This window comes from Chiloscyllium punctatum, chromosome 13, assembly GCF_047496795.1.
Source record: "Chiloscyllium punctatum isolate Juve2018m chromosome 13, sChiPun1.3, whole genome shotgun sequence".
Taxonomy (NCBI): domain Eukaryota; kingdom Metazoa; phylum Chordata; class Chondrichthyes; order Orectolobiformes; family Hemiscylliidae; genus Chiloscyllium; species Chiloscyllium punctatum.
Window position 1 is genome coordinate 46,050,061 of NC_092751.1, and position 72,089 is coordinate 46,122,149.

The 72,089-nt window shown below is 44.9% G+C and overlaps 2 non-coding genes across 2 annotated transcripts; both read right to left on the reverse strand.

Annotated features, from left to right (window-relative positions):
• Positions 1-31,401: 31,401 nt before the first annotated feature.
• trnaa-ugc (transfer RNA alanine (anticodon UGC)) lies at positions 31,402-31,483 on the reverse strand. The gene has a single exon. It is a non-coding gene; the product is annotated as a tRNA-Ala (tRNA).
• A 10,188-nt stretch (positions 31,484-41,671) lies between these two features.
• trnal-uaa (transfer RNA leucine (anticodon UAA)) lies at positions 41,672-41,753 on the reverse strand. Its single transcript has one exon. It is a non-coding gene; the product is annotated as a tRNA-Leu (tRNA).
• Positions 41,754-72,089: the final 30,336 nt, after the last annotated feature.

Genomic DNA, 72,089 nt, shown 5'->3' on the forward strand with positions numbered 1-72,089 from the left:
AGACTGTGACACTCTCTGACTCTCTCTGACACTCTCTGAGACACACTGTGACACTCTCTGACTCTCTCTGTCACTCTCTGAGACAAACTGTGACACTCTCTGACCCACTCTGACACTCTCTGAGACACACTGTGACACTCTCTGACTCTCTCTGTCACTCTCTGAGACACACTGTGTCACGCTCTGACAGACTGTGAGAATTTCTGTGACACACTGTGACACTCTCTGACAGACTGTGACACACTGAGACGCTCTCAAAGACAGACTGTGACACTTTCTGACTCTCTCTGACTCACTCTGAAATATACTGTAGCCTTCTCTGACAGACTGTGACACACTGTGGTCAGCACGGGGGCACAGTGATTAGCACTGCTGCCTCACAGTGCCAGAGACCCGGGTTCAATTCCCGCCTCAGGCGACCGACTGTGTGGAGTTTGCACGTTCTCCCCGTGTCTGTGTGGGTTTCCTCCGGGTGCTCCGGTTTCCTCCCACAGTCCAAAGATGTGCAAGTCAGGTGAATTGGCCGTGCTAAATTGCTCGTAGTGTTAGGTAAAGGGGTAAATGTAGGGGAATGGGTGGGTTGTGCTTCGGCGGGTCGGTGTGGACTTGTTGGGCCGAAGGGCCTGTTTCCACACTGTAATGTAAAACAATCTGTAATGTAATGTAAACACGGTGACACTCTCTGAGACAGACTGTGACACCTTCTAACTCTCTCTGAGACACACTGTGACACTCACTGAGACAGGCTGTGACACTCTCTGAGACACACTGTGACACTCTCTGAGACACACTGTGACACTCTCTGAGATACACTGTGACAGTCTCTGACACACTGTGACACTCTCTGAGACAGGCTGAAACACTCTCTGAGACAGGCTGTGACACTCTCTGAGACACACTGTGACAGTCTCTGACACACTGTGACACTCTCTGAGACAGACTGTGACACTCTCTGACAGACTGTGACACTCTCTGATTCTATCTGACACTCTCTGAGACACACTGTGACACTCTCTGACAGACTGTGACATACTGTGACACTCTCTAACTCTCTCTGACACTCTCTTAGACACACTGTGAAAGTCTCTGATCCTATCTGAGATTCTCTGAGACACTCTCTGACACTCTCTTAGACACAATGTGACACACTCGGACTCTCTCTGTCACTCTCTGAGACACACTGTGTCACGCTCTGACAGACTGTGAGAATTTCTGTGACACACTGTGACACTCTCTGACTCTCTGAGACACACTGTGACACATTTGGCACTCTCTGAGAAACACTGTGACACTCTCTGACACTCTGAGATACTCTGTGGCGCTCTCCCACACTCTCTGAGATATACTGTGACACTCTCTGACTCTCTGAGACACACTGCGACACTCTCTGACAGACTGTGACACATTGTGACACTCTCAGAGACAGACTATGACATTTTCTGACTCTGACTCTGACACACACTGTGAAAATCTCTGATCCTATCGGACACTCACTGAGACACACTGTGACACTCTGTGACTCTCTCTGTCACTCTCTGAGACACACTGTGACACATTTTGACACTCTCTGAGAAACACTGTGACACTCTCTGACACTCTGAGATACTCTGTGGCGCTCTCCCACATTCTCTGAGACACACTGTGACACTCTGTGACTCTCTCTGATACTCTGGAAAACTCTGCGACACTCTCTGTCCCTCTCTGACACGCTCTGAGACACACTGTGACATTTATGACTCTCTCTCTCACACACTCTCTGAGACACACTGTGAAACTCTCTGACACTCTGAGATAGTCTGTGGCGCTCTCCCACACTCTCTGAGAAACACCGTAACACTCTCTGACAGACTGTGACAGACTGTAACACTTTCTGTGTCTCACAATGACACTCTGATGGATGGTGACACTCTGACTCTGGGTGACATTTTCTGAGACACTGTGACACTCTCTGAGACCCACTGTGACACTCTCTGAGACTCTTTGAGACACACTGTGACACTCTCTGACTCTCTCTGAAACACACTGTGACACTCTCTGAGACTCTCTCAAACACACTGTGACACACTCTTATAGACGGTGACACACTGTGACAATTTCTGACTCTCTCTGATTCTCTGAGACACTCTCTGACAGACTGTGACACTCTCTGACACTCTCTGAGGCACACTGTGCCACGCTCTGACATACTGTGACACTCTCCGAGACAGACTGTGACATTTTCTGACTCTCTCTGGTGCTCTGAGACACACTGTGAAACTCACTGAGACACACTATGACACTCTCTGACAGACTGTGACACACTGTGATACTCTCTGAGACATACTGTGACACCTCATGACTCTCTCTGACTCTCTGAGACACACGGTGAAACTCACTGAGACAAAATGTGACATTCTCTGACAGACTGTGACACTCTCTGACAATCTCATAGACACATTGTGACACTCTCTGACTCTCTCTGAAATACACTGTGACACTCTCTGACAGACTGTGACACACTGTGACACTCTCTGAACTCTCTTAGACACATTGTGACACTCTCTTATCCTGTCTGACACTTTGAGATTCATTATGACACTCTCTGATCCTACGTGACACTCTCTGAGACACACTGTGACACTCACTGAGACATACTGTGATACTCTCTGACACACTGTGACACTCTCTGATCCTACCTGTCACTCTCTGAGACACACTGTGATGCTCTCTGTCACTCTCTGAGACACACTGTGACACTCTGTGACAGACTGTGACACATTGTGACACTTTCTGACTCTCTGAGACACACGCTGACCACTCTCTGACACTCTCTGAGACACACTGCGATGCTCTCTGTCACTCTCTGAGACACACTGTGACACTCTGTGACAGACTGTGACACATTGTGACACTTTCTGACTCTTTGAGACACACGCTGACTCTCTCTGACACTCTCTAAGACAGACTGTGACACGCTCTGACTCTCTCTGGTACCCTCTGAGGCACAGCACGACACACTGTGACACACTCTGACAGGTTGTCACAAACTGTGACATTCTCTGACACTCTTAGACACACTGTGACACTCTCTGTCACTCTGTCACTCTCTGAGACAGACTGTGTCACGCTCTGACAAACTGTGACAATTTCTGTGACACACTATGACACTCTCTGAACGACTGTGACACTCTCTGACCCGCTCTGACACTCTCTGAGACAGACTGTGACACTCTCTGACACGCACTGTCACACTGTCTGTCTCTCTCTGACTCCCTGAGACACACTGTGACACTCTCTGACTCTCTGTCACTCTCTGAGACACACTGTGTCACGCTCTGACAGACAGTGAGAATTTCTGTGACACACTGTGACTCTCTCTGGCACTCTCTGTGACACACTGTGACACTCTCTGACAGACTGTGACACACTGTGACACTCTCTCACATTCTCTGTGACACACTGTGAAACTCTCTGACAGACTGTGACACACTGTGACACTCTCTGAGACAGACTGTGACACTCTCTGACACACACTGTCACACTGTCCGTCTCTCTCTGACTCCCTGAGACACACTGTCACACTCTACGACTCTCTCTGTCACTCTCTGATACACACTGTGTCACGCTCTGACAGACTGTGAGAATTTCTGTGACACACTGTGACACTCTCTGAACGACTGTGACACACTGAGACGCTCTCAAAGACAGACTGTGACACTCTCTGACTCTCTCTGACACTCTCTGAGACACACTGTGACACTCTCTGACTCTCTCTGTCACTCTCTGAGACAAACTGTGACACTCTCTGACCCACTCTGACACTCTCTGAGACACACTGTGACACTCTCTGACTCTCTCTGTCACTCTCTGAGACACACTGTGTCACGCTCTGACAGACTGTGAGAATTTCTGTGACACACTGTGACACTCTCTGACAGACTGTGACACACTGAGACGCTCTCAAAGACAGACTGTGACACTTTCTGACTCTCTCTGACTCACTCTGAAATATACTGTAGCCTTCTCTGACAGACTGTGACACACTGTGGTCAGCACGGGGGCACAGTGATTAGCACTGCTGCCTCACAGTGCCAGAGACCCGGGTTCAATTCCCGCCTCAGGCGACCGACTGTGTGGAGTTTGCACGTTCTCCCCGTGTCTGTGTGGGTTTCCTCCGGGTGCTCCGGTTTCCTCCCACAGTCCAAAGATGTGCAAGTCAGGTGAATTGGCCGTGCTAAATTGCTCGTAGTGTTAGGTAAAGGGGTAAATGTAGGGGAATGGGTGGGTTGTGCTTCGGCGGGTCGGTGTGGACTTGTTGGGCCGAAGGGCCTGTTTCCACACTGTAATGTAAAACAATCTGTAATGTAATGTAAACACGGTGACACTCTCTGAGACAGACTGTGACACCTTCTAACTCTCTCTGAGACACACTGTGACACTCACTGAGACAGGCTGTGACACTCTCTGAGACACACTGTGACACTCTCTGAGACACACTGTGACACTCTCTGAGATACACTGTGACAGTCTCTGACACACTGTGACACTCTCTGAGACAGGCTGAAACACTCTCTGAGACAGGCTGTGACACTCTCTGAGACACACTGTGACAGTCTCTGACACACTGTGACACTCTCTGAGACAGACTGTGACACTCTCTGACAGACTGTGACACTCTCTGATTCTATCTGACACTCTCTGAGACACACTGTGACACTCTCTGACAGACTGTGACATACTGTGACACTCTCTAACTCTCTCTGACACTCTCTTAGACACACTGTGAAAGTCTCTGATCCTATCTGAGATTCTCTGAGACACTCTCTGACACTCTCTTAGACACAATGTGACACACTCGGACTCTCTCTGTCACTCTCTGAGACACACTGTGTCACGCTCTGACAGACTGTGAGAATTTCTGTGACACACTGTGACACTCTCTGACTCTCTGAGACACACTGTGACACATTTGGCACTCTCTGAGAAACACTGTGACACTCTCTGACACTCTGAGATACTCTGTGGCGCTCTCCCACACTCTCTGAGATATACTGTGACACTCTCTGACTCTCTGAGACACACTGCGACACTCTCTGACAGACTGTGACACATTGTGACACTCTCAGAGACAGACTATGACATTTTCTGACTCTGACTCTGACACACACTGTGAAAATCTCTGATCCTATCGGACACTCACTGAGACACACTGTGACACTCTGTGACTCTCTCTGTCACTCTCTGAGACACACTGTGACACATTTTGACACTCTCTGAGAAACACTGTGACACTCTCTGACACTCTGAGATACTCTGTGGCGCTCTCCCACATTCTCTGAGACACACTGTGACACTCTGTGACTCTCTCTGATACTCTGGAAAACTCTGCGACACTCTCTGTCCCTCTCTGACACGCTCTGAGACACACTGTGACATTTATGACTCTCTCTCTCACACACTCTCTGAGACACACTGTGAAACTCTCTGACACTCTGAGATAGTCTGTGGCGCTCTCCCACACTCTCTGAGAAACACCGTAACACTCTCTGACAGACTGTGACAGACTGTAACACTTTCTGTGTCTCACAATGACACTCTGATGGATGGTGACACTCTGACTCTGGGTGACATTTTCTGAGACACTGTGACACTCTCTGAGACCCACTGTGACACTCTCTGAGACTCTTTGAGACACACTGTGACACTCTCTGACTCTCTCTGAAACACACTGTGACACTCTCTGAGACTCTCTCAAACACACTGTGACACACTCTTATAGACGGTGACACACTGTGACAATTTCTGACTCTCTCTGATTCTCTGAGACACTCTCTGACAGACTGTGACACTCTCTGACACTCTCTGAGGCACACTGTGCCACGCTCTGACATACTGTGACACTCTCCGAGACAGACTGTGACATTTTCTGACTCTCTCTGGTGCTCTGAGACACACTGTGAAACTCACTGAGACACACTATGACACTCTCTGACAGACTGTGACACACTGTGATACTCTCTGAGACATACTGTGACACCTCATGACTCTCTCTGACTCTCTGAGACACACGGTGAAACTCACTGAGACAAAATGTGACATTCTCTGACAGACTGTGACACTCTCTGACAATCTCATAGACACATTGTGACACTCTCTGACTCTCTCTGAAATACACTGTGACACTCTCTGACAGACTGTGACACACTGTGACACTCTCTGAACTCTCTTAGACACATTGTGACACTCTCTTATCCTGTCTGACACTTTGAGATTCATTATGACACTCTCTGATCCTACGTGACACTCTCTGAGACACACTGTGACACTCACTGAGACATACTGTGATACTCTCTGACACACTGTGACACTCTCTGATCCTACCTGTCACTCTCTGAGACACACTGTGATGCTCTCTGTCACTCTCTGAGACACACTGTGACACTCTGTGACAGACTGTGACACATTGTGACACTTTCTGACTCTCTGAGACACACGCTGACCACTCTCTGACACTCTCTGAGACACACTGCGATGCTCTCTGTCACTCTCTGAGACACACTGTGACACTCTGTGACAGACTGTGACACATTGTGACACTTTCTGACTCTTTGAGACACACGCTGACTCTCTCTGACACTCTCTAAGACAGACTGTGACACGCTCTGACTCTCTCTGGTACCCTCTGAGGCACAGCACGACACACTGTGACACACTCTGACAGGTTGTCACAAACTGTGACATTCTCTGACACTCTTAGACACACTGTGACACTCTCTATCACTCTGTCACTCTCTGAGACAGACTGTGTCACGCTCTGACAAACTGTGACAATTTCTGTGACACACTATGACACTCTCTGAACGACTGTGACACTCTCTGACCCGCTCTGACACTCTCTGAGACAGACTGTGACACTCTCTGACACGCACTGTCACACTGTCTGTCTCTCTCTGACTCCCTGAGACACACTGTGACACTCTCTGACTCTCTGTCACTCTCTGAGACACACTGTGTCACGCTCTGACAGACGGTGAGAATTTCTGTGACACACTGTGACACTCTCTGACACTCTCTTAGACACACTGTGACTCTCTCTGACCCTCTCTGTCACTCTCTGAGACACACTGACACATTTTGACACTCTCTGAGAAACACTGTGACACTCTCTGACTCTCTGAGACACACTGCGACACTCTCTGACAGACTGTGACACATTGTGACACTCTCAGAGACAGACTATGACATTTTCTGACTCTGACTCTGACACACACTGTGAAAATCTCTGATCCTATCGGACACTCACTGAGACACACTGTGACACTCTGTGACAGACTGTGACACACTGTGACACTCTCTGACAGACTGTGACACATTGTGACACTCTCAGAGACAGACTATGACATTTTCTGACTCTGACTCTGACACACGCTGTGAAAATCTCTGATCCTATCGGACACTCTCTGAGACACACTGTGACACATTTTGACACTCTCTGAGAAACACTGTGACACTCTCTGACACTCTGAGATACTCTGTGGCGCTCTCCCACATTCTCTGAGAAACACTGTGACACTCACTGACTCTCTGAGACACACTGTGACACTCTGTGACTCTCTCTGATACTCTGGAAAACTCTGTGACACTCTCTGTCCCTCTCTGACACGCTCTGAGACACACTGTGACATTTATGACTCTCTCTCTCCCACACTCTCTGAGAAACACTGTAACACTCTCTGACAGACTGTGACAGACTGTAACACTTTCTGTGTCTCACAATGACACTCTGATGGATGGTGACACTCTGACTCTGGGTGACATTTTCTGAGACACTGTGACACTCTCTGAGACACACTGTGCCACGCTCTTACAGACGGTGACACACTGTGACACTTTCTGACACTCTCTGAGACACACTATGACACTCTCCGACACACTGTGATAGAGTGTGACACTCTCTGAGACAGACTGTGACAATTCCTGATTCTCTGAATCTCTGAGACACACTGTGACACAGCCTGACACGCTCTGAGACACACTGTGACATTCTCTGACAGACTGTGACACGCTGTGACACTCTCTGAAACTAACTGTTACACTCTCTAACAGACTGTGACACACTGTGACACTCTCAGAGACAGACTGTGACACTTTCTGACTCTCCCTGTATCTCTGACACACACTGTGAAAATCTCTGATCCTATCGGACACTCTCTGAGGCACACTGTGACACTCTCTGACGGACTGTGACACACTCTGACACTCTCGTAGACACACTGACACGCACTGTTCTTATCTAACACTCTCTGAGACGCACTGCAACATTCTCTGATCCTATCTGACACTCTCTGAGATAAACGGTGACATTCTCTCATAGACTGTGACGCTCTCTCACTGACTGTGACACTGTTCTGTTACAGTGGAAATATTCCCTTCCGCCCCGCTTTTGACCAGGAGATGTCCCAACCTCGGAAATACACGCGCCTCTCTCCCGTCATTCCATCCCAGTTTACAATTGGATCTTCGTGAATGATTCAAAGTGAAAGTGTATGTTTGATTGTGCAATGCCTCAGTCAAATGGGACGAGGGACGGAAAAGAGAGTTAGGGAGAGTGCGAGGGAGAGACATCTTCGAGAACTTTTGGGTTTAAATCCTGATACATGAAACGCAGAAATATCAGAGAACAAAATTCGATGGAAAACAGATCATCACCTCAGAAAATATTGTCATGTAAAAATTATTAATTTCTGACAGTGTTTCACCAAAAGTAAAACTTTGAATGAACTGACCGCCATGATGTCGATTCGAGCCGAGGTCGCTGCAATCACAACGCAGAATATGAACTACAGTTTCTCTGATTCCGGGTCTGGAACTGGGATGATGTGTGATTGCCTGCAGCAGTTGGTACTGCCTTGTGTGTGTACAGCGATGAAGTAGCCGATGTTCAACTATAATACTTTTGAAGCATACGTTTCAACAATGTTCTGCACTCTCCCAAGAGTTTGGAGCGTTTCATTAATCCCATTCTCCAGTACTCTCATTCATGGAACCTCCACAGTCTCTGGGGATGCTAAAGTTAAAGATTCGGTTCATTCTGCGTTCCCACATGCCTGTCGCCAAGTCCTGATATTGTACATTCTTCCTGACATTCCCTCTGCTACCATACTGGTTGTAGTTTACAGGTGTGGCCTGTGAAATGCTGTAACAGTTTAGTAGTTCATATTCTGCGTTGTGATTGCAGCGACCACGGCTCGAATCGACATCATGGCGGTCAGAATAAAGAGTTCTTGGCTAATTGTTATATTCTTGGAAGTGAAGATGTGCAGAGCGATCTCGGTGCCCATGTATCTCAAATTCGGAAAGTTACCACCCACGCTGACAGGTTTGTTTGCAAGGAGTACGGTGTGTTAGTTTTTATTGTGAGAGTCATTCAGTTTCAGAGTGTAATTATCACTTTGCAGCTCCAGAAGTTAACTGGTGTGGCCGCAATCGTAGAGTTGCGTGCATTTCTGGTCGCCACATTATACGATGGATGTGAAAGCATTGGAAAGGGTACAGAGGACATTTTCTAGGATGTTGCCTTCTATGGAGAGATGGTCTTCCGAGGAAAGGTTGAGGGACTTGAGGCGGTTTTTGATAGCAACAGGAAGTTTGAGGAGTGAATTTAGAGAGACAAAGAAGATTATCAGAGGTTGCCATAAGGTGGACAGTGAAGGCATTTTTCTTCAAATGGTAATTTTGGCACAGGGGCACATCGATGTAAATTGAGGGTGATAGATACCGAGGTAGGTTCCTTTATCAGTGAGTAGAAAGGGTGCTGAACGCTTTGCCTTCAACACTCGTCGACTCATCAACTTTCAGGGCAATGAAATGGTCATTGTATAAACTTGGGGATTATGATGGCAAAATACTAGTCAGATTGGTATCACAGGTCGATGCAACGTTAGGGCCAAAATGAACTTTATTGCGGTGTAATATTCGGTGTTTGAACTGTTCTTCAGTTTGAAGTTGCAATCATCTCTGGTCACTATCAGTAAAACCAACACCTGGCGAGAACCGAATGTGCAACTTTGGCACCTTACGCACTTCCAGTCTGTCGTGCAATTACATCAAACTGACGAATTGCACCACTGGAGCTGCCGTGTCCTGATGACCAATGGCTACTGATCTTACCACTGGGCCCCTCAAACCAATTACTCCTTTTTTGATGAAGATCTGAATTGAAACACAGCGCAGAGGAAGTTGTACTGATGATGGATCATCGATTATGGAGCATCAGGTTCAGGAAAATGAATAGTAAAATGTGGTGAAAATAGGCATAATTGAATTCTGTGTTCGTTTACCGTAGCTTCCTGCGTTGATCACAGGCAATGTTATGTCGCTACTGTACTGGGATTTTTCTTCTATCGGTATCAATTCGTCAGAGAATTGGATTCACTGGTACTTCACCAGCATCCTTTAGAATGTTCATACGGCACAATGACCCACGCTGTACACAACGTCAACAATCTTCTGCATTACTACATCCAAGCGCACGCGGGATGGTTTTTTATAAATAGTGAAAAATTAATCATGTTATGCAAGGGCAAATTGAATTTTAGTTTAATTAGTAAAGTCGCAAGAATCCAGAGTAAGTTTCAAAATGTCAGAAATTCACGTTCATTACCTTGGCCAGAATTCTAGCCCAGCAAGAGGGGAATCTGTCCCTCAATCCCCAGCATCCATGTAATCGCTTGCTCCATGTGTCCACTTGGAAACCTATACGAAGGGATGTTCAGCCTGACAGAGAACTTGTGAGAATCCTCCACTGTCTGACCTAAAGCTGAAACAGGAGCTATCTATTCCAGCTTGGAGGGTAGTGAAGTGGAGGTGTGACAGAAAATATTAATTGGTGTAGATTCACATTGTTCTCATTGTGATTGTTTAAAAACCTGGGCCAGAAAAGGCTCAAGCAGAAATGAGCAGAAGTAGGCCATTCTTAACACCGCTCCTGCCCCGCCACGCCATTCTGTACCATCATAGCTCACACAGCACTTTTATGTCTTTTTCCAGCGTATCCATATCATCGTGTTGCCAAGTGGCTAACACTTATTTATCGATCTCTACCATAACTAAAGTTCAAAGTTATTCATCACTGTGAGGAAAATGTTGCATTTCGAGACAGTTGGGTTTCTGCATGAATGTTATAGGTTTTGCAGATGAGCAGCCGAGTCTGGTCTGAACACCTTTCAAACCATAAACTAAAACTCGACTCTGATGACAGTTGCATCCACAACTTTTGAATGGCAGTCTTAAGAAAGGCGTAGAAATTCAACGCGCTTTCCATTGCACCACAGAGTCGCGGCCTCACCCAGTTTTCACCACAATAGTTTGCCTTAGAATGATTTCGTTCGGGACACCCATCTCACGACTGTCTGACCTCGTGTCACTTTCCAGTATCTGGTACTTATGCACGTGTGCTCTCGATCTTTAAGTTTTCGGCTACATACTGCTGAAATGTCCTCATAACACTTAGCATTACCACACGTTCAAGTAAGAAATTCCAGATGAACAACACTCTATAGGTGAAAACGTTCTTCCTAAATCTCCTCTACACCGCTTTTCTCCTGCTTTTCATCTATGTCAATGGTTATTATTCCTTCCCGAAAAGCCTTATTCCTGTCATACATATCTATCCTCTTCATAATATGTGCATGTTAATCAGTTTCTCACTCAGCCTTCTCTGTGATTAGTTACACAGCCCCGGCTTAGCTCATCTACCTTCACAATGGGAATGGTCCAGCCCTTGGCATTATTTTCATCTCCTGTGAACTTCTCCTCCTGCAATCAGACGGTTCCTGCAGTCTTGCGATTACAACGGAAAAAGAAATGCACTTTGAAGAAATGCCAAAATGTCTGAACAAAATCAGCAGCTCTTGTCCATCTATGATGAGAAAGGACAGTGAATGCTTCAAGTACAATGATTCGTGTTCGGAACTGATGGGATGGTATGGGTGGGTGAAAAATGTGGAAGAGGGCGGACAGGATCCAAAATGATTGAACTCGATGTTGGGGCCTGAAGTCTGCATGGTCTTTCAGTAGAAAATGAGTTGCCTGATCTTCCAGCTTGCGCTGTGCCTTGAAGAAGAACTGCAGTAGACCAGAGACTGGTATGATGGCTTGGGTACACAATGCAATCTTAAAGTGGCAGGACACTGAAAGACTGGGGTAATTTTTGTTGATTCTGGACAGAACTTAAGTGATGTCAGCTTTGTCATCGACTCTGTTTTCTTCTCTCCATTGTAGAGAGATCACATTCTCAGCAGGAACTACAGTTTTCTGGATTGAATGAAGTGCAGACAAATCACTGGAAGATGTGTCTGGAAGTTTCCACAGTGAGGAGATACATCGGAAACCAGCAGGAAATGTATCTTACAACATAGAACGTCACAGTGCAGTACAGGCACTTCGGCCCTCGATGTTGCATCGACCTGTGAAAATAATGTGATGTCCATTGCAATGGAAAATTAACATTTCTTTTGAAACCAATAAATGCACAGGGAAACAAAAAAAGTAAGGGCCTGACTTTGCAGAGGGCAATTGTTGCAGACAGAAAGAAAATCTATGTATATTTAAACCGAACTAATAGCAGACTTACAAGGCCAGAAAACTACCATATCAGCAGCCAAGGAATTAGAAAAAAATAACTCCATATCTGGAAAGGAACTCGAATGTTTCAGGCCACTGTCCTTGAAGTGTTGATAAGAAGAAGCGAATTGAACTTTAAAGGGAATATGTAAAAGCTATCAGGCGCCCAGTACATGAGGCGTCTTGCCAATGTATTACCTGGGACACGGGAAACCTGAATTTGATGGAACTTCACGCGCTACATGCTGAAAACTTTCTGGCCCAAGAGATGGATAAACGGAAATTAAAGATGCAAAAAAAAACACTTAAAGCTCATCTTACTATGATGCAAATGGTCGCCCAGCCATTGGAAGGAGGTGCTGCGTGAAAAGAAGGGCTGGCAGAGGTAAATCTGGTGGGTGCTTTGTTTGCAGAGCAATGGAGCACTGAGTGAGGCAGTGCACGCCCAGACAGCGTCAATCGGCCCTGGAGGCTGGGCAGCAGGGTGACTAATGGAGGAAGGCTGAGGTGGAGGTGGGCAGGCCCAAAGTTACAGGTAAGCCTCTTTGCTTTATGCTTGGCAACGAATACTCGCTTATGCTCATCTCTACTACTAACCTTATGGGCACTGAACCATGTCCCACCTCTACACTGAGCACTGAGTTTGCGAAGGCTGAACTATATTTTCAGTACAACGATGATGCATATAAGTCAATGCTTACATCTATGTTATATGTGGAAGGTGCACCTCTTACTTTTTTGGAAGATACAAGGGCAACATATTCAGTTCATAAATCAAGGCAGTTCAGAGAGTCGACACAAATAAAGATGAATGGAAGCTTCCTGAACTTAATGGGTGCATCAGGAGCCGTGACACGAGACAGATTTACCGCACCCCTAAAGTGCGAAACCAGTAATGGGGAAACTTTCCAATTCTCATTTCTGTTATCGGAATTCTGTACTTTAAATCTGATGTCTCGGGATCTCATAGTGAGACTGGGGTCCGATTTGCGAAGTACCCCGCGGGCTTGCAGGTAATACAAAAAGAAGATTTAACAATGCAGGCTGGAAAATATGAATCACGAACCCTGATGCATGTCAGAAAGCGATAGGTTCCGTGAGCGATTCATTCACCCAGGAAGTAAGTAGCCATATTAATCCCATTAACACCGATTTTCTTGCTGGAGCTATGCTGCACTGCACAGCACACATACACCGCGATGGTCCTGACAAATCATAAGAGAAGGATTGGTTCAGGAGATTGGTTAAATCAGATCAGTTGATATTGTGCGAATTTTATTGGAATGATCACAGATGTGCTGTCACTTTAAACTTTTTTAATTATCTGTGACGGTAAATAGATCCTGTTTTTTTTAATGTGGAAGGCTCTTTTCCTCACGGATCATTGGAGAAGGCATCCAGCGACAGGTGTCAGAATTTGGGACCATGGGTACGACAGGCACAAAAAACGAAAGATTGTATCTTCAGGTTCGGTGTGGGTATCTGATTCAATGCAGTTATAAGGACGTATAGGAAGAAACTAAATTGGCTAACTCAGGCAGACAGGGCAGTCCAGGTAATCCCCGGCAGGAGTGCCGTCTGGCGTTTACCTATGGTAGATGTCTCGGACCCAAGATTAAGAAGGGTCCCAACTGATTTCAGGACAAAAGGCAAGCACGATGTGGGGCTCATACGAATCCTTAAGAATAACCCCGAAGTCTGAGTATCGTCCTTGCAAAGCAAAAGAGCCGTTAAAACCCGAGGCTGTGCAAGGAATTACTCCAGTCTTTGAAACTCTCTTATAGGTTGGAGTGATAATCCCCCGTGAATAATCACTGGTGAGAACACCCATGTTTTTCATTCAAAAAGGCAAATATTCCAGGTGAATCGGGGGAATGGAGGTTTGTTCATGACCTGCAGGTTATCAAGAACGCTGTTGTTCCGCACACCCCAAGTGTTCCCAACCCCTATATTATATTGGCTCAAATTCCACCGGATGTAAATGGCTGTCTATTGTGGATTTAGCAAATGCCTTGTTTTGTGTACCGTTACACGCCAACAGTCAATTCTGGTTCACTTTTCCATTCAAAGGCAAATGGTATACTTTCACGTGACATTTTCAAGATTACTGTGAGTCCCCACCATAATTAACGAGGCTCTACACAGGAGTCTGGAGACTCTTGTTTTAACGGGGATTGGGGTGGGGGGTGGGGTCAGCGCTTCTGCAGTATGTAAACGAATGCTTAATCGCAGCATCAACAGAGAAACAATGTGAGAAAGGTAGGCTTGCGATGCTCTGCCGTCTAGTCTCACAAAACTACAACTTGTGGAACAACAGTTGAAGTTCTTAGGTCACTTAATATCTGAACAACGAAAGCCCATTGGTCAAGACAGAGTTCAAGCAAACCAGCAAAATTCAAAGCCTCACGTGAAGAAACAATTGCTATCCTTTTTGGTCATGTGATCCTACTTAGAATGTTTAACCCGCATTACGCAAACCTTTATGCGCCTAAAAGTGACATAGTTCATGGTTCAGGTTTGCAGAGCTAGAGTCCGTTGCAGTGACCCCTGAGGCACAGAGTGCCTTTGTTGAATTGAAATGGCACTCCAAACTACACCGACACTGGGATTCCAAATCCAAACAAGCCTTTTGTACAAACAGTGGATGAGAAGCGTGCCTGCATGACATTTGTGCTGATGAAGAATTATGTGTGGAAAATTGAGGTCAGTAGCTTACTTTTCACCTCAACTTAGATCCCGTAACGGCAGGATTGCATAAATGCCTCCGTGTCATGCCTGCATTTGAAAAGGCTGTTGTAGCTTCCAGGGACATAGTCGGCTTTGTTGAATTAACCCGACTGGTCCCACATGCAGTATCCTTACTGCTTTCTGAGCAAAACACAGCACACATGTCGGCAGCACGTTGGCTCACATGCAATGCTATGCTGTTGGAGAAGCCGAACATGACAATAAAGCGATGTAACGTCTTTAATGCTGCTTGTCTTCTCCCCACAGAAGGAGACGGAGACCCACATGACTGTGTCGCTGTAATTAATGGCATTTGAAGCCCGAGACCAGACGTGCAGGATTCACCAATTTAGAATCTGGATTCGGCGTTTTATTGTGGATAGGTCAGCATTCAGAATCAAAGAGATAGGCCAGTGTCTGGTATGTTGTAGCAACTGCCCACGAGGTAGTCAAAGCGGGATCACTTCCTTCTCATCTGTCAGCGCAAGCAGCAGAGCTGATTGCCTTGATTGAGGCATGTAAATTGGCCGAAGGAAGAACAGTGAATATTTACATCGACAGCAGATATGCATTCGGGGTTGTACATAATTTTGGATCCCTGTGGAAAAACAAGGGCTTCTTGACCAACACTGGAAAGCCAATCACATAATATGGCCTGATCTCTGACCTCTTGAAACAGTCCGATAGCCTAAATCAATCACTGTATGTACATGTGAAGCCCACAGGAAAAATTATGATTCAATTTCTCAAGGCAATGGAAATGTAGGCTGAGCGGCAAGGACGGCAGCCAATCAGCCGCTAAGTGATGAGTTTGACATGTGTATGTCAAATATTTGTAATCCAAAGCAGACTTATGGGAGTTACAGTGTCAGGCCACATCGAAGGAGAAGCGTGAATGGACAACGGCAGGGTGCAGAATGAGGGAATGGGTGTGGTGTGGCCCCAGTGAGAAACCCTGTCTACCACGATCTTTATTCCCTTTCTATGCCAAAGTAACACACGGTAAGGACCATGTGTCAAAAGTGGGGATGTACGACAATATTTCAGCACGCTGGTACAGAAAGGGATTTACTCATTACTCATAAAAATAATGTGAATAATGTGTTATCTGTGCCACTAATAATGTGGGGAGGGGAATACAAATGAATCAGGCAGAACACCCCCAATCCCAAAGACCCTTTGAACATTTAAGAAGAATTTTATTGAACTAACACCCACCGAAGGGAAAAGGCATTGTCTGGTAATAGTTAATGTTTTCCCAAGGGGTGGAAGTGCTCCCATGTCTAAACAGGATGCCAGTGCAGTAGCCAAGGCTTTGCTAACTGAAATAATTCCGTGATGGGACATCCCTGAAAGGCTAAGCAGCGACAATGGAAAGCCATTTATAAATATTGCCCTACTGCAGATCAGTGATTACTTGTGAATAAAGGTGAGGCAACATTGTGCCTACCACCGAGCGAGCGGTGGGGCAGTGGAAAGAGAGAAAACTATCCTTAAAAATAAATTGGCAAAATTTTGTGAGGAACTAGAGGTGAACTGGACAAAGGCATTTCCAATTGTGCTAATGTATATGAAGGAGAGAAAGAGTAAATATTAGGACGTTTGAGATTTTGTTTGGAAGGTGGCCCAATACGGGAATTGGCCAAGACCGATTGTAAAACAGATAACAGACCACTGTGAGGACGAGATATTATGTTACGGTATAAATCTCTCCACACATCTGTCTCAAATACAAAATCAAAAGAAGGGCAGCACGACCCCAATCAGCAGAAGGGAAGATGCACAATCTAGAACCTGAAGCCTGGATAGTGGTGAAAGACTTCAGGAGCAAAAGCATGAAGGCGAAGAGCTGGCTGGGACCATTCCAAGGGCTCCCTACAACACGGACAGCTGTTAAGATCGCTGAAAGAGCCACGTTGATACACGCCAGCCGTTGCAAACGTGTAGCTGACCTTGAGGAGACTTTGGACAACATCGGATCCAAAAAAGTGTAGGCAATGATTAGAAGACTCATAGAAATATGGGGCTGCATGGCAGGACGAGTCGTGAAGGCAGGGGTGTCTGGGATACAACAGCAGACGTTAATATTAACCAAGGATGTTAAGTTGACCTTTACATGCCACCCATGCCCGTTTGGTAACCAGGACGACTATAAATAAGGCAACAAATATATACACAGAGATCCTTGTGTACCCAGTTACTGGCACTGAGTAGTATCCATCACGGCTACAGGTACACCTGACACGGGATATCGGTTTCCTCTTATCAAAGAATGAGGTGCCATGGCAAGGGTAATAATAACAAAGAATCAGAAGAGCGATGAGGAAGCCTGGTCGTGTGGAATAGATAGACCCTTCTCCTATTGCTATAGACAGGTGAATATAGTGGTACAGCCTTGCACCCACCCCACCCGAGATGCAGTGCAGAACGTCCTCCAAGAAATAGTAGCTCCTGGACTCGAAAAGATGAATGTCCACTGACCTGCACTGCTGATGGGCGGAAAGGCCTTTTCCAAGCTGACAGAAATGGAAGAAAGAAATAAACTGAATGTGCAGCTAAAATGATCACAAATGAAAAAAAGTAAAAGTGGATTCATTGAGAAAACATACAGCGCCAGATTTCACTTTCGTGGAAGTCTACTGTTAAGGACTCAGTGGTCTCACTGCTGTAGCAATGGGGGATTTCCTCTGACCGTTTATGTTGTTGACAACCTTCCCAAAGCAGGGAATTTGTATGGAACTGGCAATTAATTCAGTATTGTCACAAACAGGATTCAGACTAGCATAAAACAAAGAAGTGTGAATCCTGGAAATCTGAATCAACAACAGGAATTGACAGAGAAACTCTGCAGGCCTGACAGCATCTGTGGAGACAAAGAGATTTATTGTTTCATACCAAAGATTCAGGCTACTTATAATTTTTATTGTTTTATTGCCTGGGTAATTGTCAATTTCACTTCGCAAAACAGCATACTTACCAGAAACTCTCATTAGCTGACAGACGTCATCTGTAAAAATGCTAAATTCCTTTTTCGGCTGTTATGCTGTTGCTGTTGCCCTGAGTTGGTGAAAGGCTAGCCTTTATTACCTTTTTCTTCTCCTTTATGTCGATGAGCATCCATGGTGAATGGAGAATTTCTGTTTGTGTCCCATTGTCTCTCTGTACCATCTCACTCTCTTCTACATTCTCCCACTCTCTGTCTGTCAATATCCCTCATTTTTCATTTCTACTCTTGGAAAAGTGTTAAAATCAGAGGCTGTTCCGTGGCTTTCTCCGCCCCCCGGCCAGAGTGTGTAGAACTGGGCTCACAGTCTCCAAGTAATTTCTGTGTTACTTAGGTCTGAGATCAGGTGACATTTGTTCACTCAAAACGTTATGAGCTTTTACAATTCTAAATAATATTCATCATAGACCAGAAAAAAAGCAGTTTCCCTCCAATTATAGGATTTCTATGATGCTATTGCCGTTTGCCGAAAATCAATGAATGGTGACCCCAGACAATGAGAGCCATTATCTCATTGGATGTGTTATTACTACAACATTGTCCTGCAAGTCTGCAGTGTCTCCTGCGTCTCTTCATTATTCCCAAAAAAACTTGAAAAGACGGACGGAGAATAATAGTAAAAGAGATAGACAAATCCTTGTCGAACAGAGTAAACAGAACTCTGCGTTGAATTAGCAGGATAGAACATAGACTAATGGGTCCACATCAGGAGGTAGGGCTTGGGAGCACGAAATAATAACGGTCTGAGCTCAAACACAAGAAGCATGCTGAGCCGTCACTTTCGCGATGTTAAATAAACAATACGGCTTTTACAAGAAGTTTAAACAATGAACTTTCAATGTACAGAACATTTGACAGCATGTGACACCATTAACGTCTGGTTCCTACCATATGCTTTAACTGACGAAACCACAGACACGGTTCTTCAAATCAATAAGGGCATTTAATGAAGTATTTGATCACAGTTAATCGGACTACCTTTCTGTAATAAAGCTGCTCGATGAGAATTTATATCAACTCCGTTTGTGCAGGAAAGAAGTTCACAGCTGGTGACTGTCCACTGAAAATGTACAGGAAGAGGCAATCTCTTCTGGCTTTGATTTCAAACTGATGACTTCACCTCTTTAACCTGACAGGATAAACAGTATGCGTTCATCCTCTCGGGGCCGATTTACAGCCTGAATGTGCACAGAGGGAAACTCATACCAAGAGACTAGGGTAATTGTGGTGAATTTACCAGGAGTGGTGTGTGATTTGGTGTTAACAGTGGGCAGTAAGAGCTAAACCATTAGCGCTGACATTGATCCTTGTACCAATAGCTCCTCACTCACTTTCTGCCTCATTCATCTCAGTCATCATTGACTTTCAGTTTATCCTACTTTCCCTTCGAAAATTTACTTTTGTTCCGGACCACTTTCGGATGTCCACTTGGAAACTACAGTTTTTTCAAACGAAATTCTGGAGAATGCACGTCACTCTTTGGGATAGGCTTCACTGCCCAACCAGAATTACTCAAGAGATTGAGATGGTAAGTTACTTTACTTCGTCCTCGAAGTGCTTAACACAGTGATACAGCCATGATGTCGATAGGTAGGGAGTTCCAAGAATTAGACATAGCGACATTGAATGAACAGCGAGATAGTTTCAGCTCAAAAAGGCGAGATCCTTAGAGGGGATTTACAGTGACAATTTATTCGTGTATGTGCTGCCATGGCTGCCAGCGGATTTGATGGAAGCTCGTACAATTGCAACATTTAAGAGGCATTTGAATTTGTATATGAGTAGAAAAGGTTTGGAGGGAAAGGGGCCATGTGCTGGCAAGAGGGACCAAATTGGGTTGGGATTTCCGTTCAGAATGGACAGGTTTGAACGAAGGGTCTGTTTCCCTGCAGCACATCTCTATGACTCTATGATTCCAGTTGGATGCAATCAATCACTGGATTCCTTCTGGCAGAACCGGGACTGTGCTCTCTGTGGAAGCAGAAAATGGTTTTCATTCAGATTAGCCACAAGAAGAGAAATAAATCTTCATTTCCTGACTTGGAATTTTATCCAGGCCTGGGCGATTCAAACCCAGACTCTGAAGCAGGGACTCCACTGAAGTTGACAATAACCCTTTCGACCTAACCTGTACAAACTCTTGTGCCTATCGTTCTTTGTCCCCACATTTTGAAGCACCGGTCCTTGCCGTGGGTGGGGAAGGAGCAAACTACTGCCTCGCAGAAAAACCGTGGGGTCAGAGACCCGATCGATCTGTCATGCAGCGGGGATTGCATTGCTCAGAACAGACGTGTTTGCTGTGTGGGACTGAAATTGAGCTCGATCACACACAGATATGGTGTAACAGCTGCCAGCAGATGTGGAGACGGTTGGGACAGTTTCAGTCCCACTCTGGGAAAAAAAACTGGATCCTAAATTCAGGCGAGATAAGTGTCACAGATAGAAGGCTGAAAATTGGTTTGGGAACGATATGAGTCATGACCGAATGGCGGGCATACCATATGGGCTGAAAGCTCTAACTGTCCTCCGATGCCTTCTGGTCTCTCACCATCCAGTACCTAAAGAAATAGAAAAAGAGTTAATCGTGCATTTCGAAGTCCTCCTCTCATAACTCTGCGAGGTGAGAGATGGAACAGTTCTGCTATTAAATTTTGAGACTGGGAGAATGTTTTGGAGACGGAGTAATAAAAGAGAAACTGAGTATAAAGTTGAGAGTCAGGTGATATTCAATAAAAAGGTAGACGGAGATGGGCATGGAGTAATAAGTGTCACTGGTCTTGAAGACTTAACTCGGTTTTCCATTCCAAGATTCTACCAGACCTGCTGAGATTTTCCCACAATTTCTTTTGTTGGTACTGAAACAGAAGGGAAAAGTCTGATCCTGGACCAATTAGCCATGTCTGCTCTGTGGACGTTTGAATTCCCTATTCGAACAAATCACGTCTGACCCACACGGAAACCTCACTAACCTGCATCACCCCACCCCTGTTACTGACAATAAGCTGTTCATTATATAAACACATATGGGTACACAACAACATCATTTACCGAGTGAATTGGGAAAATTTCAGGGAGAGTTCCATTCGGTTTCCATCAGAGCATTCTCATTCAGTTAATTCTATTGCAGCACCATTTGACATGCAGCTGACACTGTCATGTGGCCATTCGCATTCGACGTCTCTGGACAATTTGGTTGGGGCACGTTTGGAATGGAACCTCGCGTTTTGGAAGGGACATCGTTTATAGCATATTCGGCTGAACTCATAACATTGTCTCTTGCACCTGCAGTACAGTGGAGACAGTTTTCACTCAGAAACCAAGAGATGATCAAAAACGGAGGTACAAATGTGTCAACAAAACCTGCCTCAGCGAGCGAATTCGCTCTTGCAACATTAAAGGAGAGCGGCAAACCTATTAACAAACAACAGCGCCCTGCGTGGGTCTCGACCCCACACCAGTGAGATCAAAGGTCTCAAGCTGTACCGACTGAGCGTACCAGGACAGGATTAGTGTTGGCTAATTTATCATTTCATAATTAGTTTAATTCAGCTGACACGGCAATTTTCAAAAATCTCGTTCATTCCTCCCCATTGCAAATGACATTATCCAAGTCTTTCAATTCTCAGATTTATTCCTTCGGACCTTTACAATTCATTTAGGCCTTGCCCCGGGATTTTCGATTCTCTGTTAATATTTTCATATTTTGACCCTGATCCTTACGTCGCAGAAGTGATTCCCAGACACTCTGGCAGACTGCAAATCAATCGGGAAAATACCTCAGGAAAACAAATCATTTCTGATTAGAGTGGAGGGAATCCCAACTGCTGAAGAGACACAGTCCTCACAATCAACACTTTCTTTGTTCTACCTGCCTACAAAGTTTACCACTTCTAATATTCGAGAAAGGAATTCTGATTATAAAATGTTTTAAAAACAGGAACAATCTTCTGAAGCCATTTCCAATTTGATTTAGAATTTTTTACCCTTTCACACGGTAACAGACGTTCCTGAGGAAGGAGTTTCCAAGAGCTGTATCCCAGGGCTGGGCAGGAAGCCGCTGATTGAAACTGCAGTGGCCCCTTTCTGTTGGCAACAGGGGCTTGTAGTGAGTGGGGTCACGTTTTGCTGCACGTGGCCGTCTCACTCATTGCGGACTCAGGGTCAATCATGGATGAGTTCTCGTGGTTGTATTGTCAGTACATGGTCGATCTCAATACTTGATGTGAAATATTTGAGGCTCTGTGCTCTTTTTGGGCGAGGACAACCAACATTTCAGCCAAATGCTCTGACCATTTGAGACACAGCAACTGGCAGCAAAATTGTGCGTGTACACATCCAAACGCACAGTGATCGAGAGGATGTGGACAGCAGTAGTTCTCATTATTTTAAGAATCAGTTGATCATGTTCCCGTGTTTATCGCAGAGAGGGCGAGAGACCCGAGGAGTAACAAACACCCCCACAAAGCAATATCAGGGCCTGTGTAGTTCTGTCATAAAAAGCTGCCTGCAGTTGATCTATTGCAAAGTTGGGTTTCAAACCCACGCCGCAATAGAGACTGGATCCTAAACCCAGCACATTAAAACTCTCTGGATTATTGGTTCTGGAAGAGCACAGCAGTTCAGGCCGCATCCGAGGAGCAGTAAAATCGACGTTTCAGGCAAAAGCCCTTCATCAGGTATACAGGGTTTCACTCGAAACGTCGATTTTACTGCTCCTCGGATGCTGCCTGTACTGCTACGCTCTTCAGCACCACTAACCCTGAATCTGGTCTCCAGCATCTGCATTATTTGCTTTTACCCACATTAAACCACTCGGAGACGCCCCCTGACGATAACCAAGCGCCAAACCTGTCAAGACTAATGTGTCAGCATCGCTTCACTTCAGGCAATATCCCCTGGCACTTTCTATGAATACCTTAGCATAATTTTAAAAATATTGACAACGATTTGAAAGGTTTACACGGTGTGGACATTATTGAGAAGCTGAATATTCTTCGACAGTTTTCCCCGGAGCTTCAGGCCTGAGGGATGTCCTTGGAAAAGTTTACAAAATCATGAGGTAGACGAGCAAAGAACATAGTCAATCTACACTTTTTCAGAAGTCACATGAGTTTACAGTGAGATAGCATAGGTTTAATGTGAGAGCAGTACATTTTGAAAGGAACGTGAGCGACACTTGTTTTTAATACAGACATTTTTGTGCGTGTGGAATAAATTGTCACATTTAGTGGCAGAGTTTGGTGCACTCACAACACTTCAAAGGCATCTAAATGGGTATGCAGACAGGAATTGTTCGGAGAGATAAGGGACAAATATTGGCAAATATATTTAGATTAGTTACTGTCATCTGTTCAACAGGTGCAAGTTGGATAGGATGGTTTGCTTCCATGCTCGGCAATTCTGTGACACTCCAGTACCTGACAACAGTTTGAATAGACCACTTGCAAAAACGCATGCTGTTTGTTACTAAGTTAGCGTGTTTGAATTTTATTTTTTTCTTGAGGCGTAATGTTTTGAAATGACACAGAGAGGAATGTTTTCCAGACATTTACAGACAATGACCATTCTCCTTGATACATTCCCAAGTTCTCCATCAAATAATTTCGTTGACTAAAAAAAACCTCACAAATCGTGTTATCCCCATAACACTCCAGTGAATCCAAAAACTGACAGCTCTTAACGTCGACCAAGTGCAAAACTCAAAAGGCAGAGTCATTATCAGACACGCAAACTCATTACTCTGTCTGTGGGGCAGTGCGAGACGTGTATGTCAAGAACTGCTCACACAAATAACACCGAAGCAATTCCAAATGGAGCTTCCAGACTTTCTGGAGATTTTGTGCATTGCCAAGTAACAGAAAGTGCTCAAGTAACATTAAACAAAACAGAAAAATGTACCATGCAAAGTGAATATTACCAATTATATTCTCGATTAAATTAGGTCAACAATGCGCTGGTGCCTCCATCTGATCGAGCGAGCCAATCTCCAGCCTCCCTCACCAGGACAGGAATGAAGGAAATGAGAGAAATATAACAAAGTTTCACGTTGCGATTGTCCACCTTTTAGCCACAACAACTAAAAACCAGGGAGCAGATTCAGTGCAGGATCTGGCTTCACAACAGCGGTGAAATAACGACGTCCACTCACTTTCAGGGAAAACTGTGAACAAGTCACATTGTCCAGAATATGAATACACAGCGCAGACTGTTTAGTTCCCATATTCTACTGCTGCCCCGACATTCATACGATAATGTACCTTTCAAAGAGAGCGTTTGTAGCTGTGGAATGACAGTGGCAGCTGTTTCCCCTCGCTCTTACTGCCGCCCTTGGTCGTGTAGGGGCTGCAATTCTCATCTTACACGCGGTAGTTGAGTGTGCAATTCTCTGTTGTGGAAAAGCGGAGTGTTTTGGAGCAGAAAGATGTGAAGTTCGGATGCTTCTGGAGTTCTTGTTGAAAAGTTCGGTGACGCTAGGAAGATGGTTTGCAGACTTTTCGTCCCTTTATGGGTGACATTCTCAGCTCTGCAGAGGTTCCTGTGAAGCGCTGCTCTCATGTTTTGGTACTAATTCATTTGGTTTAATTCCCGCTGCTTCCGTTTGTTGGGATTGCAGATTGGGTCCAATGGATGGAATTCGTGGATGAGTGCCCTGCTTCCATGAATTGTCTGGCTGTCTTCTGCTTCCCTGTCTTATTATTGTTGTGCTATTCTAGTCGAATGTGTGGCCCCTGCCGTTTGTACGTATTGCTACTAGGGACTGCTGGACTGACGCCCACACAAATTCTTTTCCAAGAACCAATATCCACCCACCTTTATTCGCAAATGCATTGCACACAAAGTTCGCAACGAGGATTTGCTATGAGGTAATTTTTAAATGATGCTTCCCTGTGTTAAAAGCAAATTCTGGAAAACGATATCCAGACTCCTCCGAACGCTCGGACTTATGACAGCACAGAAACCGAGAGCCTCACTCAGACGTCAACTCACGAGAAACCAAGGCCCAATATCCACCATGTGCAGGTCAAACGTGGTTGACGAGATTCCACGAGGGACTGCACGAAACACGACATAGGAGAAAGAGGCTGACAACTAGAGAGCTGCATTCAACATTTCATCTGGACTGTAAAAACCCCTCGGACAGCTGTTCCTTGCAATTATGCACAGAATATTAAATGTCTCTGATTCCAGGGCTTGGAATTTGGATGATAAGACAGTCTGCAGCACTGGTTACTTCCTTGTGTGAGGTAACTCCTGATGGAACACATGTCACACTCTATTGCTCATTGAGAAATGCATCCAAAATAGGAGCTTATAGCAGCATTTCTGTTGTCCTTCTGGGGCTGTCCCTGACATGCCCTGTGGCACTGCACTTATTCTGTGTTTCCTGAGTGTTCGGCACATGCTTCCACGATCGTTTTATCGGAAGAAATCTGCATTTTCGCTTCAATAACGGGTGTGTGAAGCGTAGGTCCACCATTCTCTATTCTATTTTTCTCTTCTTATGCACAACTCCAATACAGTAAAGGATCAATTGATATTGAAAGATGATATACAGAGGCGTGTGAAATACCGAAGTTTTAATGACATTTATGAAATGGTTAGAGATTATCATGATTCAGGAAATAAGGATGTAAAGTCTGTTTGGCTGGAGTTGAGGAACAGTGAGGAATGAACTCACAAGCATGTGTAGTTTACAAGCCTACTCGCAGTAACCAGAAAGCGAAAAAAATCGTACAAGGGGGAAAAATGCGTGTGAGTGACAAAAATGGCAATAGTCATGCGTGATCTTAACTTCCCATCTAAAACTCTCGGTTCCATTGTAAAAACGTTTGGAGAACCAAAATCAAAAAAAATCCCACATGTCCCATAAAACATCACGAGGGATATCTTGATAATCGATTACTCTACTGGTGACTTAATTTTCCTATTTCCTTGGAAAACATCTCTTTAATTGTGAGCATCAGAAAAGGCTTTGTTTTGCCAGCAAGAAATAAATATGTGATTAAGCTTTGTTCGTTTCATGTATAAGAACACTGAGACTCCTCTACACCGCACTTCTTTTGCGTTTCTATCGATTTTAACACTAGTGTGTCTTTTGATTCTTCCCAACAAAGTATATGACCTCGCATTCCCTACATGAAACTGCATCTGCCAAGAATACTCCAATTGTTGGAGGGAATCCTGAGGAACAGAATGTACATGTATTTGGAAAGGCGAGGACTGATTCGGGATTGTTAACATGGCTTTGTGAGTGGGAAATCATGTCTCACAAACTTGATTGAGTTTTTTGAAGAAGTAACCAAGAAGATCAATGAGGGCAGAGCAGTAAATGTGATCCATATGGTCTTCAGTAAGGCGTTCAATAATGTTCCCCATGGGAAACTGATTGGCAAGGTTAGATCTCATGTAGCAGCAGTGGACCTAACTCCAACCCTTGTGGTATGTCGCCAGGACCTGGACACCAAGAAGAACATGTTCCATCAACTACAACACTGTTTTCTATTGGCAAGCCAATTACTGATCAAAGCTGTAATATCTCCCACAATTCCATTCCTCCGCATTTTGTATACTAGCCTATTGTGGGGAAACTTATCGAACGACTTGCTGAAACCCATATACACCACATCATCCGGGTTACTGTCATCGACCTGTTTGGTCACTTTGTCAAGAAAGTCAACAAGATTCGTTAGGCAAGGCCTAACCATCACAAAATCGTGCTGACTGTCCCTGATCAGATGGTCAGAAATCCTATCTATAATAACCTTTTCCAACACGTTACCAACAACTGCAGTGAGATTCACGGTCGGTAATTACTAGGGTTGTCTCTACGAAACTTTTTGCACAAGAGAACAACAAATGCTATGCTCCATTCCACAGCTCTATTCCTGTAGACAACAATGATTTGACGATCAATTCCAAAGGCTCATCAATCTCTTCCCTTGTTTCCCAGAAGGATCCTAGGACAGATCCCATCCGGCCCAGGGGACTTGTCTTTTTTCACACTCTTCAGCATTTCTATAACTAATCCTTGTGAACATCAATCTCTACTACACTAGACGCAAGTATCTGTGTATCTTCCTCGCCAACATTTTCATTTACTATAGCGAACACTGTCGAAAAATATTAATTTAGTGCTTCCCCTATCTCCTCTGACTCCACACAAAACTTCCCACTATTATCCTTGATTGCCCTAAATTTAACTCTCGTCATTCTTAGAGATAATGCTTTAAATATGGAACATTTCAGATGAAGAACTCGAGTTTCCCAAGTCTAATCAAATTACCGGCCTGGTTTGCAAGATAAGCTTTCTGAACTTTGAGTAGAAATTGTTCCAGCAGGAAAAGCATTCATAACGTATGCCAGCAAGACCGGAACCTAAGTGGGGAATGCGCAATGGACGTCTAAACCCATCGCCTTAACCACTCGGCCATGACTACAGACAGCACTGCGATCTGAGCACTGACCAAATCAGCCGTGATCTCATTGAAAGCTGCCGCTGACTTGAGTTAAATGTTTCCATCTCCATTCATACCTTTGCTGTCATTTATAAGGTGCGAGACACCAATGTAAAAGAAGAAAAGCACAAAGTTAGGAAAAGATATTTGCAGCAAAATTGAGTCAAAATTATTTATTGAAAGGAAAATCACACTTGGCAATTTGCTAGATCTCTTTGCGAACATGACTAGCAGAGGTAATCAAGGGAGCTATTGATCTGAGTATTCTTGGACATGAAACAAACAAAGGTTAGTGACAAATTCATTTCTTTTTTTTAGGGAACGAAATGGTCTTTCCTGATAGTTACAATGAAAGAGATGGTTCCCAATAAAAGACAGAGATTAAGTCGCTTGTATATATACTTCAATGTGATACGATTCACTTTCAGCCCCTAATTACCCCAGAGATGGAGGGGGTGAGTTACTTTTCTTCACTCTTCAACTCCACAGCATGGAGGTACAGACATGAAACTGCTAGAGATGGAGTTCTTGAATTGGGAACCAGCGAAACTGAAGGAACGAGGCATAAGTGAGGACTGCAGATGCTTGAAACCTGATTTTAGATCATAAAATGCTGGAAAAGCACAGCAGCATCCGAGGAGAAGGAAAGTCGATGTTTCTGTTGACAGTCTTTCTGCGTTCCGCAAACAATTTTCGTTTTTGGCTCAGATTTCCAGCAACTGCAGCTATTTGTATTATGTTAACATTCATAATGTTTTGGACAAAACCAATGACCTGCCAGCATCGGAAAATCGGCAGAAGTACTGGAACACCGATATGTTAGCTGAACAATACAACCATTCCATGAGCGGGAATATGATCCGGGCCACGGTGCTGAGAGTACCGAATCCTCACAAGTAAATAACAAGACAAGGCGATAGATACTATCGTATTTGGTGTAAATAAAACACCCTTTATGAACATTTTCGTTGCAGATTATTTTCAACTTGTCTTCGTAGATTTACAACGTGGGAAAAGGCCATTCCGCCTGTGTGCATTGCGGCTCATCAGAGAGCCATCTATTCCAGTCGCAGTTTCCAACTTTGGCCCAAAGTCTCGTGTGTTCTAATGTTCCCAGGGCAAATGTCAATGACTTTATTCTGTGTTCTTAAATGGCACAATAATGAGGCAGATGTATGACACTTCCACAGCGACTTGTAACTCTTTGGAGGAACTCATGCTCATTTTCACCCACAAAGGGAGACACACAGAAAGATACCCCCAAAGCGACAGAAGGCTCCGTGGTTGTGAGCTGGAATTTGAAATGGACAATAGGACAAATACAACTTTTAAATGCGGAAGCACAGAAGCGACGTCCCAGCAGGACTTCACAGGGGAGCGTTAACCTGGGGCATCGTTGAAGTGAGACATTCCTCTCGAGCCAGGTAGGTCTCGAACCTACAATCTTCTAACCCGAAGTCAGACACATTATCCATTACGCCACTGGCCCAACAGACCCGCTCACCCCCGGCAGAATGTCGATATGTAATGCCATGGACTTTCACGGAATCAGAATTAAAAAGGTGAACAAGCAGCGAAGATAATCACCAACACTGCTTCACTTCGAAGTTTCCAATTTGTGAAGCAGTGCTTTTCACTGGCAAAGGAGCAACATTTGTCCTCAGCTGCCTGCTTCAGGGTCGCCTCCTTCTCTGCGGGAAGTGTCCATCGTTTTATTCACAGTCACGACGCGATTTCATGCTCTACTCCAGTGAAAACGTGTCATGGTGTCGTCTAAGCAAGACCCTGCCGAAACTCAGCGAGAGACATCTGGTCATTTTGAGCTCAGGATGTGGAATTAGACGAGCTGCGTGACACCTTTTATTGGCGTCGCCACTTCACTGCAAATTAGCAAAAACGAGCCGTTGTTAGCATCAGCTTGATTTGGAACTTCCTGCAGTGCATTTGCGAAACAACATCAGATAGATCCCATCCGGCCCAGCTGACTTATCTATTTTCACACTCTGCAGTATTTCTAATATCTCTTCCTTGTGAAACTCAATCTCTTCTCGTCTAGACGCAAGTATCTCTGTATCTTCCTCGGCAACATTTTCATTATCTATAGCGAACTCTGTCGAAAAATATTTATTTAGTGCTTCCTCTATCTCCACTGACTCCACACACGACTTCCCACTATTATCCTTGATTGTCCCAAATTTAACTCTCGTCATTCTTTTATTGCTGACATACCTATGGAAAGCCTTAGGGTTATCCCTGATCCTATCTGCCAACAACTTCTCATGTCTCCTCCTGGCTCTTCTCAACTCTCTTTTTAGGTCTTTCCTGATATGGTTGGAACCCTCCAGCGCTCTAACTGAGTTTTCACGTTTTATCCTAACATAAGACTTCTTGTCTTTCTTGACCAGGGATTCTACTTCCTTAGTAAACCACGGCTCACGCGTTCTATATCTTCCTCCCTGCCTGACATGTACATACAAATCTAGGACACACAGTAGCTTTTCCTTGAATAAGCTCCACATTTTTAATGTGCTCACCCCCTACAGTTTCCTACCCCACTCTGCGCTTCCTAAATCTTACCTCATTGCATCGTGATTTCCCTTCCACCAGCTGAAACTCTTGCTCCGTGGAGTACACCTATCCCTTTCCATCACGAAAGTCAACCTGAGAGAATTGTGATCGCTGTCCCCACAGTGCTCACCTACTTCCAAATCAAAAACCTGGCCAGGCTCGTTACCCAGTACTAAATCGAAAGTTGCTTCTTCCCTTGAAGGCATGTCTACATACTGTGTCAGGAAGCCCTCCCGCACACACTGGACCAAAACTGACCCATCTATTGTACTCGTACTGTAGTGTTCTCAGTCAATATTTCGATATTTTCTTGGGTGTTCCAGAGTTTTTCATTGTCCCACAGTCCAGATGAAGTTTGTATTCCTCACGTACGGGAGCGAGAATTCTTTCAATGTCTCAGATCAGTTCCTGTGCCGAGAACATCAGAGTCAATGTCCCTTGCTCTACTCGGACTGACAATTTACACTTCTTCAATCTCCTATGATTCCATTTCCCAAAGAGTTTCTCAAGATTTCCAAAGCTGGAGCCTAAATTATATGGCTTGCTTCCTAAACATTTTTCCAACTGCCAACTGACAATATTTTCACAGTATCTCTTCACAATCCTCTGGCTTGCACCATGTCCAAGGATGAGAAGTCCCATTTGGTGTAGAGAATTCCTAGGCTGGTGAGTTTCACTTTGGAACAAAGATGGTTAAGTGGCAATTTCCTGCGTTTGTTTGTAATGATGGGAGAAGGACCGGTGGGGAATGAGCACTCTGACGAGCAGGAGGAAGTGTTGCCAATGACCAGAGTCAGAGAACAGAGGACAAGGGATTAAAGGAATCTAATGAAAAGCAGCACTTCTACTCAGGGCGTTTAACAACAACTGCAGAAACCCGATGTGTCGAGCAGTGCATCTGGAAAGAGAAACAGAGATCATGTTTTAAATGTGGAGCATTTCTGATGAAGAACTCGTGTTTCTCAAGTCTAATCAAATTACAGGCCTGGTTTGCAAAACAGGCTTTCTGAACTTTGAATTGTTCCAGCAGGAAAGCATTCATAACGTAGTCAGCAGGATTCGAACCGACGTGGGGAAACCCCAAAGGATTGCAAATCCATCGCCTTAACCACTCGGCCATGACTACAGACAGCGCTGCGCTCTGAACACTGACCAAATCAGTCGTGATCGCATTGAGAGCTGCCGCTGACTTGAGTTAAATGTTTCCATCTCCATTCATACCTTTGCTGTCATTTGTAAGGTGAGAGACACCAGTGTAAAAGAAGAAAAGCACAAAGTTAGGAAAAGACATTTGCAGCCAAATTAAGTCAAAATTATTCATTGAAAGGAAAATCACACTTGGCAATTTGCTAGATCTGTTTGCGAACATGACCAGCAGAGGTAATGAAGGGAGCTATTGATCTGAGTATTCTTGGACATGAAACAAACAAAGTTTAATGACATTTTCATTTCTTTTTCTGGCGAAGGAACCGATCTTTCCAGATGCTCAAAATGACAGAGATTTTTCCCAATTAAAGAAGGCAAATAAGTCCCATCTCACGCTGACACCATCGTGAGCGCTGCTGCTTCACAATGCCACAGGGTCAGGGTCAATTCCCGCCTTAAGCAACTGAATGTGTGGAGTTTGCACATTCTCCCCGTGGCTGCGTGCGCTTGCTCTGGTTTTGTCCCACGGTCCAAAAATGTACCGGTTTGTTGAAATGGCCGTGCTAAATTGACGGGGTTAAAGGAGAGGAATGCATTTGGGCTCGGGAGGGTCGGTGTGGAGTTGCTGGGCCGAAGGGCCTGTTTGCACATTGTAAGTATTCTAATCTACAGTAGTCAATGACCAAGGTATGGAGCACGTTGTTCGATGGGGCATATATAACTTTTCGATTGTTTTTCTTCAAAGTTGCTTTACAATTCAAACGGGAGAGGAAGAAGGGAAATGAATGTCTCCCATAATTCTTGCCTTCTTTTATCATTCACAGGCGGTATTTTTTACTGTACTTTTTTTTACACTATGGTTACTGTTAGTGTTCTTGTAAGCCACAGCGGCTGGTTTCCCCTTTCCTCAATGTTCCTCATCACTACCCAAACACACTTTCCATCCTTATCTCCTGAATCAAAGTAATCTCTAATCATTGCATAATTGACATGGAAACTGGGCTTTTCACACGCCTGTGTATGTCATTTTCCAATATTAATTGATCGTTTACTGTGTTGCAATTGCGCACAAGAAGAGGAAAATAAAATAGAGGCCGGTGGTCCTAGGTTTCAAACACACGTAATTGCAGCTAAAACGCAGATTACTGCACACAATGCGATCACGGAAGCATGCACCGAACCGTCAGGAAGCACACAATAAGTACAATGCTGGAGGTCATGCCAGGAACAGGACTAGAAACACAACAGAAATACGTCTCTTGGGTCCTATTTTGGACGTATTTCTCAATGAGCTATCGTGTTTTACATATGTTCCATCGGGAGTTACCTCACACAAGGAAGTAACCGGTGCTGTAGACGGTCATATAATCCGAGATCCAAGTCCCGGAGTCAGAGACACTCAGTGCCCTGTGTGTACCTACAAGGAACAGCTGTGCATGGTGTTTACAGGGTAACTGAACTGCATGACTGCAGCTCGATGGTCGTCACTCTGCTTCTCCTCTATAGTTTTCTGTGCAGTCCCTGCAGTCCCTGCAATCTTGTCAACTACGTTTGTCCGGCACAAGATGGGCATTGGTCACTTGTCTCTGAGAGAGGTTGTTGGTTTATGTGTTGTCATAATTCCGAGTGTATGGACGAATCTGGCTGTCAGTTCCCAGAAACTTACTTTAATAAATGGAAGCGTGCTTTTTAACTTGCCGCGTGGCATATACTCATTGCAAATTTCGTGCACTGTGAATAACGTTGTGGGACTATCCAATTTTGGCAAAGATTTTGTGTGGCAGTCACGAGTTGCCACGACCAGCTATCCCTAGTGGCAAGAACTACAAATTCGATTAGAGCAGCACAAGGTTAATGTGACAGGGCAAACAGAAGGCAGCCAGAAGATCTCTGGGTGTAGGGCAATCACCCAAGGTACCTTTTCATATGAAAGTCAGAGCATCAGTAGAATCTGGGACCCAAGTAGTCTATGTTGATTATTCATATTCCAGACAACCTGCGTTGTTCCCCGTTTACTCTGAAAGTGAATAGACATAGTTATTTCACCGTTATTTCAAAAGAAGATCTTGCATTGAATCTGTTCGCCGTTTTTTAATGTTGTGGCGAAAAGGTGGGCAATCGCGATGTGAATCGTGGCTATGCTTTCATTTCCTTTATTACTGTCCTGGTGAGGGAGAAAGGTGATTGGCTCTCTCGATCTGATGGGGGCACCGGCGCATTGATGGCCGAATTTAATCACGGATATAATTGGGAATGTTCACTTTTGATGGTTCGTTGTTGTGTTTTGTTTTATGATACTTGAGCACTTTCTGGGACTTGGCAATACACTACATCTCCAGTAGGTTTGGAATTGCCTCGCTGTTATTTGTGCGAGTTTTTCATGTCAGAGACGACTCACAGTGCCTCACAGACAGCACTTAAGCTTCGGTGTGTCTGATCATGATACTGCCTTTTCAGTTTTGATATTGTTCCACGTTAAGAGCTTTCAGTTTTTGAATTCACTGGAGAGCAAAGTGGGTAATGCGATATGTGAGGTATTTTTCTTCAGCCAAAATCTTTGATGGCGAACTTGGGAAAGTGTCAAGAAGAATGGTCATTGGCAGCAAATATCCGGAAAACCTTCATCTCTGGATTGGTTGGGCTCATCCACCCTCCAAACAAAATAGCCAAGCTCGCTGACTGAGTAACAAACATCATGCGTTTTTTTTGCAAATGGTGTATTCAAACCGTTGCCGGTGGCTGGAGCATCTCAGACGTGTCGAGCATGGAAACAAATCTCGTGATCCAACTTGCCCTTGCTGAATAGATAACCGAAATTAATCCATACATTTCTGCCAATATTTGTGCCTTATCTCTCCGAGGTCTTCCTGTCTATACACCCATTCAGATGCCTTTGAAATGTTGTGAGTGCACCAGACTTTGCCACTAAATGTGGCAATTCATTCCACACACACAAAAGTTCTGTGTGAAAAATATGTGTCCCTCACATCCCATTATAATTTTTCCTCTCTCACATTAAACGTTTGCTACGTAGATTTGAACTCGCGTGTCTTGTAAAGAAGTGCTCCCTGACTATTTACTCTGTCTGTCTTCCTCATGATTTTATAAGCTTCTGTGAGGCCATATCTAAGCACTGAAGCTCCTGGGAATCTGACGAAGCCTATTCAGTTTCGTTCTCATGTCCAAGCAGTGCAAACCTTGCAAATCCTTGTAAAGATTTTCTAAACTTACACTTGCAAGAAGTGTGTCCAGCTGCAGCACTTGTTTGACCGCGTACCCGCTCTGGAGCTGCGGGTGGACTCACTGTGGAGTGTCAGCAATTCTGGAGAGTTATGTTGCCTCCCAGGTGCTCAGGCCAGGGATGTCGCCCGTCAGCTGAAGAGCATTCGAAAAGGGGATCATGAACAGCCAGTTGTCTTGGTGCATACAGGCACCAACGAGAAAAAAACGAGATGAGGACCTGCAGGGAGAATTCAAGGAGCGAGGAGAGAAATTAAAGAGGAGGACCTCAAAGGTAGTAATCTCGGAATTACTGCCGGTGCCATGTGACTGCCAGCGTAGAAATGAATAAAAAAAAAGGGCACGGTGAACACGTGAGTTGAAGAATGGTGCTGCAGGGCGGGTTTCAGATTATTGGATTTTGTGACCAGTTCTGGGGAATGTGGGACTATATGAAAATTGACGATCTACATCTGAACCAGACGGGATCGTATGTCCTTTCGGGAGTTTTTGCGACTGCTGTTGGGGAGGTTTTACACTAATGTGGCAGGGGGCTGGGAACCACAAGATTAAACCAGTCGGCAGTGAGGTGGAAACTGGAAACGCTAAGAATCTGGAAGATAGCATTAATAATGGGAAGAGTAGGCAGAGAGCAGATGAATGCAAAAGAACTGGTGGCCTGAAATGCATCGACTTTAATGCATGGAGTATAGACAGATGAACTTAGGGCTTAGGTTGGTGCCTGGGAATATGACGTTATTGCAATTCTCGGGGAATGTGTCTGTGTCTCTCTTTCTGTGGGAGACACGACGTGGATAATAACACAGTGTGAGTATGTCAAACTTCAATCCCCTTGTTGTGTCATCTAAGATCAAAGCGAGAACCTCACTGCCATTTGCACTGGAAACATCAGAACACATAAGGTTATGGACAAAAGCTGGAAACTGGGAATAGAATAGATGAATGTCTTTAAACCAGTCTGCACCATGGGCCAAATTGGATTTTCCATTCTGCAAAACTTGAAGACGAGTAGAAACCAATCTGCAGTGAAACTCATCAGAAATGAATTGGAAAATCCATTTCATTGAGAATAAGTGCAAGAGTGTCTGTCTTCATTCCGTGTAATCTCGTAGTTAGGAGTTGGAATTCTAACCGCAATAGTGTTGGTTCTATTCTCGGACAGGGAATGCATGTTTTATTGTGCAAATATATCGTGGTACCAGTATTTCTTACCACTGGTCCGAACCTGGTAATGCTTGGTTTTGTGCCAGGTTATCAAAAATCAAAAAGATACAGGTTTTGGAAATATGAACTAAAATCGAGAATTGATAGAGAAACCCGCTACAACTGGCAACATCTGTGGAGAGAAACAGGTTTTCTTTTCTTAAGATGGACAGGAAACAGTTTAGTTATAGACTTCTAGATTATACTCTTGGGAAAATGATAATCTTACCTGTCGAATCAGGATATTTAACGAAATCACTCTTGAGCTTACAACCATCGAATTTACAATCTTAAAAGGACTTAATCAGCTGTCATGCTACTTTCATTTTCCTGAGCTGGTGGAAGGCTATGTTTTAATGGCTACATTTCCTTTTAGTTTCCGTTATTTAGCAGTCACGCCGAATGGAGAATTGTTTCTTTCATAGTCTGCCTCAATATGTGTCTTTGTTTTTCTATATTTGTCTCTGTATCCTCCTGGCTATTTTTCACATTCTCTGACTCTCTGGCTCTCCATATCCCTCATTTCCCATTTCTGCTCTTGAAAAGCCTGACATTCAGAGACAGTTTGAGATTCAAACTGCTGAGAGGCTTTCTGACGCCTGGTTGGAGTCGGTCGAAGTAGTCTCACATTCTCTGGATAATGCGTCTCTCACTTCTACCTGAGGCAAGGAGACATTTCTTCCTCAAAATCTAAAGACCCTTTCGAAGTTAAAGTTGATTTCCTTATCCAACAGAGAAAGAACGTATTTACATGATACCTGAAGAAGAACAACGATGCCTTTACTGTTGGTGTACAACGAATGAATGGTGACAGCAGAGAATGAGGGTGATCATGTCGTGGTGTCAGTGCCATTACCACAACATTTCCCAGGAATGCTACAGTGTCTCCTGCCTCACCACTTAATTTCCACAAAACTGGGAATGAAGGAATGAGAATAAGAGGATGAGAAGCAGAAGTGCTTGTGGAACTGCCGGAAGAATCTCCAGGTTAAAATAGAAGTTAAAAAGAGCAACCTACACTACTGGATTTAAACCAGGAAAATGAAGCCGGAACAAGAAATCAGAATGTACAGCAATTCAAACAGGGCACTGAGTTTCTCGATCAGCAACACACTACTTGTGAGAAATAACGAGCTTTCATTACAATGAGCAGGCACCAGTGTGATGGGAGCTGCTTTCACCAGCTAAGCCATGGCGCCACGTTAAGAGCTAGTTTTCTCATCCATATGTGCAATGCCTGAACCACTTGATCACAGGAATTCGAAAACGCGTTTTCTGTATTAATGTTGCTCAGTTTGAATGGCAATCAAACTCTGCTTGTGCAAAAACAGACGTTTGAATGCTGAGCATGCCCCACTAAAAAGGCACAGAAAAAGAGAGTATCCTCTTGCATTGGCATCCAAAAGATATTTTCGTCTGTTTAAACTGACAGAATAAAGAGGATGTGCTCATCTCCTCTCGCGTCCCATTAACCACGTTAAGACACGCGCAGGGATTTTCAAACCAAGATGAACAGGCTCATTGTTGTGAATTGACAGCAGTGGTGTGTGAGTCATTGCGAACAGTGAGCAATAAATGCTGAACCAATAGCACTGACACTAAGCCTTACACCATCAGCTCCACACTTACATCTTGTGTCATGTCTCTTAGCCATCAGTGCATTTGACTTTAATTATTCTACCCTGCACCTCTCCTCAAGTTATTCCCGACCGCTTGCAGTGTCGAATTAGAACATGCAACTATTAGAAATGCATTTCTGGGACACAGTTGTCTTTCAATGAGATAAGATTCACTGCACATCCCTAATTATTCCAAAGATGTAGGGGACGAGTTACTTTTGTTAACTCCTCAAATCCTTAGTATGGAGGTACTGACAAGAAACCGCTAGAGATGGAGTTCCTGGATTGCGGAGACCAGACCGACCCCAAACTGCAAACGTAACTCACCCTGGGAAGAGCAGATGGACCCCACTCTGTCAATGTAACTCAACCAGGGAACAGAAGTCTGATATCACATGATCATTGTATCTCAAAGAGGAAATTATGGCCTGACCGCACTCTGTTAATGTAACTCACCCAGGGAAGAGTAGACTGACGCCACTCTGTCAATGTTAGTCATCCAGGGAAGAGCAGACTGACCCAACACTTTATATGCCAGTAAATGGCAGACTGACACCACTCAAAGAAGAGCAGGCTGTACCCATTCTGTCTCTGTCACTCATCCAGGGAAGAGCAGACTGATCCAACACTTTATATGTAACTCACCCAGCAAATGGCAGACTGACACCACTCAGAGAAGAGCAGGCTGTACCCATTCTGTCTCGGTCACTCATCAGGGAAAGAGCACGCTGATCTGCTTCTGTCAATGAAACACAAGCAGGGAGACGAGCCTGACCCCACTCTGTCAAAGTGACTCTCTCAGAGAAGAGAAGACTTATTCCTTTCTGTCTATGTGAATCATCCAGCGAAGACAGTAATGAAACCATACTTCCTGTTAAACTCAGACAGGGAAGGGCAGACTCTCACGATTCTGAGAAAGTAACACGCCCGTGGAGGAGCAGACTGACAACCCTCTCTTAACGTAGATCACCCAGGGAAGAACTGACTGAGTGCAGTCTGTGATATTACTCACTCAGAAAGGAGCAGACTGACCCCATTCTGTTAATATGACTCTCCCAGGGAAGAGCAGATGAAGCCCAATCTGTCAATGTGACTCAACCAGGGAAGAGCACTCTGACCTCACGTGATCACTTTAACACAACTAGGAAATTGCAGACTGACCGCATTCTGTCAATGCAACTCACCAAGGAAGAGCTGATTGATCCCACACTGTCCAAATAACTCACTCCGTGAAAAGCAGACTGACGCCACTCTGTCAATGTAACTCGCACAGGAAAGAATAGACTGATGCCACTCTGTCAATATAACTCGCACAGGAAAGAATAGACTGATGCCACTCTATCAATGTAACTCACTGAGGGAAGAGCAAACTGACGCCACTCAGTCAGTGTTACTCATCGAAGGATGGGCAGACTGACCCCATACTCTCAGTGTAACTCAGCAGACTGATCCCACACGGTCAATATAAGTCATTCACTGAAGCGCAGTCTGACCCCACTCTATAAATGTAATTCATTCAGGGAAGAGCAGACTGATCCCATTCTGTCTATGGCACTCACCCAATGAATGAACACTAACCCCACTCTACCAATGTAACTCGCCAGAGAAGAGCAGACGGAAGCCAGACTGTCAACATAAATTATCGAGGGAAGAGAATACTGATCCCGCTCTTTCTGTTTCACTCAGGCAGGGAAGAGCAGACTGTCACCACTCTGTGAAAGAAATTCGCCCAGGGAAGGGCAGACTGACCCTACTGTATCTGCGTGACTGACACAGGTAAGAGCAACTAATCCAACCCTGTCAATGTATCTCCCTCAGGGAAGAATACCCTGACCCCTCTCTGTCCATGTAGCTCACCTAGGAAACAGCAGACTAACCCCATTCTGTCTATTTAAGTTCACAAAAATTCTCTGAAGTACGTCCTATCCAGACACTCTCCACATCACTGTCTCTGTAACCGTGTGCGTTCAATGGCGAATCCAAATAACCTGCAAATGTTTAGAATGTGGCAGCAAACCAGAGCTACCACACAGAAATTTGGCGAATGTGCAAACTTCCATCAGGCAGTCACCTAAGACTGGAATGGAAACCAAACCCGACAGCAGTCGTGATTATAAAATGGCAGAACAGAAACCCAGCAAAAAGAATTGCGTCCCTGTGTGTTGCAACGATTCTGAGTATTAATTAAGCCCCCCTTTCTGTAGTTAATTTTCATTTTCATCACTGCCAACCTTCTTCAAAGCAAAGCACGCACTTGCTTTTTTCAGACTTCTGATATCCCGCTTTCATTCCGCTTTTTACCTAATCATATTTCTGACTTTACAAACTACGTCATACCAGGTTGACAACTGCAGAATGAGCTTTGTTCCGTTCTCCACTGATGTTGAGAGTAGTAATACAGCATATTCGAGTAGGACTTGATGCGCTTGCAGGTGGTGTATTCACGGCATTATGGCTTCTTTTTTTCATTTTAAGTCTACTATTTCGAGTTCATTGCGCAGACCTCTGAAGTAGACTTTTTGGAGTCGAAATGGTAACTGTGATTTCTCTCGGAAGACAGACGTAGCTTTATTTCTGTTCTCTTAGAAATTGATCTTCTTCTGATCTTTGCAAGTGAAATAGGGTGCCTTGCTATTGCTCGGTTTTAGTTTCAAAATCAAGAGAAACATGAAGAAGACAATATCAAAGAACACAAAGTACTGAGTTGTTAAGATAATTTTTGCAGCAAAGGTGGACATGAAGGTCAAATTAAGATAACGGTTCAAGAACATTTAGTCTGGAAGTGGTATGTGACTTTAGTTCCAAATATATGTTTTCGTTGTTGCAGTACATCTTTTTGACTCCCAGAAAACATTGATTGTTTTCTGTATTCATTTTGTTTCGCGATATCTGTCTTCTGGTCGATCAGGGACAACTTGAATTTGCGTCTGCATTGAATAAGATTTCGCTCTTTCTTTTGAGAAGCAAACCTGTGCATTATGTACCACTTTTCATGCTAATGGCTAAGAAATTCAAAATGAATTACGGTTTATAGATCGTGATCAAGAATGAAGTGATCCACTTGTGAACAAATGTCACCACGCCCTATTCCTACATCGGGCCTGAACGGTCCTTTGGCAGAGACTGCAGAAAGGAAATTTGTTCAGTTTGATTTGATACCAATAGTAGTGCTGTTTTGGTGCAGAAATGTGTTAACATCTCTGACGTTAGAGTCAAAATTTAAGTCACATCTACTCCATGGAGTGTCTTCTCATATGGGAACATGCTGACATGAAAACATCTAGCTCTGATAGCAAAGGTTTTTACATTAAACTGGGAGTATGTTTAACTAAGCAATTCAGACGGCCAAGATGAATAATTGGCATTTGGTTCTTCAAGCTGAGCTCTCCACAGCAACTGCTCCAACGAAGGCCGTGGATAAGATCCCCATCGATTATTTTGGTCAATTTTAGCCTCAACAACAACCTATTGTTCTGAACAATGCTACACCTCAAGCAGAGTGCTAAGTCTGATTTTCATCGTTAATTTTCCAATTCAGTTCTTAATGCACAGTTTCTTATGAATGTGGACAGCAGAAGACCGTTAACATTCCATTTCTAATATTTCCAGAAAATTCTACTCCGCTGATATCGCCTTGCCTTATCACACCTCAAGCCAGGGACCTGGATCAGTCGAGTTCCTTTCCACACATGGAGTTGCTTTTTCGAATTCATTGACTTCTGATATAATAGATTATTGGCCTTGAGAGTCAGTTGTAAATTAGGTTGAACTTTCTCAGCTTGACTTTCAACTGATCCTAAAAAAAAATTCATCACCTGCAGGTAAATGTATTGCATTGCTTGTTGTTTTGCTTAATTCCACCCCCCACCCCCCACCCCCCACTCCCGAACATCCAAATTTCACGATAGTTCGACAAATGTTTTGAAACTGATTCGTGTTGGAAGTTGGTGGCTTTTGGTGTCTCGACATATAATTTATTCAATTAGACGTCTTGAAATGACTTCGGATTCTTCACAGTTGAAAATTCACTTTCGATTGAATGCAAAGTTCAAGCTCCACGAAATTCCAAATTCCGCTAAGAGATTAATGAATTTTAAAGGATTCAGCGCTGTGAACAGGATGCGAACTTGTGCAGGAAGACCCCATTGGATTTTAAATCCAACACCTTAACCTCTCGGCCATCACAGCTACGGAAAAATTGCCAATTTTCATAGTAAAAGAACTGAATTCATGAAATACGCAATTTGTTTGAAGAACAAATTGTCAAGACCCAAAGATTTCGCCGAATCATTTGCAGAGACCCAGACGATCGTTACCTTGGCAGATTGACAGGATTTCACCGCAAACTAGATTCTGACACAGCTGAAGTTGTGGGAATGATTCTTCGTCGAATGTTAGAGTCACGGATGTTCACCACATGTAGAGAGGATCATTGTTTCACTGCGTCCGATCGACCTTGACTCAATTGCTCATCATCTGGTGCCAAAGTTGTGTTTTAATATTCATCAAAATATGGTATTAAAAATATTGATGCTAAGTCCATAAACACTAGCTGCATTCGTAAAAAAAAAATCGGAATTAGAAAGAATGCAGAACCAATTTACAGTAATTTATCCAGCAACTCATCCGTAAGTTCTGACAATGAACTTGTGAGCACAAGACTGGAAGATTGACCGAAGATTTGGAACTTGAAATCGTCTTGACGGAATTATTTGCAAAATTTTTGCGGTTGTTCTAGTCATCAAGTCCTTGAAAAATACAACATGGAAAGTGGCCCTTCTTTCCAACTTGACCATGGTGGACAGTTATCCTAAATTAATAGGTCCCATTTGCCAACATTTGGCCCACATCCCTCTAAACCTTGTTACTCATATATCCATCCAGATGCCATTAAATGTTACAGTTGTACCAGTCTCCAACAAATTCTCTGGCAGCTCATTCTGGACACGACCGAAAAAGTTGCCCCTGACGTCCCTTTTAAATCCTTACCCACTAATTTTAAACCGATGTTTTCTAAATTTTGACTTCCTCACCAGCAGGAAAACACCTTGATGAGTCAACCTATCCATGTCCCTCATGATTTAATATATAGCAACGATTTGACTTTATCATACTTGTCAGGAGGGAAATGTGTGGAGATTATTTGGTGAAGGTTTAAAGTAAAAAGTCTGATGTACAGATTTTTAGAATTGCATCTTGGAGAAGTTATTAATAAGTCATTGAAGTCTAGTGGCAGTTGTAGAAGTCTGTTGTGAAAGCTGCAGAAGGATTTCAGGGCACGAGAACGAAGCATTATTTCCAATGTATTGTGGCTCAGTTCGACCGCACTTGGACTACAGTATGAGGAATTACAATTCTCAATTTAGGAAAGATACAAATGCCATATGAGGAATACTACGAATGGTGATTAGCCTTGATATCATGGTTGAACATTAGTCCTGTGAATTGAAATTGGGCAAATCTGGTTTTTTTTAACAGTTTCAACACAAGAGAGGTAATCTCATTGAGAGTTGCAAAATATTTGAAGAGATAAAGAGGGTGGTGCAATTAAATTTTGTTCTGTAATTGATAAATCTAGAAGCAGGAGAGGGCAATTTTAAAATGAAGCATTGTGATTTATGACCAGGATGAGAACTATTGATTTTTGTCTTAGCCTTGAGTAGTGTCGCTATTCAGCACGACAGTGAGCCTTGGATATTTGGTCTTTGAATGCATCACTATCAGCCTGACCCGCCGACACTTACTTCATCACTGTAGACCTGACCCCTCACACTTACCGCCTTAATTTCAGCGTGAACCCCTCAAACTTACTGCATCAGTATCCATCTGGCGCCCTCACATTTACTGCACCATTTTCACTTCGAGACCCTCATTTTGACTGCGTCGGACTGCCAAATACTTACTTTGTCACTATCAGTCACGTCCTTACACTTCCTATGTTACTATTATCCTGACTCCTTACACTTACTGTGTCACTATCAGCCTGACTCTATCACACTTATTATGTAAGTACCATACTGACGCTTCACACTTGCCGTGTCACTACAACACTGATTCCTCAAACTTACTATGTCGCTATCACCTTGACCCTCTCACATTTACTGCGCCACAATCACACTGACCACCTCACACCTACTGCTTCACTATGAGCTTCAACACTCACACTTACAGCGTCACTACCAGCCTGACTCACTCACACTTATCACCTGACAATCAGCATTACTCTTTCAAATTTATTTCATCATTATTAGGCTGAGGCACTCACACTGACAGCGTCACTAACAGCCTGACCCCCTCATACGTACTGTGTTGGTATCTCTCTGATCCCCTCAGAATTACTGCGTCACAATCACTCTGACCCCCTCATACTTAATGCGTCACTATCCCTCTGGCACCCTCATACTTCCTGCATCACTCACACCCTGACACATGCGCACCTACTACATCCCTATCAGCCAAACCCCACTCACTAATGGCGTCAATCGCTCTCTAATCTGCTGACACTTAATGCGTCACCATCACCTTGACACTCTCTCACTTAGTGCATCAATACCAGCCTGACCCCCTCACGCTTACTGGATCACTACCAGCCTGATCCCCTCAAATGTACTGTGTCACTATCAGACTGACCCACTCATAATTACAACATCACTATCACCTTGACCCCCAAACTTAGTGCGTCCAGATCAAACTGAACCTTTCACTCTTCTTGCGTCACCTTCAGCCAGACCCTGCACACTATCACTCTGACCTCCTCATACTTGCTGCATCACAATAACTCTATCCCACTCACACCGTGTGTGTCACTATCACCCTGACAATTCATACTCACTGCACCACTATTATGCTGACTCCATCACAATTAGTATATCATTATCAGCCTGACCTCTTACACTTACTGTGTCACTCTCAACCTGTCCCCTCATATTTCCTGTGTCACTCTCAATCTGACACCCTCTAAGTGTCTGCGTCACTGTCACCCTGAACACGTCACACTTACTGCATGGGTGTCTACCTGAAACCTCACGCTTATTGCGTCACTATCATCCTGAGTGGCTCACACTTACTGTTTCACTAGCACACCAACACTCTCATCTTTACTGCGTCACTATCGGCCTGACACCTCACACGAACTGCATCACTATTAGCCTGACCCGCTCACACGTTTTGCGACACTACTAACCTGACCCCCTCACAAGTGCTGTGTCGCTATTAGCCTGAGCCCCTCACTATCACGCTGATCAAGCTCACAATTACAGCATCACTATCAACCTGGCCCCCTCACACTTTCTCTGTCATTATCACCCTGACCCTCTCACACGTAATGCGTCACTGTCACACTGAGACACTCACATTTTCTGCGTCGTTATCAGCCAGACCCGCCGGCAGACAGCGTCACAATCAACCTGGCCCCTCACACTTGCATGCCTCAATATCAGCGTGAACCCCTCACACTTACTGCATCACTGTCCATCTGCCATCCTCACACTTACTGCACCAGTTTCACCTTGACATCCTCATTTTTACTGTATCACTATCAGCCTGACAGCCACACACATATTGCATCACTATCAGTGACGCCCTCGCACTTCCTATGTTAATATCACCCTCACTTCTAAAACCTACTGCGTCACTATCAGCCTGACTCTATCACACTTTTTGTGTCAGTATCAGACTGACGCCTCACGCTTACCATGTTACGAAAACTCTGCCCCATCACACTGACTGCGTCACTATCAGCCTGACCCCTCAGACGTACTGCTTCAATATCACCCTGACCCACTCACACTTTTTGAATCAGTTTCAGTCTGACGCCTCGCACTTACTGTGTAACTAAAACTCTCCCCTTCATAGTTACTGCGTCACTCTCACTCTGATCCTCTCTCATTTACTGCATCACTCTCACCCTGATCTCCTCACATTTACTACGTCACTATCACCCTAACCCACTCACACTGTCTTTGCCATTTTCACCTTGCCTGCCTTATTTTTATTGCGTCCCCATCAGCCTAACCGCCACACACTTATTGCATCACTTCCAGTCACGCCCTGACACTTCCCATGTTACTATCACCCTGAATCCTTACACTTATTGTGTCATTATCAGGATGACCCCTCACACTTACTGTGTCACTATCAGCCTGACTCCATCACATTTATTGTGTCAGTATCAGACTGACGCCTCACACTTATCTTGTCACTAAAACACTGCCCCGTCACATTGACTGTGTCACTATCAGCCTGACCCCCTCACATTTAGTGCTTCACTATCGCAATGCCCCTCTCTCACTTACGACATCATTTACACCCTGACACCCCACACTTGCTGTGGCACTATCACACTGAGGGCCGTACAATTAGTGTCACCGTCATCCTGACCCCTTACACTTAATGCGTCACTATCACACTGGTATCTCACACCCACTGTGTCACTATCATCCTGAGCTGCTTTCACCTATTGTGTCACTATCACTTTGACCCGAACACACTTCCTGCATCAATATCAGCCTGACCATTTCACACATGCTGCGCCACTACCAGGCTGAGTCCCTCACATATACTGAGTCACTATCAGGCTGACCCACTCATGCTTACTGCGTCACTATCTCCCTGACTCCCCACTCTTACTGCGTCAAGATTATTGTGCCCCCATACACTTACAGCGTAAATATCATCCTGACAACTTCACACTTACTGCGTCGTGATCAGCCTGATCCCCTCAGACTTAATGCATCACTATCAGCTTCAACACTCACATTTACTCCATCACCTCTAGCACTACCCCTGCACACTTACTACATCCCTAACCGCCTTAACCCCTCGCATTTACTTCATCACTATCAGCCTGAGACACTCACACTTACAGCTTTACTACAACCTGGCCCTGTGAGTGCATTTACATCACTGTCACCCTGACCCCTTGCCCATACTGCGTCACTATAAGCCTGGCCCTTCAAATGTTCTGCCTCACTATCACACTGACATCTCACACTCCCTGCGTCACTATCACCCTGACCCCTCACAATTACTGTATCACTACAATCTGACCCCCTGAAAGCATCTGCGTCACTGTCACCCTGACCCTATTACACTTGCCATGTCACCATCACAATGACACATTCACACAGTCTGCTTCACTGTCATCCTGACACCTCACACTCACTGGATAACTACCATCCTCCCCCTCATACTGACCTGTCACTATCATCCAGAGCTGCTCACACACTTATGCGTTCCTATCACTCTGCTCCCAACACACTTACTGCGTCCATATCAGCCTGACACTCGCACACTTCCCGCATCACTATCAGCCTGACCCCTCACAATTTCACTGTGTCTGTCAGTCTGACTCCTCTCATTTCCTGCATCACTTTCACCCTGTCACTTAACACTTACTGGCCAGTATTAGCCTGACGCCCTCAGCATACTGCATCAATATCAGACTGAACACTCACACTTATTCTGTCACCATCACGCTGACCCCCTCACACTCACTGCGTCACTCTCACCCTGTCCCGCCTCACTTCCTGCATTAGGATCACTCTGACTCACCGACACTTACTGCATCACTATCAGCCTGACCCCTCACACATACTGTGACACTATCAGCCTGACCCCATCACACTTGCTGCGTCTCTATCAGCCTGACCCCCTCACACTTACTGCTTCACTATCAGACTGACCCCTCACACTTACAGCATCACTAACAGCCTGGCACCTCACACTTACTGCGTCACTATTCCCCGAACACCTCACATTTATTGGCCACTATCAGCCTGACGCTCTCAACTTACTGTGTCACTACCAGCCTGAACGCACACACGTACTCCCTCACTATCACCCTGACTGTCTCACACTCACTGCGTCAGTCTCTGCCTGACGCCATCACACTTACTACGTCACTATCACCCTGTCCCCTCCCAATTTATGCGTCAGGATCAGTCTGACACAGTAACACTTACTGCATCACTATCAGCCTGATCTCCTTCCAATTACTGCGTCACTATCAGCCTGACCACTCACTCTTACTGCGTCACTGTCACACTGACCCCTCACACGAAGTGCTTCACTATCACCCTGACCGCCTCACACTTACTGCGTCACTATTGGTCTGATCCCTCAGACTTACTGCATCACTATCACTCTGACCCCCCTCACTGCGTACCTTTTGGCCTGATCCACTCACACAGTCTGCGTCACTACCACGCTGACACCTCACCCTCATTGTGTCACTATCATCCTCACTCCATCACACTTATTGAGTCACTGTCAACCTGATCCCCTGAAATGGAAAATTATCATTTTAAGTGAAATCCGTGAAAGCATGGTTGAAACAAAGAAATATGGTCCTAACTTTGCAAAAAGACTGAAGAAATGTAAAGTTCAACCTAATTTTCAGCTGACTCTCAAGGCCAATAATCTATTATATCAGCAGTCAATGAATTAGAAAAAGCAACTCCATGTGGTGAAAGGAACTCGACTGATCCAGGTTCCTGGCATGAGGTGTGATAAGGCAAGGCGATATATAGTATAAAGGGAATATGTGAAAACTGTCAGGCATCCATTTTATGAGGCGTCTTGCAAATGTGTCGGGTCCATTCTGCAAATTTCAAAAATAAACTTTTTCTTTGCTCTTGGTAGCATTTGCGTCGAGTTGATTGAAATTCCACGTCAGTAAACTTGGGGGCTCGCCTGGGACCCTGCCACTGGGTAAGATTTTGAAGATTCCCAGGTGGTGTACGCGCCACTTCCTTGAAGGTCTTTCACTTCATCTCGAGCGCTGAATTAGCCCCTTTGAGAGAGAGGACTGGGGATAAGTGGATCGCCCCAGAGTCACGTTCCGAATCGAATAGGGTCAGGGTAAGAGTTGTGGCTAAAGTAATCCGACATAGAGACTCGTTCGAACAGAAAAGACGAACCAGGAAGAGGGACCAGTGAACTCTCGTGCAGTATTCGAGTAAAACTCTCTGGAGAGTTTAAGAGACAGCAAGATTAACGGTGGTTTGAGACTTGGAGCCACCATGGGCAGCGTTGGAGTCACCAAAGCTGTACCGGTTACGTGGGTTCTTGGTTTGTGAAAGCCAAGGAAATGAGGTGGTCGTGCCCAATGAGAGGGGACCTCCGGAGGTAAAAGCAAATTATATTGGCAAAGAGAAGATTATGCTATCGTGAGAGAGAGAGAGAGAGATAGACAGATAGACAGACAGAGAGATGAACACTTTTCCAACATCCATGAAAATCGGCTCCAACAAGAGCGAACAAAAAGAGGGTGGACAGACAACTCGGAATGGTCAAGAAAAAATACAATATATGCTAAATAATTATGGCCCAGTTTCTGTAAAACAGTTAAAAATGTAAATCAAGGAATGCGTTTTTCTGGAGGAAGGAAGTTTTAGTAACATTTAGTTGCAAATGTTGAGGTCACCGTTGGAGGAGAGAGAGAAGGGGAAACGGAAGGGTAAAATAGAACCTGTGAATTGGAGTGCTTATCACATGTTGAAGGCTGAGCCTGATTTCAGGGAAAGAAAATCTCGAAATAAAGATAGATCAAGTACACATACAAACACCAGCGCACATGCACACACACACGGAAAACAACCTAATGAAGCTGGACAGTGTCTTAAGACTGGATCAGACCCTGACCTTAATGGGTGTCCTCGAAGAGCTACAGCCCCCTCCCCCCCCCCCCCCCCCCCCCCCCCCCAACTACGAGATCCACTTCACGAAGATTCCAAGTCAACGTTTGCCGCCTCCGGTTCTGCTGAATCACCAATAGCATGTCGTACCCACAATCAATTGAAGCAAGAATCCCTAAAGAAGTCGAGACAATGTCCCAGTACCTTTAGCACCTCAAGTCGATAACGTCTATTGTGGACTGATACCACCCAAAGACATAACAACGGCAGAGATCACACCGTATGTGGCACACCTGAGGAGCAGCTTCATCAATGGAATGAAGTACGAAAGAACAAAATAGGTAATAATATAGGTGTATTACCTGGGACACGGGAAAGTTGAATTAGATAGAACATTACGTGATACATGCTGAAATACTACTGGCTCAAGAGAACCATAACCGGAAAATAAAGATGGAACAGCAATCACATGAACCTCAGCTTATTATGATGCAACTGGTCGTTTAGCCATTGGAGGGAGGAACTGCGGGAAAAGAGAGAGGCACAGGTGGAGTTTGCAAAAGAGGAAGGGATCGTGAAAGTGCGCTTGCAGAGATAGATCTGGCTGGTGCTTTGTTTGTGGAGCAATGGACCACTGGTCAGGACAGTGCCCGCACAGACAGCCTCAATCGGTCCTGGATGCTGGACAGCATGGTGACTGACAGGGGACGACTGAGGTTGAGGTAGGCAGGCCAGAAGGTACAGGTTAACCTCTTTCCTTTATACTTGGCAACGAAGAATCCCTAATGCAAATCACTTCTACTAACCTAACGGGCACTGAGATGTATCTCAACTCTATATTGAACATTGAGATTACGAAGTGTGGACAATATGTTCAATATAACAATGATGCGAATATGTCGATGCCTACCTCTATGTTATATGTGGAAGGTACACCAATTAACTTTTTGGTAGATACATGGCCAGCATATTGACTCCTCAAATCAAGAGAGTTCAGAGAGTTGACACCAATAAAGATGAGTGGAATGTTCCTGAACTCAATGGAGGCATCAGGCGTCGTGATATGAGAGAGTTTTACCGCACCCATATTGTGTGAAATCAGTAATGTGTATCCATTCTAATTCTCAGTTTTGTTAGCGGAATTCTGTCCTTTACATTTGATGGCTCGGGATCTCATAGTGAGACTGGGGTTGTATTTGCTCAGTACTCCGACGGGCTTGCAGTTAATTCAAAGGGAGAATTCACAAGTATAAACTGTAAAATACAACACACCCCTGGTGTATGTCTATGAGTGGCGAATAAGACAGAGGGCAATGAGTTCAGTGAGCAATACACTCACCCTGGAAGCAAGTAACCATGTTAACCCAATTAGCACCGATTTTCTTTTTGCGGGAATATGCTGCACTGCACAGCACACATACACCACGGTAGCCCTGAGGAACCATAAGAGAAGTATTGGTTCTGGAGATTGGTTAAACCAGGTCAGTTGTTATTGTGCGAATTTTATTGAAGGGATGGCAGATGTGCAGTCAGTGTGAACTTATGTAAAGTACCTGCGACGGCAAGTAAACTCTATATTTTTGATGTGGAAGGCTATGCTCCTCGCGTGTCACTGGCGAAGGTGTCCAGTGACTGGTGGCAAGATTTGGGGCCATGGGTACTAAAGGCAAAAAGAACGAAATGTTGGGTGTTCTGGGACGATTTGGGTATATGGTTCAATGCAGATGTGCGGACATAAAGGAAGAAATTAATTTGTCTAACTCAGGCACTAGAACAGTCGAGGTAACCCCCTCTAGCCCTGAAGAGTCTAGAAGGCTGGCCTGGTGTTTCCCTAAGATAAACTTCTCAGACCCAAGATTAATAAAGGTCCCTACTGAATTATGGGTAAAAGGCAAACATGATGTGGGGCATATACGAGGTTGTGAACCAATACGAGTAACCCCGAAGTCGGAGTATCGTCCTTGCAGAGCACAATACCCGTTAAAACCAGAGGCCATGGACGTAGTTACTCCAGTCTTTCAATCCTTCCCAAAGGCTAGAGAGATAATCCCCTGTGTAAACTCACCGGTGAGAACTCCCATTTTTGTGATCAAAAATGCAAAAATTCCAAGTGAACCGGAGGAATGGAGGTTTGTTCAAGACCTGCAGGCAGTCAATAACAGTGTTGTCCTGTGCGCATCAAATGTTCCCAAACCCTATACTGTATTAGTTCAATTTCCACCGGACAGTAAATGGTTCCCTGCTGTGGATTTACAAATACATTCTTTATTGGAATGGTGCATCCAGATAGTCAATTCTGGTTCGCTTTTTCATTCAAAGGGAAGTCTTATGAGTGCACACGACTTTGTAAATGTTACTGTGAGTCACACACCATATATAATGAGGCTCTACGCAGGAGTCTGGAGACTCTTGTTTTAGCCCCTGGGTCTGCGCTTCTGCAATCTGTAGACGATTGCTTAATAGTAGCACCGACAGAGGAACAATGTGAGAAGTATTCCCTTGCATTGCACGAGGCAAGGGCACAAAGCCAGTCTCGCAACGCTTCGATTTATGTAACAACAGGTGAAGTTCGTCAGTCACTTAATATCTGAACAAGGGAAGACCATTGGTCAAGACAGAGTGCAAGTAATTCAGCAAATTCCAAGGCCTCACATGAGGATACAATTGCTATCCTTTTTGGGCATACGCTCCTACTGAAGAACGTTTATCCCACATTACACAAATCTTGAGGTGCCCTGAAGTGACATGGCCCATGGAAAAGGGTAGCAGAACCAAGGTCCGTTGCAATGGATCCCAGCGGCTGAGTTGAATTGAAAAAGACGTTTCAAAGTACACCTACACTGTGGATTCCGAATCAAAACAAGCCTTCTGTCAAATGGTAGATGTAAAACATGGCTGCATGACATCTGTGTTGTTGCAGGATCATGGAGGAAAATTCAGGCTGGCAGCTTATTTTTCAGCTAAGCTAGACCTCGTAGCGGCAGGATTGCGTAAATGCCTGCGAGCTGTGGTTGCTATATAATCGGCTATGGCGACTTAACCAAACTGATCGCACATCCTTACTGCTTTCCGAGCAAAAGACAGCACATACGTCGGCAGCACGTTGACTCAGATATAATACTGTGTTCTTGGAGAAGCCTAACATTGCAATAAAACGATGTAACGTCCTTAATGCTGCTATTCATCTCACGAGAGAAGGAGATGGAGACCCACATGATTGTATCGCTGTAATTAATGAAAAGTGCTGCTAGACAAGACTTGCAGAATTCACCACTTCAGAATCCAAATATGGCGTTTTTCTTTGTGTGGATGGGTCAGCATTCAGGAGCAAGGAGATAGGCCAGAATTGTATTGGGGATGCTGTAGTAACTACCCATGAGGTATTCAAAGTGGGATCACTCCCTTCTCAACTGTCAGCTCAAGCAGCGGAGCTGATTGCATTGACTGAGTCATGTAAATTGGCTAAGGGAAAGACAGCGAATATTTAACCGATAGCAGATACGCATTCGGAATTCCACATGATGTTGAAACCCTGTGGAAACACAGGGGCTTATTGACCTTCACCGGAAAGCCCATCACACACCGTGATCAGATTTCTGACCTCTTGGAAGCGGTCCTATTGCCTAAATCAATCGCTGTGTTTAAATATGAAGCCCACACGAAAAATAACGATTCAGTTTCTCAAAGAAATGCAAGGGCGGCAGCCCAGCAGCCGGTAAATGATCAGTTTGACAAAAATCCTTATCCCAACAGCAGACGTACAGGAGTCACAGTCGAAGTCCAGGCTTGAAGACACGTTTGAGTGGTAAAAAGCAGTGTGCAGTTTGAGATAAGGGGTATGGTTTGGCCCCAATGTTAAACCTTTTCTACCACGATCATTATTTCCATTCTATGCCAAACTGACACACGATAAGGAACATGTGTCAAAAGAGGGGAGATATGACAGCATTTCAGCACAGTGGTACACTGAGGGATTTACTTATTACTTCCAGAAATATTGTGAATGATGTGTTCTCTGTGCCACAATAATGTGGGGAGGGGAGTACAGATGAGTCATGTAGCACTTCCAAAACCACAAAAACAATTTGAACATTTACAACTGGACTTTACCGAACTAACACCCTGCAAAGGAAAAAGGTATTGTCTGGTAATAGTTGATACGTTTTCCAAATGGGGGCAAGCGTTCCCCACGGCAAAACAGAATGCCAGTGCCATAACCAAAGCTTTCCTAACTGAAATAATTCCGAGATGGAGCATCCCTGAGAGGCTTAGTAGTCCCAAGGTTTGTGAAGGTTTGTAGCTCAGGTTGAGGTTTAGGGTGTAGGTTTGCTCAGAGAGCTGTACGTTTGTTATCGAGACGTTTCATTACCTGGCTAGGTAACATCATCAGTGGCGACCTCCAACTGAAGTGAAGATGTTGTCTCCTGCTTTCTATTTATATGTTTGTTATGGACGGGATTCCCGGGGTTTGTGGTGATATCATTTCCTATTCGTTTTCTGAGGGGTTGACAGTTGGTAAATCGATCTATGTGTTTGTTTATGGCGTTGTGATTGGAGTGCAATGCCTCTCGGAATTCTCTGGTCTTTCTGCATATACAGCAAACCGACAAGCACTGACCAAATACTTAACTACACCAGCAACCATCCCAACACGCAAAAAGGAAGCTGTATCAGAACACTATTCCAATGAACCACCACACATTTCAGCACAGACGAACTTCGGAAAACAGAGGAGAACCACCTATAAAATGTATTCAAGAAGAACGGATACTTAAAAAAATACAGTCCACAGATTCCTCAGGAACAAACCACGACAAGTAGACCTAACACAGCCAGGAACCCTATTGACCTTTCCATACATCAATGAAGTCTCAGAAGTGGCAGCCAGACTATTAAGACCCCTCGGAATCCCACCAACAGTCTAAACAAAACTAACTAATTTAAAAGACCCAGTACATCCCATGGACAAAAGTTAGCCACCAGGATACAGAACACCAGCTACCAGATGTGCAGGTCGGGTGAATGGGCCATGCTAAATTGCCTGTAGTGTTAGGTGTTAGGTAAATGTATGGGTGGGTAGCGCTTTGGCTGGTGTGTGTGGACTTGTTGGGCGGAAAAGCCTCTTTCCACACTGTAAGTGATCTAATCTAATCAGGATGGCAGGTATAATATGGGCAGGTGGCGAGAAAGCGTACCACCATTCCCCTGGGGAGAAAGGGGTGCTGCTACACCGCGATACTGTCCACCAACACAACAGTGTTCGCCCTAAAAGGCAGCAATTGCAGAACTCGAAGGGGCATCCCTCTGCATTGGAATGGGTACACACTCGCAGAACATTCTCGCATATGGTGTATTCGCAAATGAGACAAAGGAAGGCCTAGCACTCATTAACACTGAGTTAATGGCGGTTAGGAAGCAGTGACACAAAATCGATTAGTAGTAGACATCCTGACGGCCGAGAGAGGGGGTGTCTGCAAAACGTTAGGTACCTCGTGCTGTATTAATGTTCCTCATGAGTCCCAAAATATTACCGGTTTAATAAATGGTATAAAGGCAGCTAAATGACCTCCTCCACGAGCAGATGACTTCTCCTTCCGATGGCTCACGTCCCTTATGGAGGATGGGGGTAATGGACCCATATCGTTCTACTAGTTGTAGGACTGGTCTTACGCATACTGCTTTGAATAAGACCTTAGTTGTGTACCTGCCTGCACCACTTGCTTATGAATGCAGTAAGATACGAAATGTTAAACTATTAGTGGCCCCAAAGAAGGAAGATCCGATTGCTTGTCCGCACCCTACAGTGACGTTGACGAATGTGACGTGTGAAGATGGGCTGTGTATCGGGCAAACCAGGGAAATGGGAAACCTACCACAAAGCTTTGTTACAGTTAGGTGGTGTCTGAGGAAATGCCTGGTGTTCATAAATTATTTTTGATATATAGCTATCTGGCTTTTTATTTGGTTGTTGTCCTTGTTGTAAAATGACAAAAATTTGGAAAATGTAATGGATAATTAACAAAATTAACATTTACTGTGAAATCTGTCAGAGAATGTTTTGCAAAATTTAATACTTCGCTGAAATATGCAAATACTTTGCTGAATTCTGCATCGAGGAGTCAGCTTGTCTTTGTGGAACTTTGCAAACATTTCACCTGGCCTTGCGAGCAGCCGAGTTCAGAAAAAAAGCTTCGGAAACATAAAGACAATTATTTCCAAGGCATGGGAATGAGAAAATATGAGCTCGAATGTTTCCCAACACTTGTCCTTGAGCATGTGACAAGAATAGCATAACACGAATATGTGAAGTTTGCTCACAGCCCTTACATAAAGCACTTTTGCCAAGTGTATTGGCCGCTCTGCATGCAGAGGTTGAAAAATAAAGCCTTTTCTTTGCTCTTGTTAGCAGTTAATTCGAGTCGATTAAATCTCCACGACAGGTGTCAGGGTGTCAGGCAGTGGGAGAATTGTTGGGTATCAGTAAATGGGAGAATTGTTGCACAGTGCCATTACATTAGAAAATTAGTACAAATTGCCGATTCATTAAAGAATTTTCGCAGAACACCTCTAAATGGTAGAATAGGGAAAGGGAATCATTGAGAAGGAACAATTTTGCAAGCAGCAGTAAAGTCGAGATTCGAGTCCGCCCACCAAGAAATGAAAAAAAGACTTTGGAGCAGGGAAGTCAATACGTGGAGCAAGTGTATCAGGAAACAACGCAATGGGGCAATTGATGCAGGGCATCAATAATGGGAGAGTTGGTGACGATGTCACGAAAGTAGAGAATTGTTGTGCTTCTGTTCGCCGAGCTGGGAATTTGTGTTGCAAACGTTTCGTCCCCTGTCCAGGTGACATCCTCAGTGCTTGGGAGCCTCCTGTGAAGCGCTTCTGTGCTGTTTCCTCCGGCATTTATAGTGGCCTGTCTCTGCCGCTTCCAGTTGTCAGCTCGAGCTGTCCGCTGTAGTTGCCGGTATATATGGTCCAGGTCGCTGTGTTTGTTGATAGAGTCTGTGGATGAGTGTCATGCCTCTAGGAATTCACTGGCTGTTCTCTGTTTGGCTTGCCCTATAATGGTAATGTTGTCCCAGTCGAATTCATGTTGCTTGTCATCTGTGTGTGTGGCTACTAAGGATAGCTGGTCGTGTCGTTTCGTGGCTCGTTGGTGTTCGTGTATACGGATCGTTAGCTGTCTTCCTGTTTGTCCGATGTCGTGTTTTGTGCAGTCCTTGCATGGGATTTTGTACACTACATTAGTTTTGCTTATGCTGGGTATCGGGTCCTTCGTTCTGGTGAGTTGTTGTCTGAGAGTGGCTGTTGGTTTGTGTGCTGTTATGAGTCCTAGTGGTCGCATTAGTCTGGCTGTCAGTTCCGAAATGCTCCTGATGTATGGTCGTGTTGCTAGTCCTTTGGTTTGCGGCATGTCCTCGTTCCGTTGTCTCTCCCTTAGGCATCTGTTGATGAAATTGCGATGATATCCGTTTTTGGCGAATACCTTGTATAGGTGTTCCTCTTCCTCTTTTTGTCGTTCTGGTGTGCTGCAGTGTGTTGTGGCCCTTTGGAATAGTGTCCGGATGCAACTTCGTTTTTGTGTGTTGGGGTGGTTGCTTTCATAGTTTAGGACTTGGTCTGTGTGTGTGGCTTTCCTGTAAACCTTTGTGGTGAATTCTTTGCAACACAAATTCCCAGCTCGGCGAACAGAACCACAACAACGAGCACCCGAGCTACAAATCTTCTCCCAAACTTTGAAAGTAGAAAATTGGTGGAAGACTTAGGGAGAACTAGTGCTGAATAATATTAAATGTGGTGGAGGTGCAGCTGCTGACGAAAAGAAGATTCGTGCAGGATTCGAAAATGGGAGAATGGTGCACGGACGTGAAGCTGTATTTGGGACAATTGTTGCACGAACCACAAAATGGAAAAATTGCACAGTGGAACTTTAACAGCGAATTGGGGTATGGCACCACCAGCTCAGAGAGTCAGAGTGGCGTTCCCCACACTGGGAGAAGTTGGTTTGGATATCAATGAACATGAGAATTGTTTCAGGTATTATTGAATTCGAGAATTGGTGTGGCGTGCTCAAAGCATGCAGAGTTGGAACAGAGCATACTTAAATGGGAGAACACGGGCAGGAATCAGTAAGGCGGAGAAATGTTGTAAAGTGCAGGAAAGTGGCCATTCGATGCAGGGCCAAATTAATGAAAATACTTTGAGCAGTAAACCATTATGTGGAGGATTTTTGTCAGGAAGAGCAAAACAGGAGAGTTGGGGCAAGGCAAGACTCAGTGGGAGAGTATCTTCAGTTCATGACGAAAGGGTGTATTAGTGCAGAATTGACAATTTGAGAATTTGATGCAGTAAACGCCAAAATTGGAGAATTACAGCAGTGGACCACGACATGGGAGAATCATTGCAGCTACATAGTTAATGGAAGAAGTGATGCGGAGTGGACCTAAATTAGATATTTGGTACAAGTCACCATTAAAATGTAGAATTAGAGTAGGGCACTCCTAAATGCGAGATTTGAACTCTGGCATCGGAAAATGAGATAATTATACTGGGAGATGAGGAAATGGCAGAATTAGTATCGTTATATGAAAAAGCAGGAGTTTTCAGTGTTGGAGTATGAGGAAACGGGAGAATAAGTATAGGGGTATGAGTAAATGGAGCTGCAACAAGATCTCACGGCTCTTAAACTCAATCCCCCTGTTCATGAAAGCCAATAACACCATATGCTTTCTTAACAACCCTGTCCACTTGGGTGGAAATTTTAAGTGATCTATGTACCTGCACACCAAGATCCCGCTGTTCCTCCACACTGTCAAGTATGCTGCCTTTAGTCCTGTACTCAACTTTCAAGTTCGATCTTCCAAAATGCATCACTTCTCATTTATCCAGTTTGAATTCCACCTACCACCTCTCAGCCCATCTCTGCATACTGGCAGTGTCGTGCTGCAGCCTGCAACAGTCCTGTATACTGTCAATGATACCTCCAACCTTTGTGTCCTCTGCAAACATGCTAAGCCAATCTTCAATCTCCTCATCCAAGTCATTAATAAAAATTACAACGAGTGGAGGCCCAAGAACAGAGCCAGTGGAACACCATTCACCACTAACTTCCAGGCAGAATATTTTCCTTCCACAACCACTCGCTGTCTTCTTTCGACCAGCCAATTCTATATCCAGACAGCTAAATTTCCCTGTATCCCATTCCGCCTGACATTCTGAACGAGCCTACCATGGGGAATCTTATCAAATGCCTTGCTGAAGTCCAGATACGCAACATCCACCGCTCGACCCTCATCAACTTTTCTAGTTACATCCTGAAAGAACTGAATAAGATTCGTGAGGCATGACCTGCCCCTCACAAAGCCGTGCTGACTGCATTTAATCAAGCCATGCTCTTCCAGATGGTCATAAATCCTATCCCGCAGAATCCTTTCTAACACCTTGCAAATGACAGACGTGAGACTAACTGGTCTGTAATTTCCGGGGATTTCCCTATTTCCTTACTTGAAGAGAGGAATTAAATTTGCCTCCTTCCAGTCCTCTGGTACGACTCCAGTGGAGAGCGAGGATGCAAAGATCTTCGCAAGTGGCGAAGCAATCACATTTCTCGCTTCCCAAAGCAGCCGAGGTCAAATCTGGTCTGGCCCTGGCGACTTGTTAATATTAATGTTTGTCAAAATTTTCAACACATCACCTTCCTCAATCTACCTGTTGCAGCATGATTACCTGCTCCCCAATGGTTTCATTCACTACAAGGTCCTTTTCTTTCGTAAAGACAGAAGCAAAAAACTCATTTAGGGCTTCCCCTACCTCCTCAGACTATACACAAGATCCCTATGCTGTCCCTGATCGGCCCTAGTCTTTCTTTGATCATTCTCTTATTCCTCACATATGTGCAAAATGCCTTTAGATTCTCCCGAATCCTTCCTGCCAAGCCTTTTTCCTGCCCCCTCCTGGCTCTCCTCAGACCATTTTTGAGCTCCTTCCTCGCCTGCCTGTAATCCTCTAGAGCTGAGCAAGACTCTTGCTTCCTCCAACTTACGTAAGCTGCCTTCTTTCTTTTAACGACAAGCTCCTCCGCTCTCGTCATCCAAGGTTCCTTTATCTTACCCCTTCCTGCCTGTCTTAGAGGAACACATTTGCGCATCACTCGCAACAACTGTTCCTTAAACAGTCTCCACATGTCTATAGTGCCCTTTCCATGGACCAATTGCTCCCAGTCCATGCTTCGCAACGCAGTCTGATAGTATCATAGTTTCCTTTTCCCCAACTAAATGTCCTCCCATTGTGCCTGCTTCTCTCCTTCTCCATAGCTATGTAGAATATGAGGCAGTTGTGGTCACTATCACCAAAATGCTCTCCCACTGCAAGATCTGATACCTGCCCCGGCTCATTGCCAAGCACTAAATCCAAAATGGTCTCTCCCCTCGTCAGCCTGACAACGTACTGAGTTAGGAAACCCTCCTGAACACACCTTACAAAAACAGCTCCTTCCAAACCATCTGCCAGAAGGAGGTTCTATTCAATGTTGGCGAAGTTAGCCACCCATTACAACTATCCTATTCTGTTCACACTTTTCCAAAATCTGCCGACCTATGCTTTCTTCAATCTCCCTGCTTCTATTGGGGGGGGGGGGGGGGGGGAGGGGGGGGGCTGTATTTAACCCCTAATGAGGTGATTGCTGCCTTACTGTTCCTAATTTCCACCCATACTGACCCAGTAGGCAGACCTTCCTCGATAATGGTAACTTCTGTAGCTGTGATATCCTCTCTGATTAGCAGTGCTACACCCCCTCCTCTTTTTACCTCCTCCCTATTCTTTTCAAATGTTCTAAACCCTGGAACATCCAGCCCCTGAGAAACCCACGTCTCTGTTATGCCACAACATCATAGCTCTAAGCTCATCACTTTTATTCACATTTTCCACAGTATTACTGAACACAGTGAATCCGTTTTAGGGGAGGGGGCGGGGATGGGGGAATGGTGTCTCAGTGGTTAGCATGGCTGTTTCACAGTACCAGGCACACGGATTGGGGGGAGGGAGAGGGGGGGCATGATGTCTCAGTGATGAGCACGGCTGTCTCACAGTACCAGGGATCCAGTCTTGGGGGAGGGGGAGGGGGCATGATGTCTCAGTGGTGAGCACGGCTGTCTCACAGTACCAGAGCCGAGCTGAAAATGTGTTGCTGTAAAAGCGGAGCAGGTCAGGCAGCATCCAAGGAACAGGAATCGACGTTTCGGGCATAAGCCCTTCTTCAGGATTCCTGAAGAAGGGCTTATGCCCGAAACGTCGATTCTCCTGTTCCTTGGATGCTGCCTGACCTGTTGCGCTTTTCCAGCAACACATTTTCAGCTCTGATCTCCAGCATCTGCAGTCCTCACTTTCTCCTCACAGCAGCAGGGACCCGGTTTGGGGGGGGAGGGGGAGGGGAAGGAGGTGCATGGTGTCTCAGTGGTTAGCACGGCTGTCTCACAGTACCAGGGACCTGGTTTTGGGGGGAGGGGAAGGGGGGCATGGAGTCTCAGTGGTTAGCACGGCTGTCTCACAGGACCAGGGACCCGGTTTTGGGGGGAGGGGGAGAGGGGCATGATGTCTCTATGGTTAGCACGGCTGTCTCACAGTACCAGGGGCCCGGTTTGTGGGGAGGGGGAGAGGGGCATGATGTCTCTATGGTTAGCACGGCTGTCTCACAGTACCAGGGGCCCGGTTTGGGGGGAGGAGAAGGGGGGATGGTGTCTCACTGCCTTTGAGATCTTCCAAAACCTTTCTCCAAACACCTTCAAATTATGCTCACCTCGTGACAACCATTTCCACCCTGGGAAGAAGTCTCTGGCTATTTACTCTGTCTGTACCTCTCACTATCATGTTCAGCTCTATCAAGTTACCTCTCATCCTTCTTTACTCCAATGAGAAAAGCCATAAATCCCCAAACCTTTCTTCATAAGACAAGCCCTCTAGTCCAGGCAGCATTCTGGTAAATCTCCTCTGCACCCGCTCTAAAGCTTCCATATCCTTTCTATAATGAGGCGACCAGAATATTTCAAATATGGTCTCACCAGAGCTTTATAGACCTGTAGCATAATCTTGTGGCTCTTCAACTCAGTCCCCCTGCTAATGAAAACCAACACACCATACACCTTCTTAACAACCATTTCAACTTCGGTGGCAAATGAGAGACCTGCAGACATGGACCCCAAGATCCGTTTGTTCCTCCACACTGCTATGAATCCTACATTTGACCCAGTAATCTGCATTCAACTTCGACTTCCAAAATGAATCCCTTCACAAAATAGGAAATTGGAACAGAATTAGGCCATTCAGCCTCTTGGATCTGCTGTGCCGTTTGATCACAGCTAAAATGTTTCTCAGCCACATTCTCCTTCCCTCACCAACTGACCATTGATTCCTTTATTCATGAAAAACATACTTATTTCTTAAAGAAACTACTATGTGTGCGGGCGTGTGCATGTGTTTGTGTGTAAGTGTCCGAATCTGTATGTATACGTGTTGTGTGTTTAATGTGTCTATGTATGTTTGTGTGCATCTCTGTGAAATGATGGCTCTGTGATTTTGGGGGAAAAATCCATTGAAATTGAGATAACCCCTTAATCCCCTCCTCTACCGCTACGTCTGTCCCTGTTAAGTTTATAGACATGCAATGCCACCCTCTGCTGGTCTCCCCATGCCACTGCACAAGTGCCACTTTTTTTTCTATCAGAGGACATCAAATACTGCGAATATCTCACAATGCACGGCTGTTTGGTTTTGCAAACATCTCTGGATACACAGAAGAGTTTGTGTTATACCTAGATATATTACCACCACCACTGGGTCAGTTTCAGGACTTTTCAATCCTTTCTCACTTACACCTTGTAGGGGTGAATTATAGAATATTTCAATGTAAAGAACGTGTAATAAATTCATCGCATCACCTTACAGATGATTTGGTCAGAATCGCTTGGTTGCAGTTCCAGTGGAAATACTCTTTAAGGTGTACACTCTGTGGAACGAATAATCTTCAAAGACAAATCACTTTCACATTGCCGAGCGAGAACATATATTAGTCAGGAGCATTCGCCACTCTGAGTGTCCTCAGTACAATTATGATCATCCCTATACCCAACTGTGTGTGTGTGTACGTGTGCAGATGATGCTGTCAGTTTGGATGGTGCTATGATCTATCTCCCTCTCCCCACCTCCTAGACTGAATCAATGCAGTAGAGTGAGAAGACCAGCAGAGGTGGACATTGCATCACTTTAAATACCACAGAGGCTGGCAGATCTGCTGTGCACACGGATACGCACAGAGACACGCACATACACAAAGATATGCATATAGATACACACTCACACCTAGAGTCTGGTGCAGTCACACAGATACGAAAGCACATTGAGAGAAATGCCAATACACTGATGCACGTGCACACACAGATATACAGGCATCAGTACAGACACACCACAAATACTGATACACTGACGTTTATACAGAAATGCAGAATCTGTCAGTATTTATTTTTCGCGTGGTGACTTCCTCAATATTTCACGCGATCGTTTGGTGTGTGCCAAAATTTCTGTTGAACCGTAGGGATTCCTCTGCACCCTCACTACAGCTTCTACATCTTTCCTATAACAAAGTGACCAGAACTGAACACAATGTTCCAAGTGTGTTGTTACAACACAGCAATGAACCCGTTTGTGAATTAAACCGAACACCCAGAAAAGCTTACCTTGCCTTATAATCTGTTAAAGCACCCATCCTCCTCCTCTAACCAAAATCAAAGTACCTGTGCCACAGCTTGGAAAGATAACGAGTTTTATTATTCCTTTTTTTTCAACAGTCTCTTTGGGAATTTAGACCAGTGGGAATGGAGGTGAGGGCAGTTGAATGTTCCTCCTGCAGAATGTGGGAGGTAAGGGTCACCACCAGTATCCCTGCTGACTACATCTGCTGGAAGTGCATCTGACTCCAGCTCCTTGAAAACTGCGTTAGGGAACTGGAGCTGGAGCTGGATGAACTTCGGATAATTCGGGTGGCAGAGGGGGTTATAGAGAGGAGTTACAGGCAGGTAGTCACTCCTAAGGTACATGAAAAAGGCAAATGGGTTACAGTCAGGGGATGGAAAGGGAACCGGCAGGCAGTGCAGCGATCCCCTGTGGCTATTCACCTCAACAATAAGTATACCGTTTTGGATACTATAGGGGGGACTTACCAGGGGAAAGCAGTGGGGTAGAGGGCTCTGGCACAGCCTCTGTCCCTGCTGATCAGAAGGGAAAGGGGAAGAGGAGCAGAGCAGTAGACATTGGGGACTCCATAGTTAGGGGGACAGATAGGAGGTTCTGTGGGGACGAGAGAGACTCACGGTTGGTGTGTTGCCTCCCAGGTGCCAGAGTTCGTGATGTCTCTGATCGTGTTTTTGGGATGCTTAAGGGGAAGAGGGAGCAGCCCCAAGTCGTGGTACACATAGGCACCAACGATATAGGTAGGAAGAGAGATGGGGATTTAAGGCAGAAATTCAGGGAGCAAGGATGGAAGCTTATAGCTAGGACGAACACAGTTGTTGGCTCTGGTTTCTTGCCCATGCCACGTGCTAGTGCGGTAAGGAATAGGGAGAGAGAGTAGGTGAACCCATGGCTACAAGGATGGTGCTGGAGGGAGGATTTTGGATTCTTGGCTAATTGGGGCTCTTTATGGGGTAGGTGGGACCTCTACAAGCAGGATGGGCTTCATCTGAACCAGAGGGGTACCAATATCCTGGGTGGGGGGGGGGGGTGGAATTTGCTAAGGCTATTGGTATAGTTAGAGTATAGAAAGGGTTGAGAGTAGGGAGGTCCAAAATCAAGTTTCAGGGACGCAAGAGGGCACCGGCAAGCAAGAGGTTGATTTGAAGTGCGTCCACTTCAACGCCAGGAGCACCCGGAATGAGGTGGGTGAACTTGCAGCATGGGTTGGTACCTGGGACTTCAATGTTGTGGCCATTTTGGAGGCATGGTTAGTGCAGGGACAGGAACAGTTGTTGCGGTTCCAGGATTTAGATGTTTCAGTAAGAACAGGGAAGATGGTAAAAGAGGGGGAGGTGTTACATTGTTGGTCAAGGACAGTATTGCAGTTGCAGAAAGGATGTTTGAGTACTCGTCAACTGAGGTGGTATGGACTGAAGTTAGAAACAGGAAAGGAGAGGTCACCCCGTTGGGAGTTTTCTATATGTCTCCGAATAGTTCCAGAGATGTAGAGGAAAGGATAGCAAAGATGATTCTCGATAGGAGTGACAGAGACAGGGTAGATGTAATGGGGAACTTCAACTTTTGAAATATTGCACGGGAACACTATAGTACAAGTACTATAGAGGGGTCAGATTTTGTCCAGTGTGTGCAGGAGAGCTTCCTGACACAATATATAGTCAGGCCTACAAGGGGCGAAGCCACATTAGTTTTGATACTGGGTAATAAGCCTGGTCAGGTGTTAGACTTGGACGTAGGTGAGCACTTTGGTGATCGCAATCACAATTCTGTTATGTTTACTTTAGTGATAGAAAGGGATAGGTGTATACCACTGGGCAAGCGTTACAGCTGGGGGAAAGGCAATTGCGATGCCATGAGGCAAGATTTAGGAAACATATGATGGGGAAGGAAACTGCAGGGGATGGGCACATTAGAAATGTGGAGCTTATTCAAGGAAAAGCTACTGTGTGTCCTAGATATGTATGTACCTTTCAGGCAGGGAGGAAGCTGTAGAGCGCGGGAGCAATGGTTTACGAATGAAGTGGAATCTCTGGTCAAGAGGAAGACGGCGACTTATGTTAGGATGGGATGTGAAGGCTGAGTTGGGGCGCTTGAGGGTTACAAGGTAGCCAGGAATGACCTAAAGAGAGAGCTTTGGAATGCTTTGCCTGCAACAGTAGTAGATTCGCCAACTTTAAGTACATTTAAGTCGTCATTTATCAAGCATATGGCCGTACATGGAATAGTGTAAGTTATATAGGCTTCAGATTGGTATGACAGGTCAGCGCAACATCGAGGGCCAAAGGGCCTGTACTGCGCTGTAGTGTTCTATGTTCTATGTTCCCCTATCTCCTCCGACTCCTGGCGCAAGTTCCTTCCACTATCCTGATGAGCCCTACCCTCACTACAGCCATCATCTTGTTCCTCACAAAAGTATAGAACATCTTAAGTTTTACCTTAATCCAACTCACCAAGTCTTTTTCATGCCCGCTTCTCACTCTCCTGAGATTATTCTTCACTTCCTTCCTGACTACCTTGTAACCCTCTAGAACCTTGTCTGATCTTTGCCTACTTAACCCTAAGTCATTTTCCTCCTTCCTCTTGAGATATTCTACATCCATTGATACAATGGAGATATGGAGCTGCAAATGGATGGGAGCTGCACATCCAGTCACTTCCAGCATGGGCTGCAGGTTTCTCCACACTGGGCAGTGATCTAACACAGTGTTACTGAACAATGCCCTGGGGTGGTGTACACAGCTCTACATTCTGGGAGGGTAACTACTCCTGGTTTACAGATCCATGCCCTGGGGTGGCGTCCACTGCTCTACATGCTGGGAGGGTAAATGCTCCTGGTTTACATAACAATTTACGGCTGTCCAATGCATAGCTCCCAGTGCTGGAGAGGCACTGGTGTGGTCTGCACAGATTGCTGAGTTGTATTGAGCAGTACACTAGCCTGGTCTGAACACTGCTACATGCTGCACAGATATATCATCTGGATTATGGTGTCTAATTCTGTGATGTGGATTTCAGCTGATTTGTCAGCACATTTACTTTATATTCTTATTTTTGTTATTGGACGTAAGAAAGTACTACTCATCCAGTTTATTGCATTTGTCTGAGAAGAGCCACGTTTACTGAACTTGTCGATCAAGTAATCAATCAATTATAACATGAATATCCGTCCTTCTGTACCTTAACCTGGCCGTTGGTGCTCATACCCCTGGAATCCCGGGGAAATCATTATGAAGCTCAGAAGTAATGTGCAAAACGTATGGCTCGTGGTCTCCTGTACGTCTCGGCTGTGGGTCCCATTTGGATACCTAGTGTATCGAGAGCTGGCATTGCGAAGCTCAGAAACAAGGAAATGGTATGTGTCAGGCTTCTGTTCACTTCCTGGTGTGTTCCATGTGGTGCTCCATAGACAGGGGTGTGTGTGCTGGGCTGTTGTTCACTTCCAGGTGTGTTCCATGTGGTAGTCCATAGACAGGGAGGTGTGTGCTGGGCTGTTGTTCACTTCCTGGTGTGTTTCATGTGGTACTCCATGGAAAGGGGTGTGTGTTTGACTGTTGCTCACTTCCCTGTGTGTCCCATGTCGTACTCCATAGACAGGGAGGTGTGTACTGGGCTGTTCACTTCCTGGTTTGCCCCATGTAGTACTCCATAGTCAGGGGTGTCTGTGTTTGACTGTTGCTCATTTCCCGGTGTGTCCCATGTACTGCTCCATGGACAGGGGGGTGTGTGTGCTGGGCTATTGTTCACTTCGCGGTGTGTCCCATGTCGTACTCCATGGACAGGGAGGTGTGTGCTGGACTATTGTTCACTTCCCGGAGTGCCCCATGCGGTGATCATTGCACAGGGGTGTGTGTGTGTGTTTGGCTGCTGCTCACTTCCCGGTGTGCCCCATGTGGTGCCCCATGTTGGACAGGGGTTCCAGCAGCTTTAGGCATGTCTTTGAACCTTGGTCTGTGCATGTCCACTGAACCCCTGTGTTGTCCCTTTCAGATGATTGTGTAGTTAGTAACACGAAGAAACCTCTCGAGTATTATTGTGAAGGAGCAGGTCTCTAACTTGTAGCTGAGGGGTTTCTGACTGACACCTGTTTTTAAAAAGTTAGTGGAGGTGCTGGGGATGGTTTGCTAGAGGTTGTGCTGTGACCCGCCTCAGACATTCAGGGAGACCTGAGGATTTGGTGACCCAACTCAGGATGGAGCATAGGGACTGTAGTTACAACACCTGCGTCTGTGAGATGAACACCAAATGGAGCAGAGCCTGCACAGAGAAGAACTGAAACCACGGAGTGAGTGTCCTCGGGGAAAGGGATCTGCTGTATCCACACCGGGTTTTCCAGGAACAGCTTCCCAAGTTACATTTAACTCAGGAGCAGAGTTTGTGGGGTCCCTGATTGAACAAGGAGCTGATCACAGAGCAGTGTCACCTCCTTCAACACGATCTGAAGCTTCACACCAGGGGGAGGACGGTGCTGCCGGGGTCACTGTTTCACTCAGCTTCTATGATTCCGAACTTTCCAGGCAGGAGTGGGGGACAGATCCATCATCTCCCAGTATGCCGACGTCAATATCACCATTTGGAGACGGAGGATATATATGGTGGTTGAGAGCAATGGAGTCCCTGGGAACATTCGGAAGATGGAGCAACACCTCGCGTGTCTGATCGGGTCAGAATGAACCCTTCAGTACACAATGCATCACTAAGTCCTGTAGTATTTTTCCGTTTCAGTAACATACCATTCTTCAGTAACGTACCATTCTTCCTAAAGAAAATGACAGACTATTTATTATCTTAAATCCCATTTGCTAAACTTTTATCCATTGACTTCACCTGTCCATATCCAATCTCCACCTTCCCTTGATAATTTAGTTTCCTGTTTATCTTAGTTTAATCGGCATGCAAAGTTACAGTACATTTGTTCCACTCCTCCTGATCATTGATACAGATTGTAAAGAGCTGTGGACCCTGCCCTGGTCACTGTGTGACTCCACTGGCGACGTTCTGTCAAACTGAGTAAGGCTGATTTATCCGGAGTGCCTGCTTCCCATCCGATAACCAGTCCTCCCCCATTTATGTGTAACACATTCGAAGTGCTGACTAAGAACGAGGAGCATCAGTTCAGCAATCTAGCCCCTCAGGCCTCTTCCGACATTTAATACAATCATAGCTGATGTTATTGCGGCCTCAGTTCCACGTTCCTGTCCGCTCTCCATATTCCTTCACTTCCTCAATATCCCAGCACCTACTGCACTCTGGGACAGTGAATTACACAGATTCCCAACCCTGTGACAGAAGTATTTTCTCCTCACCCCTGTTTCATTTCTCCCCTCCCTCATTCTAAAACTATGGTTTTAGGATCGTTCGAGATTGTCCCACATGAGGAAATATCCACTTCACATCTTCATTGTAAATCACCTTTAACATCGTCCAGACCTCTGACATCTCCTCTCATTTTTCTATACTCCAGGCAGCGTTGGCATGAACTGCTCAATCTCTCTTCAGAGGACAATCTCCTCATCTCTGGAGTAAATCGAGTAAACCACTTCTGAACTGCCTCCATGGCAAATACATCCCTCCTACAGTCAGGACACCAAGACTGCACACAGTACTCAGTTGCGATTTCACACCTCCCTCCCTTTATAATCCATTGTTTTAGAAATAAATGCCAAAGTTGCACTTGCCTTTCTCATTATCTGCTGTACCTACATCGGAGTATTCTGTAGTATGGACGCGGACAGCCAGATCCCTCTGTACCTAATCATTCTGAAGTCTCTCTCCATTTGGATAATAATTTGCCTTTCTGCTGCACTGATCTAAACGGATAGACTCATACTTTTCGTTGTTCAGTTTCTTCTGTCAAATGTTGCCCCAACCTATCCATATATATTTACTAACTACTTCCGTCTTCATTGCAATTTCTCACCTGAGTTAGAGTCATCTGTTAATTTGGTTGTAACATGTTCTATCCTCTCAAGTACGTAAGACTATAGATTGTAAATAGTTGGGGCCTGGAGACCAAGACATATGGTTTCCTAAAAGTTGAATTTTGCCAAACAGAAAATGACCCATATTTTTCCCATCTCACTGTATTTTGTTGCTTCACCAAGCCTGTATCCAAGCTGACAAATTACTTTTAATCATAAACGATCTTATTCTGCAGATTAATCATTTGTGCAGAGCTATTCAATGCCTTCTGGAAGTCCAAATATTTCAGCTCTAAGATCCCCAAGATCCAACTCATGTTGATTCTGATGGTTTGTGGTTTGACTTTGCAAATTTCTTGTCATTAATTCCTGAATGATCGACTTTAACAATATTCCTTAAATTTCAACAGTATTCTCACTACTATATTTTCCTTCACGAAGGTGATCATTCTAAATTCTTAACTCTCTATATCATCTCTTTGTTCGCTCCAATCCTGTGTAATTGGCACATGGCGTGAAATGACCTGCTCTGATTGCTCTGTAAGAGGTCGGAGTCGCTGAATGGACTCATTCCCTTCCTTGTGCACAAAATCGATGGGCTGATATCTTTCTGGTGTTCCACATCACCATCTGGATGGTCTGCCTGTCCTCCTCCTGTTGATGCATAAAAGTCGTGAAGGCTTATGCAATGTTCCTGTTGCTGTGTAACAGTTTGAGGGGCTGAAAAAAAAACTTCTCATATTCCTCCATCACAGACTGGAGATACTGAACGGTCTCTCCTGCATCACTGATATAGGACTGAGGGAATGATTGGCCTTCTTCTGTTCCCATACACGAGACACGTGAGGTAAACTTCTTCCTCCTTTCCCATAAGAAATCTTACAGGTTGTATCCTTCTCCAATTCCCGTGCAACAGGCTCGATGGGACTGAATATCCTCATGGTATCCCAGTGCACCAATCTCCAGTCCCTCTTCCAGTTCCTATGTTACAGACTTGAGGAGGCTGAATATACTGATCCTATTGCTGAATAACACGGCACTGGTGCTGCATGGCCTACTCTGGGCCCAGTGTTATTGACTCGAGGAGCTGACTGGCCTCCTCCCGTAACTGTATATAGGCTCCAGGGGGCTGAATAGTATCTTCCTGTTCTGTTGTAACAGGGTCAATGTCCTTCGAGACACTACCTCCTAATAAATGACAGAAGGCGCTGACCGAGAGAGTGCCCGTACTCTGAAGCACTCTAGTCTCCACACCTGACGTACAGAGATGAACTATTAATATAGACTTTTTCTGTATAAAGACCTGAAGCTGAAAGTAACAAAAGAGTTCCCTCTCAGATACCTCATATTCGTGGCTCAGCTGCTCAAAATTCATCATGACCTCCCCGTCAAAAAATTCTCCCAAACAGGAAACTCATCTGGACTCCCAGAGCCTAAAGCCAGAATCAATCAATCCCGGCTGGAATCCTACAAATCCTACAATGGGAGTGAAAGCCAAAGTTTTTGTTTTGTAAAGTGCCCTCAACTTTTCACATCATTCTTCATGCTTTCACTGTGTTAAGGACAATCGGTTTCTGCAATTCTCCATAACAGTCCTCACATTGTTCATGAACAACAGATTAATGAGGGGACGTTTTGCCTGTAAGGCCTGGATGTCGAGCCAAATTGACCATGGGTCCTGACAAGCCCAATCAGCCACATCGGATAGCAAGGAACTTAGTTGGTATTTCTTAAAGTCTGGAAAATCAACACGCCTCCATTCACTGTGGAAGCTGCAATTTGCCCATCTTAATAAGAGGCCATCTGTGACACCAGATGAGAGATCAAAACCAAGTGTTAAGCCTCCATAGCGCCTGTCTGGGCAGCGTCAAAGGGAGCATTGGCATGGGGTATCATAAACAAGGAAGGACATTCATTGTAACCAGAGCTAACCCAAACAAGATTTTGGAAGATTCTGTCTTATCTTCTCTCGCAACTGCACGAAGTTAGCTTTATGTAATTGATCGAAGGCTTGGATAATAACAATACCTAAACCTCCTTGTGACCATCTGGAAGGGAATCAGATTCCACCCCAAGGTCGGGTACTCTAATAAGACCCCCAACAGGGATGGCCTCCGATTTCATAAAATTCATTTTATACCCTTAGAAAGATCCAAATAAATTAATCATTCATATTAAACAGGACACAGATATCATTGGGTTTGTTCGAAAGAGAGGAACGCCATCTGCTTAAAGGGTGGCCCTCTTTCACAATGGAGAAAGTGAGGATTGCAGATGCTGGAGATCAGAGCTGAAAATGTGTTGCTGGAAAAGCGCAGCAGGTCAGGCAGCATCCAAGGAGCAGAAGAATCGAAGTTTCATGCATGAGCCCTTCTCCTGCACCTTGGAGGCTGCCTGATCTGCTGCATTTTTCCAGCAACACATTTTCAGCTCTTTCACAATGGATCTTCAAAGCCAGCATTTTCGACAAAATGTTAAAGTCAACATTTAATAATGATATAGACATATACAAAGTGCAATCCTCTGGGACTTTCCCTCTCTTGAGAATAAGATGAATATTTATTTCACTCAGAGAGGATGGGTGGCAGTCCTGACTGTACGAATAATTGTACATAACCAACATTGGCCCAGCCAGTATGTCTTTGAACTCCTTCTAACTCTCACTCCGAAAATCCATCTGGGCTGGGGGCTTTACCACTCTGGAGCTGCCTCACTGTCTCCTGCATCTCTCGGATTGTCAGTGGGGAAATGTAAAGAGACGCCTGCTCTGAACTTACACCCGGGAGGTCCAAGGTCTAAATAAAGGACTCCATCGTCGCCAATCAGTCCTCCCAGCCCGCTAACTGGAACAACCCAGAGTAGAACTTCCGGAACTCTGCATTAATTTTTTTGGGATCGTGGGTGATAATAGCAGCAATCTTCTTTCTGGCCAAGTACGCCTAATATCTACCTGGTTATCACCATGCTCGAATAACTTCTGTTTCGCAAAGGAAATCTCTCTCTTTGCTCTCTGGGCGAGTGCAGCATTCAGAGCAGTCCGGAGGGCTGTAATCTGCGGCAATTAAGTTACACACGGTCTGACAAAATATGGTGTCTCAGCTCTCTTCAGCCGAGCCTCAAGCATACGCTGCTACTCTCTCTTCTGCCGCTTCTGAATCACCGAGTAAGAAATAATCAAACCCCTTGGCAGTCTCCCAGAGCACCGTCGGATTACTGGCCGTACA